This window comes from Theobroma cacao, chromosome 5 (genome assembly GCF_000208745.1).
Source record: "Theobroma cacao cultivar B97-61/B2 chromosome 5, Criollo_cocoa_genome_V2, whole genome shotgun sequence".
In the NCBI taxonomy this organism is placed as follows: domain Eukaryota; kingdom Viridiplantae; phylum Streptophyta; class Magnoliopsida; order Malvales; family Malvaceae; genus Theobroma; species Theobroma cacao.
Window position 1 is genome coordinate 13401623 of NC_030854.1, and position 72089 is coordinate 13473711.

The following is a 72089-nucleotide window of genomic DNA, read 5'->3' on the forward strand; positions in this document are numbered from 1 at the left end:
CCAAATTCTTACTATTGATTGCTTGTTCCCTTCTTACGTTCACTCACTGAGTTTTATACTCATGTTTTCAGATTTGCAGGCAGTTGGGACCTAGATTGAGTTGCACACATATGCTCATCTTCTTGGTAGGTACTATGACATCTCAGTAGCTATATCTTCACATAGAGTCACTCCACTGACGGTCTCGAGTCTATTACTTGTGAACATGTATATGTAATGTAAACTACTAAGAGTCATGTTATAAATAAAGTATGCATATGTTAGATTGATGATGACAGTACTTTGATATAATATAAAAATGAATATTCAGTTGTTATAAAATATTACTGGAACATTTACTTTTGAGAGTTACAGCACTTCATTTTAAAGATGATGGATGGGAATGATAATCTAAATTGCATAAGGAGGCTTGCTTAGGCTTAATGGGCTATGCCCATTGGGCCCATGCTCCGGTCATGGCTCGGGAATCTGGGCTATGACAAATGCAATTCCTCAGCCTAAACATTGGTGTAGGTACACGTGCAATGAAAATTTCCATGTCTTTAGTAGGCTTATCTAGCATAAGAAAAAACAGGCATAAATGCATGAGAAAGAAAGAGGGACTTAGATCACAGTTTGGGATTATACAATGACAATAATTCATAGCACCAATTATCAGAAGAACATCATTCATAACAAGCTATGGAGCTGTTCTTCAATTCCAAGATCCTCATTGACTGATCAATCAACTTTTCGTTTATCCTCATCAATAAATTAAAAATCATTTCATCTAGGATTGGAGGAGAGGTTGTCTCGGTCTAAACAATGGTAGGGTTTACATTTCCTAAAATGTCTTTGAGAGATTTGATGAATTTTTCTCATTCTAGTTTGTATCCCATCTTTGGTAGACGTCCCAAATAAATTACTTGGTCTTTGCTCTTGACTTTGTCCACTTTGTATCTTAAACTCCAGATTCCCTTTTTTCTTACCAGAAAGGTAATAATGTTTCCATAGGTTAAGTTAATTTTATCTCCATGATAGATTCCCTTCATCATCTCAATCATAAATCTTCCAAGATTGAGGTGAGCTGCCATAAAGGCAAATTCCATCAGCTACATATCTTGTATGTCACGACCTCAACCCAGGAGACATGACCAGTACACGAGCCTAGTAGGCAAGCCTACTAGACGCGAGCAAGTCTCAGAGTCTAAAATCATATAACATAAGTGTGAAATCCCACCTTGAGTAAGATGATAAGTTAGGAAATCCTTAGGTGAGTATACAGATTACATGTTTTGAACATCAAACTTAGATTGAACCTTCCAAAAGAATTATTGACACTTTTTGTTATCTGTCACTTTTGAAGTAAAAAATTTTTCTTAGTTTGGAATGGGTCAAAATATGTGATTTTTATAGAACAATCTTTTGGAAATAAAAAATGGCAATAATGATTCCTTTAGTTTTTAGATGATCAAAAATTATTTTTCCTTAATTTTTAGAGCACGTTTGCTAGGGTAAATAGGAACTGCAAATTTAATTTCAGTCAAACTTTTTCAATTTTGTTCTTGAAAGCAAAAATTTAGATTTTAATTCTTTTGGATTTTGATTTTTTTTATATTTTTATTGAATCCAAAAAGGGGGTTGTTTGCTTGTTTATAATAAATATCTTAAGTAAATGGAAAGTAAAAAGTAAAGATGACATTTACTTAAATGGTATTTAATGTAAATAAGCTGGGCAAGTTTTATAAGCAATCTGTCTCAGAAAACTGCATTCTGTCTCAAATGTATCAATACACGTTCCTGATGTATCGATACATTTAGCCCAGAAAGGCTTTCTGATGAACATGTATCATACATGTTCATAATGTATCGATATATTTTCCCCAGAACCAAATGTATCGATATATTTTGTCAATTTCAGAAAAATAAAAGGGGTAAAAATGTATTTTCACATCCTAGCTTATAAATATATCATATTTTTTTAGACTTGCCAACCCTTACCCTCATTTTCAAGGTAAAACACCTATTCTCAAACTCTTTCAACACATTTTTAATCCAAAATTCCTTTTTTATGGTTTTAAGGCTTAGATTTGGGTTTTTATGGAAAAAGATGACATTTTTAGCTTTAAATCTTTTGGCTTTGGATTTTCAAAACTTAAATAGTTGTGTTATTGCCCAAACTTTCTGTTGGTGAGTTAAGTTTAAAAGTTTTATGATTTTCTTAAGCATCTAAGCTCACTTAAGGTAAGGATGGAAGATTTATGGGTTTCTAAGCATGGGTTTTAGCTAGAAAATTAGCATAGCCAAAGTTGAGTACTTTCAAAAGTACATAGAATGATTATTACGAAATTCTTTGTAGTACCTCGTACTTTGAGGTGGTGGCTAATAATGCTTACTAGCTACTAATTGAGGTTGATTACCAAGTAAAAAGGGTAATTCATAAGTGAACTTGTGAAACCTCGACCTTTATAGACACGTAACTAGAAGTAGATGCGATAAAATGGAATAGGTGTAATTTCATCATTTTCTTTAGTGAGCCCCTAGAAGTATACTTTCAAACATTATTAAGGCTTAAGTAGGCCTAAGGCACAAATGAATGATGAAAATAAGGATAAAATGATGAAGGAAATAGAGAAAATGATGATTTCCAAGGTAGGGGCAAAATGGTCATTTTTCATTAGGGATGTCAATGGGTAAGGTACCCTATAATTTCGAAGTACCCGAACCCTAACCCTATAAAAAATTAACTACCCTAACCCTATTAACTACTCGAATAATTTTAAAATTACTATCGTAACTCTAACTCTATTACATTTTTACTACCTTATAATTACCCTAACCCGTTTAAAAACTCGATTAAATTAAAAAATTATTAAAATTTTTTTCCTGGGTAATCTAATAATTTTTTTATTTATATATATTAATGTCATCACATTAATAATTTAACTAAGTATATTTTTAATATTTTTGTCAACATTTAACAAAAGAAACTATTGGTCAAGATGGTATAGACTTTGGTTGTCTTCCTTCCTTACCTGGGTTCCAATCCAATCAACATCAATTTTATTCCATTATTTAAATAATAGAAAAATATATAAACAGGTAGTTATAAACGGGTTCGGGGTGGGTACCCGCCAAACCCGAATATAACATAATCGGGTTCGGGTAACGAGTACACTAAGAGTGATACCCAAACCCTACCCGAACCTGATTCAGGTAGTGAAATCACTACCCGAACCCTACCCGAATCCATTTATTGGGTACCCTAACCCGGTTTAACCAGGTTGGATACCCGTAGGTACCTTATAATAGGGTACCCGTTGACATCCCTATTTTTCATCTTGGGTCAAAATTTTTAAGTTTTTGTGAACCCGAGTATTTCTAGACTATTATGGACTTTATCTTAGTGTCAAAAAAGTAAAAAGATTGCATAAAGGATTGGAGGAAGACAAAGCCAACTTGTTAAGGGCATTTTCATAATTTAAGTGAAGTTTGGATAAGCTTAGGCTATAAATATCTCATTTCTCCAGCAGCTTCCTCATTTTTCCAGCAGCTTCTTGTTCTTCTTCCTCCCATCTCACGTTTCTTCATCTTCGATGGAAGCCTCCCTAAAGGTTCCATAACTTTCTCTCTCTAGCTTTAATTTTCATGCTTTTGAGCCCTTTTTTATAGAACCTTTGGTGCTCTTTCACTCTCCCACCTTAAACCCTTAAAAGTCTTTGTTCAACACTTTCTCTCACTAGTTGGAAGTTTTAGAGAGAGAAAGAGAGACTTGCCATAGTAGCTTGAAAACTCTTGAAAATGAGTTCAACTATAAGTCCACCAAGGTGAGAGATGAGTTAGGGTTGATTTTAGGTGGTTAGAGATGGCTAATAATTAGAATTGTGGGTTGTTATATTTTTATGGTTATATTGTGTGTGATAGGTTCCAACGAGGCCTCACATGTCCATTTGAAGCAATAATTGAAGTTAGAGTCAATTAAAGATTCAACAAATATCGGTGAGTGAACATGCATCAAAGTGTTTGTGGGAAATACATGTGTTGGGATGAAGCATTTAAATGATTTTACTTGGTTTTCATTAAATTATGCATGGGAACAAGCCCTTGATAAAATGTTTTGATGTTATGAAAATGTGAATGTGTAAAAAGACGAATCCATGTGCTCTTATATTATGTTGGTATGTATATATATATATGAATATGTGTTGTGCATTGATAAATAATGTCGTGTGATGATGATGACCCGACTATGTGCGAGTAGGGAGTGCGCATAAGCCGATGATGATGACCCGGCTATGACGATGAATGAAGTGGGGTAGTGTACGTGTTTATATATGTTATATATGTATATGTGATAGAAAGTTTATGATTTAATATGTGATTGAAATGAATAATGAGAAACTTGATTATTGTTAACGTGTTCACTTTGATGTGCAATATAGTAGGAATGGATTTTGTGGCATGTGAAAATCCCTAAATTGTCATTTGCCCTGAATCTCGCTACAGCGAGAAACTCTCGGGTGGTGGGGGCACAAACCAGCCCTATTTCTCACTGCAGCGAGAAATTCTCGGGTAGCTCCAAATTCCTGGTGCAGTGCTTCCACTTTGACAATGATTTTGACCACCTTCCAGTCAAAACTGGGCAAATTGGTAAACATCAAAGTTGTATCCTAGCCTCTTATCTGGAAGTTCTCGTAGGGCCCAGCTACCTTGTAATTATTTTATTAATAATCGAAAAGTTAATTACAAAGGGGAGGGGGACAGAAACCTTACCTCCAGAATTACATGAGCATATGCAGAATCGAAAAAACACTAAAAGTAGGGAAATCTAATTTACGTGCATAACTAGTGATGCTACAGTAAAATAGAGATCGCCCACTATTACAAAGAAATAAGGAATTAAAATAACAAGAAAAATGAATAAGGAGTACTACTCCTTTACAATTATCTAAATCGAACATAAGGTAAATTCAGTCTATCTAACTTAAGCATACCATGCAGTTCACCTTATACTTCAGTAATTACACAAAGATTCATAGACGTTGATTAGTTATTCAATATTTCAACAGACACATCTGTTGAAACAAATTAAACACAACCTTGCAGTGTCTATAAAGGAAACGTACTTTCAAACTAGACTTCATTCGTTCAAAGTATTCTGCAATAGGCTTGTTGTATTTTAGAGAGTCATTGTCCGCAAATCCTCATAATAAGCAACAACTCCTTAAAAAAAATGTGTTGCAGCAACCTTAAACGCTTCTCTTCTTTTCTTATTCTGTTTTTTAACAGTAGACACCAAGACTATCACTACGAAAATTCACATTTTAGCCCAAGGGCACATTCTCATAAAATGTTATTGATTCCAACCCACCCAATCATCACCCCCTGACCTCTATAAAAACTAATCAACACAAAGAATGGAAAAAGAAAAAGCCCTCAACTTCAGATTGGAAGCCAAATCATTTCACTAGTCTAAGGCAAAGGAGTACATAAAAAAAATGGAGAATCAGGTCCTCAACTCATAAATCAATATCCACAGTGAAGACTTATAAGAAATAGACTGACATAATAGAAAAAGGACAATGAAGCAACGTGCTTGCCTGCTGTACAGAATACTGATTACGCCTGCCAACAGCAGTGGTATGATGGAAACTGTTCCCTTATGCTCATTCACTTTCAATGATAAATATTGCCACGCAATAGTCATCTATACATGCCACAGAAAACATGAATTTGTTAAATCAAATTTCCGACAGTTAAAAAAAAAGAAAAACATTCCTATAAATGAACTGACCGGTAATCTATCCCACACAAGCCGAGCATCATTTGGCTCCAGATGATAGTAGGAGGAACCAACTCCGACTGCAGCCACACCAATGAAAAAACCAAGTCCAACCCCATAGTTCACCTTACAAACTTTGTTCCAAATGTGAAACTTAATTAGCAACTCGTGGAACACAGAACCTCTTCAGTTTCAAGACAGTTATAATTTGATATAGCTATAAGATATCAACTTACAATAGCAAAGCACAAGACCTATTCCAGCGATCACTAGGAAGGGAAAATTCGAAACCACATTTAACGTATTGAGTGTACCTGAAAAAGCAACAATAACAAGCACACATCAGGGTAGAAATTCTAACTAAGATGGTTCAAATTACGGCTTTTAACTAATTTATCAGAAAAGGAAAAAAGTTGTACTATCGTTTCTTTATTAAGTTTCTCATTAAAGTTTTACATTTTCCAAATAACCCAGTTATAAAACTTGATCATAATTCTTGAATCACCAGAATTTTAAAGAAAAGGTAAGCATCGGTAGATGATAATTAAAGTAAAGACGAATAAGGAGAGAAGTGGAATTAATCGAAGAATTCGCGTTGAGGGATGGTGGGAGTGACGAAAGAGAGAATCACAAACTAAAACGAACGGAGGGGGGATAGGAGATGAGGGATTTAGTTTGAACGTTGTACTATGGTGACAATTATATCCTTGGGAAAAATGAGAAAAACTTTGTCGAGTAATTCATATTCCATTTCGCATACAAGTAACGAATAATCACCATCTTTTCAGGTAATCTCCCCAAGTTTTCCCAACAAAATTCACTTCTTAAACTTCCTTAGGTTAGATGTCAGAAAATTTGTTCCAATTTTTATTAGGAATAAAAGATTTTGTGATGTTAAAAAAAGGGTCTTGATATATGAGGTGAGAGAAGAAATGCCAATTGAGAGAGAAATAAATTTAATTTTATCTTAATTTTTATATGATTAAATTTTTAAAAAAAATTATCAATTTTTATTTTTTAAATTTCTAAAAATTTTAAGTTTGTTTGTACCATCAGATAATCCGTACTTTATTATGGCCTAACAATGTATAAAACTCATATATTAATACCATTAATTCAATAAACTTGACATTTAATTCATTCATAGTGCACGTGCCATACGGATGCCATGTATGAAATATAATTTGCTAATCAGATAACACATGGAAACTCTATTAGACCATGTGAAAATTGTCCCACTTGAATTAAGAAATTTAAATATATAAGAAACACGATTTAGCTCCAACACATAGATAAAATTCGACTGTGCATTATGCTTCAGATGTAAAACATGGAGCCAATGATCTAAGACAGTGGTGCTTAGGCTTGAATGGCCCTACATGAACATGAATGAAATATTTAATACACTCACTAATTTAATTCCCATTTCCTAATAAAACTTGTAAAGCAGGTAGGAAGTGAATTGTCACAACCTAATTCTCGGGCCATGATCGGCGCATGGGCCCAATGGGTATAACCCATGAAGGCCAAGCAAGCTTGTTTATATGATCCTGTTCATCATTCTATCCATCACTTTAAATGTCATATTTCGTCATTCTCAAGTATGATTATTTCAACAATATAACATGACAGTCAACTACTTACATTTATATTATCCAAAATAATGTCATCCCTTGCCAACTCATAGTGGCAACGTTAATCAAAATAAACATATATTGTTTACGACATGTATCATAGTGATTTACATCACATGTACGTATACACAGGCAAAAAGACTCATTGACTTCTAGTTGAGTGACCCTAGGTGAAGGTACAGCTACTGAATGCCATGATACCTAGCAAAAAGTGAGTGTCAATGGACGCCTCAGTCTGTTGGTCCCGTTAATATGTGCTAGAGGGGGGGTGAATAGCACAATTTGACTCTTGACAAGATGTGGAACTAATTTCCAAAACTTAAGAAAGTAAAAACAGAGTATAAGGTGCATAACAATTTAGAGTGGTTCGATCCAAGACCTACATCCACTACCTTGATTATCCAACCAAAGATTTTCCCAACGATTCACTAAGAATCCGTTGCAATTCATAAACTTTTACCAAGCTTTTACAATGGCTTTTCGCAAGCTCAGCCAAAACCTTTACACTAGTTTTTCATGGGCTCAACTAAAACCCAAAGTGATTTTCCAAGGCTCAACCACAACCTATAACATTCAAGCTTTCCCAAGCTTGAACAACCCCTTAGAGTGACTCCCTCACTCTAAGTATACAAGAAGAGAAGTTAAAGAAAGTATCTATGATCACAAGTTGATCTGATTGGTACAAGATTGAGTGCTAAATACAATGACAAAGAGTAGGCGTTTAAGTGCAGACATGTGCAATGAAGCTTTTCTGGTTTTTCTTCTTTCTAAAGCTCAAATCTCATTCAAGGCTTCAAAAAAAGCTTATTTCTAACCATTTGAAGACCCTTTTATACTTGGAGAAACAACTCTGATGGCAGTTTGACAGTTTATGACCGTTGGAAATAGTTGAGGATGAGTTCTAGCCGTTAATCTATCTTGTAGTGTTCTGGTTCAAATTACAGACAGAGAGCTCTTAGTCAACTGGCTTGGTCGACTAAGTTGGTTCTGTTTCTGATAGCAGATTCTGGTAGAGAGCACTTAGTCGACTGTCTTGGTCAACTAAGTTGATTTTGTTTCTCAAACTCTTCAGCCCGCCATTTCTTCAATTTGAAATTTGATCAACCAACATTCTTCCTTATTTCACCAATAAGCTTCCTCCTTGTTATTCAGTTACATCTTTTTGATTTTATCCCTCTTTTTCTTTCAAAAATACTCTTTGAAGATTTAAGAAATTAAATCCATATATTAATTTCCTACACACTCAAATAAAGGAATTAGACACAAATAAATGAGAATGTTTTATTATCATCAAAAACTAATGGAGCCAACACAGTCTGGGTCCCAACTACCTCTGAATCTGAAAAACATGAAGTTGAAAAGAGTGACTATAACCCTAGTGAGTGAACATAAAAAGGGAACAAGCAAATGATACAGAAAGCTTTTCGAAAACATGATGCACTTGTTTAAAAACAATGCAATTTTTTATATTATGAACAAAACTCAATGCCGTGCTGTTTTTCAACTCATTTTAAAACATTTAGGAAGTTCAAGCAAGGAAAGCATAGCAGAGCAAATCTCATTGCAGCGGAAAGGCATTCTCACTACAGCTAATGAATTTTCGCTGCAGCGAACTTCAGGGCAAATTTTGAACCACTAACCCAAAAGTTTCTTGTTGCAGTGAGAATGCATTTTCGCTACAGTGAAATCTAGAGCAAGGGTTAAGGCCATCTACCCGAGAGTTTCTCGCTGCAACGAGAAGGCATTTTCGCTACAACGAAATTTCTGGGCAAATGAAATTAAGGGAATTTTCACTACTATAAAAATCCAATCCTATTGCAACGAAAATCAAATTAAACACATTTGACAATAATCAAGTTTCAACAGTCAATGCAATCACATATTAATTCCAAACCTATCCATATAGTATATATATATATATATACACGTATGCCACCACCGCCTCACCCAACTCATGTGCACTCCCACACCGCACATAGTCGGAGTCATCGTGTGCACCCCCACATCGCGCACAGCTAATACCATCGTGTGCACCCCCACATAATATAAGAGCACAAGGATTCATCATATTACACATTCACAACATACAACGTTTCATCAAGGGCTTGTTCCCATGTATATTTTGAGAAAAGTTCAGTAAAATATTTCAAGTGATTCAACCAAATACATATACATTTATCCAAAAACAATTTAATGCAAGTTCACTCACATGCCTTTGTTAATGCTTGTGGATCGACTCCAACTTCGACTAATGCTCCGTGTGGAGGTGTGGGGCCTCATTGGAACCTATCACACACAATAGCATCACACCAACTCAATTGACATGAATATTATTCCAAAAGTTATTTTCCTAAATCAAGTTTTGCTAGTTATTCCTAACTAGCTTCCAATTACCATTTGACTAGTCATTAGTTTACACTACTCTAGTCACACTAAGAATAAACAAACAACCCTCAACAATAAAACAACCGACAACTATAATTATTGGCCATCATCAACAACTTAAAATCAAACCTAACTCACTACTCACCTTGGTGGTTTTGTAGTTGAATTCCTTTCTAAGAGTTCGTCAAGCTATTATGAAAAGTCTCTCTTTCTCTCTCTAAAATGTCCAACTAGTGAAAGAAAGTATTGAGGAAAGATTTTTGAGGGTTCTTGAGGTGTAGAAGTGACAGAGCATGAAAAACCTTATGACAAGGTATATAAAAACATAAGATTTGGGGTTACCATGAGAAAATCATGGAGGTTTCAAGGGAGGCTTCCATGGAAGATGGAAAACGTGAAATGGATAAGAGAAATGGGAAGAAGAAGCTGCAGAAAGTGAGGAGAAAGTGCTGGAAAAATGAGATATTTATCCTATAGTCGACTAAGTTTCACTTATTTACAAAAATGCCATTGCATAGTTGACTTTACCTTCTTTCTTTCCTTTAGTTCAACTTTTTACTCTTTAAACACTGAGAAAAGGTCCATAATAGATTAGAGGTGCTCGAGTTCACGAAAACTTAAAAATTTAGACTCGAGGTCCAAAATGACCATTTTGCCCCTATTGTGGAAATCATCATTATTTCAATTTTCTTTGTTTATTTCATTATTATATACCTCATTCATTTATTCCTTAGGCCTACTTAGACCTTAATAATGTTAGAAAAACCCACTTCTAGGAGCTCACCAAGAAAATGACAAAACTACCCCTAAACCACGTCATCGTGTCTACCTCCGCTACAAGTTTTTGAAGGTCGAGGTTTCACATGAATGGCATGTTCTTTTGCCTTATGGTTATCAATAAGTTAATCATGCATACAAAATTTCCTGAAATTAACTCAACTGTTATTACGCAGATCCCTATCTTGGCAAGATTTGATCCTTAATTAGTTGCTCGAACTCAGCACAAAGCCAAGTGTCATGGTCTTCACGTGGATGTGAATCCCACATCGTCGAGATAATACTCCCAGCAAGTGAGCCACAAAATCCCTCATCGAAGAGAAACTCCCAACTGGGAGTAAGGGTGGATGTCATGGTCCTAGAGAGATGAGCCATGAATCCCACAGTGACTATGTACTAGAGTGATACTGGGAATATAAGAATTCACACCACCTTTAACCTATGAGGCGCCTTTTTTGAGACAAAAACGTGAGGCTAGTGGGCCAAAGCGAACTATACCTCACAGGGGTTGGTGTGGACCATCACAATTGGTATCAAAGCACAAGCGAGATGTGCTGATCTAAAGTGTAAAAATGGTGACCACGCAAAGTGCAGCAAAGGACCATCAAAGGATTGATGAGCTAAAGGCCACGGTGGCCGCAGCAAAAGCCCAAATGGTTTCGAGCAAACGAATAGATGAAATTGAGACAATCAAACGAGAACTTTTCGAGATGATTAACAACCTGAGTGATGAAACCAGGGATGCATTGAGCACTCTCCAAGGCGAGATTGGAGAATAGAAGGCTCAAGTAAATCTTTTGGTTATTGCTATAGGTAATGCTAGTGGGAGTCAAGGAGATCAAGGAAAAAGGGTTAAAATGCCGAAACCCAAGCGATACGAAGAGGCTAGAGATACTAAAGAGTTTGAGAACTTCCTTTTTGATATGGATCAATATTTTTGAGCTGTGCGCATGGAGTCAGAGGAGGACAAAGTGGCGATTGCTTTAATATATCTAGCTAGGGAAGGAAAGTTGTGGTGGCATTCCAAATTCATCGATGGTGAGTGCTATATCAACACTTGGGCAGACCTAAAGCAAGAATTGAAGAACCAATTATTTCTTAAGAATGTTGAGTATACGGCGCAATGGAAGTTGTGAAAGTTGTCGCAAATGGGATCAGTGCAGGAGTTCGTGAGGAACTTCACCACTTTAATGCTACATATCAAGGACAAGACTAAAAAAGATAAACCATTTTATTTCCTTTAAGGTCTAAAACCATGTGCGAGAATGGAGTTACAGCAACAGAGGGTAAAGATGTGGCTTCGACTATGGTGGCTGCTAAGTGCCTTACTGACTATAGTGAAAACTCCAACAAAAGAAAAGACCCTCCATCCAAGACCAGTAGCTCTAGCTCAAATAATGGGGTAAAATTTTTTAGAGTAAGTAGACCCTCAAGTAGGGGAGGTGATAGGAGACCACTTGCTAGAGATTCACCCCAACCGAGAACAAACAAGCCATGGAACTTTAAGCCATGGCCACCAATATCTTGTTTTCTATGCAAGGAACCTCATCAAGTAACTGACTATCCTCATCGAGGAACTCTTAGTACGATATGTACTACCAATGTTGGGACACCTCTACCCCACACCACAGTCGAAAAAGCCAAGAAAGAGCCAGCATGAATGGGTTCTATTCATTTACTTAGTGCCTTGCAAGCTTAACTAAAAAAGATGGAGAAAGAGCCCCAACTAGGTTTAATGTATGTTGAGGTGTTGCTGAATGAGAAAAGTACCAAAGCCATGCTCGACACAGGGGCCTCAAACACTTTCATCACCCCAGGAAAGGCAAAGATGTGTGGTCTTAAAGTTGAGAAGGATTTTGGACAGATGAAAGTAGTTAACTTGCTTACTTCAACTATAATGGGAAATGCTAAAGACGTAAAGATTAAGATTGGCTCTTTGGAAGGGAAGGTAAACTTGACTACAGCCACTATAGATGATTTTGATTTTGTCTTAGGTTTGGATTTTATGACGAAAGCTCAAGCCATCCCTTTCCCTGCTGCAAGTTGTTTAATGTTTTTGGAGAACGACCATGTGTGGTACTGGCTACAATCTTTCCTAAAAGCGAGAAAAAGATGATATCAGCTATACAGTTTAAGAAGGGGATTAAGAAAGGTGAGGCCTCTTACATAGCCATGCCCATCTACATAGATGAAGATAACAGAAACCCAATACCCGAAGAAGTGAAACTAGTTTTGGAAGAATTTCAAGATATGATGCCAGAACAACTACCAAGGGTCTTACCACCTCGACGAGTTGTTAATCACGAGATAGAATTACATCTAGGAGTCAAGCAGCTTGCAAAAGGGCCATGCAGGATGGCTCCCCTAGAGTTAGCAAAGTTAAGGAAACAATTAGACGAACTGATTCAAGCTAGATTCATCCGACCATCAAAAGCACCTTTTAGAGCCTCGATACTTTTCCAGAAGAAACAGGATGGGAGTTTACGATTATGTGTGGATTATCGGGCTTTGAATAAAGTCACAGTTAAGAATAAATATCCTATCCCTCTTATAATAGATCTCTTTGACCAGCTAAGTTGTGCAAAGTACTTCTCCAAACTAGATTTGAGATCGGGTTATCATCAAGTAAGAGTGGTCGAGGGAGATGAGCTAAAAACCACCTGCGTAACGTAGTATGGAGCATTTGAATTTCTCATTATGCCTTTTGGACTAACCAATGCTCTTATTACCTTTTGCACAATAATGAACTAGGTGTTTCATGATTATCTGGACAAGTTCGTGGTGATCTACTTAGATGATATTATGGTGTATAGCTCAACTTTAGAGGAGCATAAATGGCACTTGCAACAAGTCTTCCAAAGGCTACGCGATCACCAATTATATGTAAAAAGGGAGAAATATGCATTCGTACAAACCCGAATCTGATTTTTGGGCCACATAATTAAACAAGTGCACATCCGAATGGACATGTAGAAAGTAAAGGCTATCAAAGAATGGGCTACCCCTAAGAATACAACTAAGCTTCGTTCTTTCTTAAGGCTAGCCAATTATTATCGGAGATTTATGGAAAGGTATTCAAAAAGAACAACAGCACTGATAAAATTGCTGAAAAAGGGACAAAAGTGGAACTAGACGTCACAATGCCAAAAAGCCTTTGAAAATTTGAAGGACACGACGATGACTGATCTTGTGTTATCACTCCTTGATATTGGAAAGCCTTTCGAGGTATAGACGGATGCATCAGACTTTGCCCTTGGATGAGTGTTGTTACAAGAAGGACACCTGGTTGCATTCGAAAGTCAAAAGTTGAATGAAGTTGAAAAGAGATACATGGCGCAGGAGAAAGAACTACTTGTAGTGATTCATTGTTTACGAGCCTGGCGATACTACTTACTAGGATCATAATTCGTAGTTAAGATCGACAATATAGTCGTAACTCACTTCTTTTCAGAGCCAAAACTTACAGCTAAACAAGCAAGGTGGCAAGAGTTTCTAGCCTAGTTTGATTTCTCCTTTGAGCATAAGGTGGGAAAAACGAACCGTGTAGTAGATGCCTTCAGTAGAAAGGTCGAATTTGCAGCTCTAAGGGTGACCGTGCCAATGACAGCCAGTAGAATGACCACAAATATCCGTAACTTGATTAAGGATAATTTGTATCGAGACTGCCAAGCAATGGCCATTAGGAAGTTGGTGGATAGCGAAAAGTCGAAATACTTTTGGGCAGAAACTGGACTCCTACTAACGAAGGGACCCCGCATATTTCTTCCAAGAGTGGGAAACATAGGCAGAAATTAATGCAGGAATGCCACGACACTTCTTAGGCAAGACATCCAGATTGGCAACAAGTTGTTGCACTACTAAAACAAAGTTATTATTGGCCTCATATGCGACAAGATGTGATGGATTATATGAAGACATACCTTCATTTGCCAACAATACAAAGTAGATAGACAAAAACCAACGGGAATGCTCGAACCTCTACCCGTGCCAACCAAATCGTGGATCTTTAAACTTTATTGTAGGGCTTCCTAAAATGAGGGATTTGAAAGCTATCTTGGTAGTGGTGGATCAATTTTCCAAGTATGCAACATTCATTCCCGTACAAAAGTTTGGCTCTGCAGAAGAAACAGCTTGAAAGATTTTTTAACATGTGGTAAAATATTGGGGTGTTCCGAAGAGCATAATCAGCGATAGAGATCTAAGGTTTACCAGCTTTTTCTGAAATGAGCTATTCAAGCTATTGGGGTCAAAACTCAACATCTCTTCTAGTTATCACCCACAAATAGATGGTCAAATAAAATGCTTCAATGGATTATTGGAAGAATATTTGCAACATTTTGTACAAGCGAACCAGAAAAATTGGCTCAACCTACTCGATGTGGCTCAACTATGTTTCAACTCACAAAAGAGTTCAACCACCAATAAAACCCCTTTCGAGGTCGTCACTAGACAACATCCTAAACTTCCTTATACCTCAGTAGAATCGTATACCGAGAAGAGTCCACGAGCATTTAACTTTGCTAAGGAGTGGAGGCAAAATACTGAAATTGCTAGAGCTTATTTAGAGAAAGCCTCCAATCGGATGAAAAAGTAGGCAAATAGAGGTCGAAGAGAGAAACACTTTAAGGTAGGAGACCTAGTGCTGGTGAAGTTGGCACCCAAACAACTTTGATTCCTAAAGAAGAGAGATCGAATACTAGTATAGAAGTATGAAAGTCCTGTACCGGTGGTAGCCAAGGTGGGGATGACTTCCTACAAGATTTATCCACCCAAGTGGATGAAGGTACACACCATGTTTCACATCAACAATCTAAAGTCGTTCCATGCAAATCTAGCATATGCAAGTAGGAGTCGAGCCACAAGAGCTGCCAACATTACCAAGCCACCATCATGGCATTGAGTGGAGGAGATTTTGGCAAGGAGGACAACGACAATCAATTGAAGATCGACATAAGAGTACTTGGTGCAATGGAAAGGTTTGGGGTCAGATGAGATCACCTGGGAAAAGGAAGTCGACCTCCACGCCTTCAAGTAAAAGATTGAAGAGTTTCAAGCCAACCAGTCAATGAAGACGTTGACATGTAAGGGAAATGTCCCTCTTTCAAACAATGTAATGGCTTGTGGTAACACCTCCAAAAATACTTGTTAATTCTTTAGGGAGAAAGACCCTTTAGGAAAAAAATGTCCTTATTTCAAGCATTATAATGGCTACTGGTAGATTTCTTGTAAAATCTAGTAAACTCTTTATAGAGGTGAGCAGTCGATGGATTGTTGGGTTGCCTCACTGGTAAAGGTATGTTTGTAGCGATTCATCTAGGGCTGCCCCTATGGCCCGACAATGGCGTGTCTTAGTCCCTTTGTAATTAATTTCATATTAATAAAATATTTTTCCTTTTTTTGACTAAATGGTTGCATATATGGCATTCAATATGCCTTTTGATTTTGATGAGGGTTCTCTTAGTCTGATTTCTTGTTTTTATTAATGTTGGATCAGACATAACCGAGTATTGACTGACTTGCATGGAAGCGTCCACTCAACTGTCGCATGGACTATCGTGTACTTAGGCGAAAGAGCATAGTTCGTGATAGTTGGTAAGCGGACTCTGAGTACTAGCAATGTGCCACTAAGGACAATGGACCCTTGTTGAAGTGGGGAAGGATGTCACTATCCTCGCGTGATGTGAATCCCACATTATCGAGGTAATGCTCCCAACGAGTAAGCCACAAAGTCTCACATCGAAGAGCAACTCTTAACGAGGAGTAAGGGTGGATGTCATGGTCCTAGAGAGGGAAGCCATGAATCCCACATTGGCTATGTACTAGAGTGATACTGGGAATATAAGGGTTCACACCACCTTTAACCTGTAAGGTATCTTTTATGGGATAAAATCGTGAAGCCAGTGGGCCAAAGTGGATAATACCTCACAGGGGTTGGTGTGGATCGTGACACCAGGCGTTGCATGTAGAATTGTAGGAGCAAATAAAATCAAGTAAACAATGGTGGAGTATATGTATCCCATCCCATTTCAAGGAAAATTTCACTAGCAAAAGTAGTTTCAGCACTCAAATTCAAACTACCCCACTCTCTGATGAAATGAACTTAGGTTTCCTCTTAACCCACTTGCTTCAATCATTGGATGATGGAAATGATCACAATTACACAGCACAAGTCCACAATCGTTTCTCAACATCGTGCAGCTTCTGCTTCAATGACATGCAAGATCTTTCAAACACAATTTCCCCACTTCTCAACAACCTCATAGTTGATGATTTGTAGACATGAGCATCAATTACCCGGTAACCTGCAAGCCTTACATCCCCACCCTTTGCCTTGCTCTTTCCTATAAACTCAAAGATAAACAACACCTCAGCCTCCCAGCTATTTGAGTTTCAAAACTGCCAAGGGCCTTGTCCACTATCATATTGCCAATGTGTTGAGCTTTATGAAGTTGTAAAGGAACTAAGAGAAGAAAGCGGACAGAAATTTGAATAAAAGAACAAAGAATGAAAAGCTTTTCTAGAAATATGATTTTCCCTCTCACCAATTCAAATTACATTTCAGTTTTTATACAAGATTTTGAAAAACTAAAACAATCGAGCTTAGATCTAGCTTCGGGATGAGAATACAAAAACATAGGATCTAAAACAAATAGCACAGATACCAAGCATAGGTTCTTGTGCACTTACAATGGTAACAATAACAGAAAATTAAAGTAACTATTAAGCTGGAAGAGAAACTAAAATCAAAATGATACTTGGACAAAGAGTTTTGAACACTAAAAGTAAAACAACATAGTTGTATGTCGTGTAACACGAAACAAGTAATTAGACTTATTCCAACGACTCTTTATCATGCATTTAAGACTATCCGTACTGGCAGTGATGAAATGACACTATTTTGCCTCAACACACTTTCTTCCATAACAGCTTTTATCTAGATTTTAATCACTTTTCAAACACATAGACATCGAAAAGGTGATCTACAACAAGATACATCTCAATCTGTAAGCAATACAAAAAAAAAAATAGGTTCAACAAAGTTCTCATTCTAGTGCTTATACAATACAATGACATCAATTGTTTGTACACCCAAAAAAAACTAAAATAAAATTTTTCTCATGCTTTTCCACAAGGTAAAACTAGTAAGAGAATAAAGATCAAGATGGAGATTGTATGATATGGGAGGTTAGCACCTTTATGTCGGCTTGAGTGGCTGCCATACTAATAGAACTAGGTGGACTTTCAACATTGAATCCAATGCATGCACCACATGCCAGCTAGGTCCACATCAAATTGAGAGATACGCCCCACCCCAACATGGACTATATTCACGAAAACCTGGATGTGAAATTGGAGAAATGTTTCAATAACAATGCACAACAACATGAGAGAACAAATAGGATTAGTTTCAATGGGCAATACCAATGAACAGCATCACTTCTTTTTTTATTTTCCTTTTCATTTTCAAAACCAAAAAAATTTTACAACATAGTGAGGCCAAAAGCCAATGCTTCAATAATTCTGCATATACGACTTCTTGTAAAAATTGCTTATCAAAAAGGACTACCTGTACCATTTGTGTAGGATACCCAACAAATATCAACAACCAAGGCCTCAGGGTTAAAACCCCAAAAACAAGGCCAAAATTACATTTAGATAACATATTTGACTTTCACACATACTTAGGGACTATTTAAAGTTTTCAACATATCTGTTGACAACCTGGACAGTGCCCTGTACATCTGTTTTTACAATTATTAGTATTTCAACCTTTTGAGGCACCTCTTCTGATTACTCCAAAGCTTCAGCTCTTCCATTGCTAATCTTCAATAGTCTGTCTTTCTCAAATTTCTTTTTCCTAGCTACACTAAGCATTCTAGCTCGCTCCTTAGATTGCACAACAACAATATCATCACCAGCCATTGGAAGCCCTTTCAAACCCTCAATCTCAACTAGCGTTACAGGTGTTGCCCGCTGTATCATTTTCCCCACCATATCTCTGATAGCTCTTATTCTACCCCACTTTAAGCCCACAACCACATGTTTCCCACATACCAAAGTCCCTGCTTTTATTATTGCAGTGGCTAATCAACCCCGCCCTTTGTCAAGTCTGGCCTCCACAACATAAGCTTGAGCAAGTTAATCGAGGCGTGCTTTAAGATTCATCATCTCATCCTGCAATAGCAAAGCCTCCTCTAAGTTATCCAATCCAGTTTTCTTTATTACTGAAACTTCAACCACCTGAACATCTCCACCTATCTCCTCCATCAGCAAACCCTTTGAAGCAAGCTATACTTTTACTTTCTTGGGTAGTTGGTTTATCACATTTATTAACTACAACCACAATTGGTACATTAGCTACCTTTGCATGGGCCATGGCTTCAAGAGTCTGGGGTATCACTCTAGCATTAGCAACTACAACTAACACAACTATACCTGTGATTGCTGCACCTCTTGCTGGCATTGCACTAAATGCAGCATGACCAAGGGTGTCAAGGAATGTAATTGATTGCCCTGATGGCATGCAAACAACAAAATCAACAAGATGTTGAGTTATGCCACTAGCTTCTTTGGCTGCCACTGATGTTTGATGTAGAGCATCTAAAAGAGAAGTTTTACCATGGTTGACGTGGCCCATGACTGTCACAATAGGTGGTCGTGAGAGAATTCTTGCACCTTCATTGGCATGTATCCTCTTGACACTAGCTCCAACTTCCTGCAAAATCACAAAGAAGTCTTTAAGATGTCCCAAAGCAGCCTTTAACATGACATATTAGGATGAGCCCAAGTCAAAAGGTAAGGATTAGAAAGAGACAGAGAGAGACTCAATAACTAAAAGCAAATACGACCACAACGTTAGATCATATGTCATTCAACAAACATCACTAATTAGTATTAGCTTTGATATCGGTGAGAGATTACTAAATGTGCTTGAATATCTTTTTCTAACAAACTGATATATTACTTATTGTGCTTATCATGCTTTGCAAATTATGCTTATTGTATGTCTATCTTCCTCTTTGATATAACAAAATAGGGAAGAGATATTGAGAAAATTTGAATTTTCAACAAGGAATATTTGATCTTTAAAGTTTTGAACCTTGCAACTATTTAGGGGGAGTACTTTACAAGCAAATTTTGCTCAAGGTTTTTGACATACAAAAAAGAGAGATTATTAGTTTAAATAGCTTGAAAATGATCAAAATTTCTTATCTAAGTGATTTTTGAATAACTTGAGTGATCCTCGAATGCTTTTGATATGTTTTTATGTTTCCTTACTTGATGAACATTTGAAGTTCTTTTGTGAAAGGAAACATCAATTCTTGCAAAATGGAATACTTAACAAGTTTCGAGGAGCCCAAGAATTGATTCCAATAGTTGAGAAGTTGATTCTTGCAAGTCTGGGTGCATAAGGAACCAATATCTGGAAAGGAAAAAATTGATTCTCAATCAATAAGAACTTATATCTAAAGAGATAAGAATTAATTCTCAAACAAAAAAAAATTGGCTTCTCAGACAAAAAGAGCTGACTTCGTAATAATGAAAAATCAATTCTTTGAAAGCATAAAGCTCTAGACCAAAGAAGAATTGATATCTGAGCAGTGAAGAATCAATTCTCAAACTCCAAATCATCCCCAACGACTATAAACTTTTTCAAATATAAAAGGGACTTCTCCAACACATTTTGGGAGAGAGAATAGTAGAGAAAAAGATCATTAGATCAAGAATCAAATGAGATAAAGAATAAGAGGAAAAAGAGAAAAAAATCAAGTTAGAACCAACCATTCGTATTCTTCAAAAGAGCTGGAGAGCTGCCTTGGAGCTTCAAATTCCTTATGCTTTCGCTCATATAATTTACAATCATATTTAGCTCTTTCAAACTCTTCCTCCATTGTACTTACTAAGAAAAACCCACCTTCTATAGGTATCATTGCTTTGATTTTTACAGCGAGAAAGGTTATGCCTAAGCTTTCAAAAGGCAATGTTATAAAAAGGTTACACTTGATCCTTGAAAAGACAAGAGGTAATGCCTGATCCTTACAAAGGCAAGGGGTTATGCTTGCTCATGTGAAAAGGCATTGTGTGGATTATGCTTGCTCCAACATGAAAAGGCATTGCGAGGGTTGTACTTCAGCCCGTGGAAAGGCACTGTTGTAAAGGTTATACTTGAGCCTTAAAAAGTATTTTTCATAATAGATTAAAAATTCCTTTGTGAGCCAAGGAAGAGGATGCAGGGGCCAGTGTTGAACCTCTGTAAATGATTTGTGTCCTTACTCTAAAACTTCTACATTTTCTCTTTACTCTTAACTACTTCTTACTTGTCCATTTTACCTGACTGTGAAAAGATTTGAACATTTATTTTGGAACTTGCTTTTTCTTCAACTCAATCTTCAAATCACTTTTGACTCACTTTGAGATACTTATGCTTTTTACTTTGGTTTGAAGAGTTCTAAAAATCTGCACTTACCATTGTTTTATTCTTTGATTTACTCCTTAGATTACTTTACACTTTTGACTTAGATTACTTTACATTTTTTACTTATGCATTTCACTTTGAAGAGTTTTGAGAATCTGTTTTCAACTTACTTGCTCATTTGGTTTCCAAATTTTTTGACATGTTTTAAAATTAGAGCAAAATTTGGGAATTCTCCTTCTTCTTAAGCTTGTGCTTTTATCATGAAAATGTTTTAGAAATTTGATTACAGCCCACTTACTCTTCAACTTTATACTTGAGCATTCTTACTTCCCCTTAAAGACTATTGAAAATTTGGTTTTAGCTTGTTTGTTCATTTTTTTTTTCTTGGTTTGTAAGAGAAAACAAATTTAAAAAACTTGTCATCAAGCTTCAAAGTTCGATTTGTTAGAAAGAAATTTTGGAAATCCAATTCACCCCCTCCCTCTTGGATATTGTCCTTATTATTATTAAACTAACACATTCGTAACATTTTCAAAACTTATGATTTGGTTTAATATAGTTGAGTCTTTTTATTTATTTATTTATTTAGTAAAAATCAAACAGTTTTTTACTTCCTATAACACTTATGCATTAAGTTTTTCAAATTCTATTTTATTTTCTTTACAATACTTTTAGAATAACTCCTATTCGAATTGCACTTCTTACCAAAACTCTAATCATTGGTACTATTATCATTTTGTTTTAAGCACTTACTCTAGGAAAAAATTTAGAAAAAATTTTTTAAATCAAGGTTCATATGATCTTTTTTAAAAATGATTATATGAAAAATAATTTTAAAAATTAAAACCAATAAACTGATAGAATTCAATGAAAAGATCAGTAATATATAAAAAGGTTAATTAAAAATATTATCTATATAAAAAAATTGATAATTACTTATTGAAAAGTGGAAACTTTGTCCTAATTTTTAATAAAAATATCTATTTAAATAAAGTACCAAAATTTATTTAAATTTTTTCAAAACTTGTACACTTGATTTAACAAAAAATTTTAATTTGAATGTAATCATTTTTAAAGGAAAACCTCACTAAACTTTATGTGAGGAACTTTACCTACTTCTTGCCTCTTACTTTGGTCCTATGATGTAAACCCTCTTTACACATATATGTTACCTCATATATTCTTTAAAGGCTTTGTATTGCATATTATGTATATTTGCGATTGGAAATTTTTACTAATTACGCCCTTATATTTATAATTTGTACGGTATATATTTTGAATTTGCTATAGACTTTTTTAAAAAAGACAAAGGTAAGCTTTTATTATTAACAAAAAGTAATAAGCTGGAAGAAAACTTATTTGCTTATTAAAAACATAAAAAGAAAAAGAAAGAAACCCCATAGCATTTAATGACAACTAGATTTGAGGATGTCCAGCTCTCTTGCACTGGAGCATTTCATCTCTATGCACCCTATCGGTTGGAGGAGTTTGACTTCCGCTACGACACGTCTCCTCCCACGTTCCAATTCCTTATTCTACTCTTCAAACTATCCATGTGCAATGGCCATGACATTGCATTATTCTCAAGTTGTCTGTCCAAGACATTGCATTTTCCGAGTCACTCTTGATCCACAAATTAAACAATTGACACTTCAAAAGCTTACAAAACTAATAAAGGCTTCTCCGATAATTAAAATTAAAGTCGTCAATACCAATCGACTTTGAGAACATCACCTTAATCAAACCTTTACCATCACGCAAATTTCCTCCACCCGAGCTTCCAGAGGCTGCGCTGTCAACATTAAACTTGAGCAATCCCATTGGTGGACCTGCCGATATTAATTCTAGTCTTGCCTTCTTACGTACCTGAAGGAATCTGGACGCTCGTCATGCTTTGAATTATATCTCCAGTCGAATCGGGGCCATTTTGCTTTCATCCAAAATGCAATTCTCAATTTAATAAGATCATATAATTTATGCATATCCCAATCAACGTAATTAAAATTAATTTATATCCCTTGAAATTTTCAAATTTGTTTTTAATATTCTTATATAAAAAATTAAAAATGCTAACGTTAAATCAAAAATATATTTTTCTGACTTTTAATGTAAATGTACGAGAATAAGAATAAAATACATAAAATTGATATTAGTATTCTTAAAATATTGTATAACAGTTATAGTAACAAGTCATATTAGATAAATTACGAATATTACAAATGTTGACGTAAATGTATAATAATAAAGATAAAAATACTTATAGTGGAGATTAACTTTTTTAAAATCTTGAGTAAATTTATATGAACAAAAGTAAAAACTCATATCACACACACTGAAACAATCAATATTTAACCTTTTAAATAAACGTAACTAAAATTAATTTCTATTCTCTCCAATTCACTTCAAATGTTCTCACAAAAAATTTGAAAGTGTTAATTTTAAGATGAGATTTTTTTTATTTTAACGTAAATATATGAAAATATAAAAAGATATAATATTGAAATAAACATCATTAAAATATAAATGAGAATGTATATGAATAAAAGTAAAACATTAAAATTCTAAAAAAATGATGTTTAGTTTTTAATATTTTAAAATAATATTTAATTTAAATAAGTTTGCTTAAAATCTTGACGTTCATTTATAATAATAATAATAATAACTATTCTTTTACTTGTGGAAATATAACATTTACGAATGAATTAACATTTTCAATTAAAATTCTGAATTATAACATCTAACGTCATGTCATATAATATTAAAGTTAATGTAATGAATTTAACTTAAGATTTTAATATCATATAATATTATATTTAAATGCTAATGTTAATGTTAATGTAAAAAATTATTTTTATATTTTAACATCAAAAGAATGAAATTAAAGATAAAAATTACTTAACATTTAGCATAAAACAAATAAAATTATACATTACACACATAGGTAATGTTTGCCTGTTTAACAAGGTTTTTATTTTTTTTTTTATTCTATTATTTGACCTCACAGGTAATGTTTAACAAGTATTTATTATTATTAGTCCATCATTTGACCTTACAGTAAGATCAGCCTTACTGTAGCCATTGCCTATCATGCACCAATGATGATCAAGCTCTATAAAATACAGACACAACATCAGACAGGGTCTATATAGCCAACAACTTGAGCACTGTTTTGTTATTTTGAGTTTAGTCTTCTTTGCCACTTTTCTTCTCACCACCTTTCAAGAAGCGTGAGAACCAATAGGCAGAAGATTTCGGATGTCGAGTGAGACCATTCTTATAATCCACATAAACCAAACCAAAGCGCTTGGTGTAGCCTTGAGCCCACTCAAAGTTGTCCAATAGTGACCATGCAAAGTATCCCCTCACATCAGCTCCATCCCTGTACATGCAAATATAATGAACTTAATTGTGTTTTCTTCCATTCAGCATAACCCACCCACAAGTAATATATATTCAACACTGAATGCACTTCACTGGGGTAAGCAGCACTGGACTTTGAAAAAATTGTTAAATTTATATGCTATGATGAATATATTATGTTTATTTACATCGACCCCATTAAAATAGAATAAAATTCTAAAAGAAGATGGTCCATTAGAAAATTCCATCTATCTTTACCTACAACAATCATCCAAACATGAGAACTCAATCCCAGCACTTGTATAGAAATCTTGAACACTAGGAATTTGTAATGTTGGTGGCTTTCCATTAGTTTCTGCATTACCCTTTTATTTAATCTTTCAAAAAGATTTGGGGTTGAAAAAGCATTTCTTTCTAGGGTGGTATGTATTCTGTTTTGGTACATAAGTAGACCCATTAGCTCTTGAGGTACATAATGGGAAGCACTGAGGTAGCCCTATCCTGCCCCATATAAATCCCAATCCACCCATCTCTATATTTGAATTAAACACGTTCAAGATGAAATCTATAAATTCCAATCCCCTTGCGGACTTCTAGGGTATTAGTTTATGCAACTTTAAAATGTTTACACATTTGCATATGATATAAGAATTAAAAGTGGACTAACTCACTTGATTGCCTGAGCAACCGCTGCAAGGTATCCCTTAAAATAACGAACTCTTAATTTGTCATCAAGAATCTCATGGAGAGGCAAACTCCTGTTCTCTTCATCATCCATCCCTGTCAAATTTGAGACAGCAAAAGATTCAGGTTAAATGAAGTAACCCAATATTGTTTAATCACAAGGATAGCCCAAGATTGTAATTTTATACGCTGAAGAACTGGCTACAGAAGGTTCTCCACTGGCCTGTCAACTGACTGAACTAGAAATATACCCTAATCTATGAGGTAGCCAGAACATCTCATAAGGAATCTCCCTTGTTAAAATTAGAATGGCTTCCAGCAGTATAAAAGTGATTTTAATATGGGGTGTCACCAAATAAAATATCATGGCAAGTACACCTGCATGTGTGAAAACGAGACGCAAAAACAAAATAGAAACAATATATTGATTATCAACTCAATTCTTAAAGTCTTGCTTGCATACCATTCTCTGTGACATATATTGGGAGATTACTATACGTTTGTGCTATGTAATTGAGAACCTTCCGGATGCCCCAAGGGACAACGTAAAGCCATTCTGATGCTGCCTGCCATGCTTAAAAACTTTTAGCATATAAAAAATGAGCCTAAAGAGAGAAAAGTTTGAGTTTTTTCATAAAATATACATGCACAACAAAGAGACAGAAAAGTTCGCACCTTTTCACCAATCTTCTCGCCCCCTTCCCATTCAACTAACAATTAGTAAGAACATTAGTATACAAGCACACGCAGATACACACAAACACGCACACACAGAGAGATTATTACCAGTTCTCTCCATCTCTTGTGCTCGATAGAAAAAACTTTCTTCAGAACCATTGTTTACATGAGCAATAAACCTTGATGTATAATGATTAAGGCCAATAAAGTCCAATGAGTTTCCAAGCAATTCTTTTTCTTCCTGAGAGAACTTGGGAAGTCGATCTCCTATTCTTTCACGCATAACTGCAGGATAGTCACCATAATATAACGGGCACATGTACCTGTAGCAGAATTAGTAATGTAAATTAGGTCAAAAGATTCTCTAGAAGGAAAGAGAGAGAGAGAGAGTATATTGTAGTTAGGATGTATTTAGATCAATGGGTTAGCTTGGACTTAATGTACATAGAATGTTTAAAATATTTGAGTTGTAAAAGACAAACAAATCTTTTCTGAACACTGCCTGCATTTATAATTGCTCAGTGACCTTCTTACCATTAACAACATCTATCTAAGTATCCTCAACTACCCCACACACAAGAGATTCATTTCTCAAAACATTATATATTTTACATAAAAATTTCTCCCATACAAGAACAAAAAAAGGAGGGAAGATTTTCCATTTACATTAGTGAGTAACAGTTGCATCAGTCATGAAATGATTTTTCTAGAGCTAATAACTTAGAAAGTAGATGAGAGCTTCACAAAATGATCATGTAGCACCCTATCTTTTTATGGGTTGAACACTTACACTTGAGGGGCACATGAGAAAGTTCACTGAAGAAAAGTTAAAGGCAATTGACTTACACAAGAGGACATCCTGTGCTGGTCAGATAGTGGTTTTAATAATAGTATAGATGATGGAAATAATTAAAAAGATTAATTACATATTTCGTACTTGAACTATAGCAAAATTGTCGATTTGATATCTTAAGAAAAATATTTGCAATTAAATACTCACACTATGCTTCCGTTCATCAATTTGCACCTTTGACTAACTCTGTTAGTTAAATATGTGACTTGTCCAAATAGAAGGGACAATAATGTGCCACATCATTTTCTTTTTTTAAAAAATTTTTCTAAATTTTTTTAATATTTGGATTTAAATAATAAAAATTCAAAAAAATAAGAAAAATAAAAAATCTAGAAAAAAATAAAAAAACAAAAAAAATCTGGCAGAGAGAAAAAATGGGGGAGAGAAAGGAAAGAGATGCAAAGTGGGGAAAGGAAGAGGCAAAGAGAGAAGGTAGAGGGGAAGGCCGGGCTGGGGTGATCTGGCTATTTCGGGCCAGCCCAACCAGCCCCCCTTGCCCTCCCCTGTCTCCTACCTTCTCTCTATCTCTTCCCTCTCTTTCCCTCTCCCCAATTTACCTCTCATCTCTTTTTTATGAAATTTTTAGTATTTTTTTAGGTTTTTATGGAATTTACCTTTTCTAAAACTTTTTGTTATGTTGGATTTTTTAATTCAAAAGTAAAGAAAATTTAGAAAACAATAAAAAAATGAAAAGAAAAAAAATGACATGACATTTTTCAGACACATGGCACACTCTGTTTAGGTTTTTTGGACATGTCATCCATTTGACTTATCGGAATGAAAGTTGGGGATTTTAATTGTGAATTTTTTTTTTCTTCAAGTGCGAAATTGACAATTGCCAATTTCACTATAGTTTGGGTGCCAAATATGTAAATAACCCTAAATAAAAAATAAAGTTACTAGTTTAACAGGTTAAGTTATTATCTTAAGATTTCATGCGTATCTATGTCTGAGCAAGATAGAGAGAATATATAGTCAAAAAGCGAAATACACAACTTTCATAGATCAAATTTGAGATTTCATCAAGTGAATTTAAGCAAAACCAAAAAATTCCAATGAAAGAGATTTCATTTCACCAACTATAAGCTCTCCCCCTTATATATATGGTTGCGTGCATTAAATATGATCAACTTGTCATCTGAAGAGAAAAAACATTAAACATAAGAAGTAATACCATCCAAACTGAAAATCAAGGCGCCTTGCTGCAGCAGATTTATCTTCAATTTTATCTGAATTAGCCTCTGCCCATTCACAATCTAGCACCAACCCAATTTGTCCCCCTTGCTTATCCTGATAGCACAGCAGTAGCAAAAAGAATGTTATTCTTGTCGTTATACAGATAAGAGTTTTATTTCACAGAAAAATACAAATGACAATCTTACTGATGATCAAAACAAGAAAATAAAAATATAAGGCTCGAAAAATAATTTTTAATATGCCCCGATTATAAATATTTCCCTTCATTTGGAGACCCTTAGAGAAAGGACAAGATGACCAAATGAGATGGCTGTAATTACGAAGATAGTTTCGGCAAGCCTTACACCACACTTAGAATTTAAATACATAACTTTGGTTGAGCTCAGTAAAAAAATTAAAATTGAGAGTTTGAAGCTATTGTATTTACAAATTACAACAGGTTGTATTTCATGTGGAATAGTAATCAGTATGAAAATTATGTTTAACTGCTTAGCTGATGTCACCACTATCAAGATGTATATGCCTTTCGAACCTATATAAGTAGGAATAAGGATAAATCCATAACTTACTGTTGGCACTCAAACATCTAATACCTTTGGAAATTAAAAAGAAAAAACAATGGTCAACAACACTAACTCAAAAGTTTGCTACATTAGATACCAAGCTAACCTATTCTCTTTCAATGGCAAAAGGTTGGTTTTTCCAGCAAAAGAGAATGAAGAAAGGAAATCAAGAAGAACAAAGATTTGTCCAATGAATTCCTTTGTAGGTCAAGCAACTCTTCTGTTTTAGTAGTTTGTTTGAAGATAGAAGAGTTCAAGATGAACTGCAACACATGACCAATTATGTCTATTCAGGATGATGGATGTTTATGGGCTCCCTAGATCTTTTCTAGATCTGTTCACTATACAGTACCTTGTACTTGCTTCTGTATATTGAAACAGCCGTTGCATGGGCCAAGATCTGATGGTGTGCAGCCAAGTATGGTTCTGCTGATGAACCTTCACATCTTCCAGGAGCAAATATCCCAGTATCATACCCATTCACTGCAGTTTGGAGAGGTTCATTTATAGTGATCCAATTCTTTACTCTATCACCAAAGTGTGCAAAGCAAGTATCTGCATAGATGGCGAAGTATTTTCTGGACAAAGGCCAAGCAGAAGCCATATCAAAGTTAGTAATACAACATGTTATTAGCTTCATAAGTCTTATAGGGTGACACTTAAATGGATTTAGCAACAGATTTTTACCGATGTAAAGAGAGAAATTAGAAGCATATGATACAAATGATTTATAATTACTATGTTCTAACCCTGGAAGGCCTAAGCAACATCTGTGATTTTTATGCACCTTTCTCTATGTTATGCTACAATAAAGTAAAAGAAAAAAAGATCTATAAATTAAAAAAAAAATAAGAATAAGAAGAATACGCCCTCAATGGCCCCCATGCCCCCCAATCCCCCCTGCAAATAAAAAAGGATGGGGGTGGGATAACAGCATAATATGAATATGGACCTGATCTCCAACCTGAGAAGAATATTTCCAGTGATATCACTGGGACTTTGTGTTAGGATTACCCATGAAGCTTTATTAGTATCTTCTACATTTGACATGGACAATACAGGAAAGTTGTTCCTAAGCACGCTATAAATTACAGCTCCAAAGGCAGGAGCTAAACTGGGAGATCTATAATTGAATAACAGAGTTAATAGTAAAACCTGCACTAGACTGGCAAAGAAGGATAAAAGCAAAAAATTAGGGTATCATTTATTTTAAGAATTTTACTAGATTATTACAAGAAACTTTAACAGGATTATCTTATCACTTGCAGTAAGCTAGAAGCTTTTTTATGGTTCCAAAGATGGATTAACGTAAAGAACAACTTAAGACAGAGAAATTAATCCAACTGTCTTCAACTTGAGACAGGTGGATTGGAATGTTTACTACAGAAAATCTTTACATCAGAACTCCATTTGGATTTCATTTTTTTTTTTTTTGAACAATAAAGGAGAAAGGTTGATGCTGCAGACTGGAAAACGTGAAATATGGCAAAAAGCAATTTTTGCAAGGATTATTAAGGGGACAAATAAAGTAGTATAACAGTATTAAAAGGTATTGTTGGTTTAGTCTTGCTAGAAACATAGTGGCATCTCAATGGAAGAGCAGGGTAGGCTTAAATTTTTCAACATCAATAGAATTATTTCTACAACAAATCTTGCTAGAAACATAGTGGCATCTAAATTGAAGAGCAGAGTAGGCTTAAATTTTTCAACATCAATAGAATTATTTCTACAACAAATCTTCCCTGAAAATCAAATGAAACAGTTCCTATTTTTTTCAATGTCTCATAGAATTGTGTTGTATTGGTGTTAGTGACCAAAAGGTTGCTTATAGAATGTAAGTATCTTCTTGAATTCCATTCTTACTATTTTCTTGGTACATCAGCTTTTACTGGTATCACCATTTAGCTGCAAACAAACAAACATGCATTGATATGTATTAAAGGATATTCATGCATTTGGAACAATTTACAGCTTCATACCACTTTATTGTAGGAAGCAATATATCCTAGGTTCAGTATGTTTCCCATGATCATTAGATGCCAAACCACAAAATTCTGCAGCTTCTATGGGCTGAGAATGCTCAAAGGAAGATAGAAGTGGGTCAAATGCAAGAAACATTAGGCAATCAAAGAATTGTATCATGATGAAAGCTTGTATGTACTACTGACTAGACAAATATACAGCTTAGTACGCTGGTGTTGTCAACAAACTATAAGTAGGCAAGATACATATAATTTGGCACTCAACTTCCCACAAACAATCAAATAATTCACTAAAGACATAATACTTACACAATTTGCTTATTTAACCACCCTCCAATTGATTCATGAAGATGCAGAGGGAGATCCCAATGGTACAAAGTTACATAAGGCTGAATACCTGCACCAATGAAGTTCTTTAATATATGTTATGATCAAATATAGAAGGGATCAAGTAGAAATAGTTCCATACCTTTTTCAAGAAGAGCATCAATGAGATTGTTATAGAAGGTAATTCCTTCATCATTGACTCTGGTTCCCAAACCATCTACAAAAACAACGTAAACCAGAATAATGATTTCATTTGTCACCCAAATCAAGCTAGGCAGCTCTATAAATTAAAAGCAAAAAAAGGGCATTGACAACTTTTCTACTGCTCTTCAATGCAAATGAAGTGGCCCAGGGGACATGATTTGGTCTTACATGCACATGGCAGGTGAAAATAAGAAGCTACATCCTAGATCATCTAAAATTATATTATTAAAAGAAGTAATATTGACGATGTTACACTCGCTTATTCATAAAGGAACAGAAATTAGGGGACAAAGGGAGTTGGAGAAACGTTAAATAAGGAAAACAGCCAAGCAACAAACAAAGAAAGAATCAAAAAGGATAAAGCTACATAATAAGTCAGTGAACCTAAGTATTTTTAGGAAAAGGATAAATCATCTGGCCATTTAATTTCTTCACTTTGAAGGAATGGAAAACATCATTACTACAGTGCATTCATTGTGCACTCTTTCATCGTCATAATTGAGAACATAGTCTCGCTAATTAAAGGGCATAAAGAATATAACAAGTTTCCTTTCTAGACAAATTACTGGTTCCTCTTGATTCTCATATATGCTTACATGACTGCTGAAGACATGAACAATTAGCACACAAACTAAGGAACATACACGTCGTCTGATAAGAAAGTAGATGAAACAAAAAAGAAAACGAGTGAGACAGAGACAGAATAATTCCTCGGCATATCCTTCAATTACTCATTTCTTAGTTGCACGACAACACTAGTTTTATCATCTAGTCACCAAGAAACTAATGATTACTTGGAATGTGCCAACGCTGCCTGTATCATATAAATATTTAAATATTTAGGCAATCCTTTTCCATTGAATCTATATTATACACACACCTAATGCTGAGCCCAAAAATAGCTGACTTCTTTTAGGTGGCATTTTGATATTGGTGGTTGAGCCACATTACCAGGATTTTAATAAATGGGAATGGCATTCCCGTGTTTGGTAAGGAACATCACTCGGAATATTACCTTACTATAAGAATGTCCTCCCCAGGATCAATGGGAATGTGATTCCCATTGAAAATGGATGGAATGTAACTTTCCCATTGCTTGGTAAAGTTACAATTTTTTGGGTCCTTGCTGCAGCTTGTTGCTGCCTTTTTTTCTCAATCATATCTCACTGGGTTCTCGCCTGTTCTTCTACTTAAGTATTACATAGTTCTCGTACTAATTTTTATTCAATAAATCTTTATTTCTTGTTTTTGAATTTAAATCAAATTCTAATTAGATTGGAATTGGGTTTAGGGTTTTAAATCAATTTATAATCTTGATTTTACATACAAATCAATTACTAATTAAATTGGAATTGGTTTAGGGTTTCAAGTCAGTTCTTGTACACTTTTTTTCTTTTTTTTCTTTCTTCTTTTCTGTTGATATTTAAATTTGAGAGGTCGAGAATGATGAAAATTCATTGATGTCAGGGTTTTCTATAAATTGATTGATTAATTAATTATATCTTTTCTATGGGTTTTCTTTGAATTGGTGTCTGGTGTATCTGCTTTTAATTTGGCAATGCAACGTTTCTCTTAGGATGAATCCTTCATTAGCTGTTGGCATTGCATAGCACTCTTATCAAATTCTTGTAAAGTTCAGGGTCTTGCCCCGAGACTTCTAGTACCTCAAATGTTGTGACTGAAACAAAGTTAGATAATTATGATTGAAAACCTATTAGCTACATGTATTTAAACAAATTCATCAATTAATTTGAATAAAAGATTATCCAGGTTTAAGTAAAAGGTTTAGCACCTACAACATTGACAGATGACTGTTAGTTCAGAGATAGTTATGCTACTTGGATTAACATATTCTGTTTTTGTCATCCAGTAGTTCCATCTACTGTTTTCATTTCATAATTTATATTCATATGGCTTCTTTTTGTTATATTAAAACTTTTATGAAAATTGGGCAAGAACGTTTGTTAAAATGTATATTATGGTTTTTGCAATTAAGTTATATATTGGATAAGTGTTAGGCTAAGAGGAAATATCTAGATTTTTTGGCAGATTATGAATAAGGATAAGTCAGCTATAGTTCCATTTCCATAGTCAAACTTTTTTACTACTTGGTTTTATTTTATATGATCTCATAAAATCCCTTAAGAAATGAAGTACTATACTACACTCATATCCCCTTTTGATGTTTCTTAATATAATAAAGTGAATTCAGAAAAATTATACTTCAAAAGTTAAACTATTGTAATAAAAACTTCAAATACTGCTAAAGGTCACTTGAGTATCTAGAGTGATAAATTACAAGGTTTGAGGTCTTAGATATATGCACTTGCCACTCCATAAGATCTGGTGCTACTGACATGGATGGGGTAGTGCTGAATTCAAGTCTGAAAGTAATTCCTTCCTACAGTGGACCTGCTAGATGAAGATTGTTAATTTTGACTCAAATCAAAATTTTGATTCCTTTATGCAGGTTGGCATACGTAATTTTGGATAGCACTCATTCCCTTCATTGTAAGTGATCCAAATAAACACCATATTTATAGTGTCTTATACATTTTTAAGTAATTTTGTTCTCCCTTCTTTTCCCTCTTTGCATATATGTTTAAGCAATTAAACTACCTACATGCTCAAATCAGGTAGGTGGCCTACAGAAAACCTTGTAGGTTAGAGAAGATATTTAGCATTTGACAATTGTTTTCCTTTGGGCAACTTTTACTTGCTATTGGCACCAAGTTGGAGCATATATTCACACAATTAATTGGCCCAAGAGGTAGCTGAGAGACATATAGTGGTCAAAGTGGAATTGATAGTTAGTCCCAGTGACACGTCGAAGATTAATTTCTTCTGCATAATGTCAGATGAATTCAATAAACTTTATCTGAAGGTTGTGCTTAGTGGCTAAGAATAAAGCAATTACAATGGACAAGTGGTTATTAGTTATTAGCACCATTGTGACTATTTTGGATCAGTATTATCTACAACCTTTATACTTAATGTTGGTGTTTGAAGATTATTTGGTGTTGGAAGTAAGTTTGGTGTTATTTTAATTTTAACTTTAGAGCAATTACAATGGCCATTTTTCTTTGTAATGTTCATGCATACGAAGCAGCAAACAATTCATGTTCTTGTTCATTTTTGAAAGCTCTTTCAAGTGCAATATTTCTTTCCTAGTAAACTCCTGTCTTAGGTTCTGAACGAGTAACAAGCTAAGTCTTTAGCTGGCTTAGGTCTCAATTGCTGGTTGCATGTTAATGTGACAAGATATAGCTGGTTGCATGTCAGTATCAAAGACTCAATGTAAATGTTGTATCATTTTCATATGTTGTGTACATTGAAATATTCACATTGTTATTATAACCATTTTATAGTTGGAAGGTATCCTTAAATATTAAGTCAAGTTATGGTTAGATGTCAACTTTAAAGAATTATTTGATTCTTTGGGTTTCTCAATTGCAGTTTCAATAGTTTCCTCTAGTCATTACAAGAAAAACAATAGTAATTAGTATTCACATATTTAATTATACGCAAGTAATTATTACAAAATAATTAGTTTTAATAGTTCTAGGCATTATTACAAAAACAAAGTTTTAATAGTTCTAAGCATTATTACACAAAAAGAAAAATTTATAATAGTTCTAGGCGTTCTTACAAAAAAAATACAAATTTTTAGTAACTTCACATATTTCAAAATTTAAATCATTATTATTCAAAAATTATTATATTCTTGTCATGAATTTATTACTTTAAGGGATAAACTTTGAAAACATAAAAACTTTCGTTAAAAAGCATGCAAGTGTATTACACTTTATATTTTCATACACAAAGTAATTTTGTAAATTAACACCACATTCCCTGTAAAGTGCTTCTAAACAAAATGCTGCAAATCTTTCCTATATATTAATAAGCTCTTTTCCATATATTACCAACATTGTTTGTTTTCTTCCCAACAATCACTTTCCCGACAATTACATTCTATTGGAATGTTGCAATGGTAAAGCACCAATGCAACCTTAGTTAGAAACCTAACTTGGTATTTCCTCTTTGTAACAATGCAGACATCACATCGTTTGCCATGGAAACCCTGATTTTTCCATGTGCCATAATATTATGAAGTATGCATCATGATAACAAAGATCAAATGTGAATTCCAATCAAAGAATAATTCATTATAATGAAGGCTTCAAAACCTAACTGAAATAAACCCTCTCCTAAATTGCCTGTTGTAAATTCTGCCAATCATACTTCCAAGTTCCTACAGATTCTTCCCATCAAAATGCCTACCAAAACGTTTCTACTGTGTTTCTTGAGGCTAGATTAAATAAAATGAAAATTTTAATATTTAAGAAGGATTTTAGAACCTAGCAATACTTCTTCAATTTAGTTCAGCAAAGTGACAGGGTTATCTATCATGATGTCTAGAGGAATCAATACTGAAATTGTGTCCAGACATGAGTAAGGAATTACTAATTCTTACATACCCAGGAATTTAGGTAAAAAAGGAAAGAAAAAGAAAACACCCAGGGATTTAGGTGAAAAAAAAAAAACTTACATACGACAGCAACATATATAAACCTACCCATCAGGTCTTTCTTGTATCCCAGATCCAAAGTAAGGTATTTGCATAAAAATAAACTATGTCAATCCTTCTAATTCAACTACAATTCATATCTAGAGAAGACTTAATGAAATAGGGGAAAGGAATTAACACAAAAGTGCTTTATTCTACTATAGGTATAATTTAATATTATAATAAAACAGAATCAGTCATTAAACATGTACAAGAATAAATAAATTAAAAAAAATTGAAAAAGTAAAATTAAGGCATTCACTTGAAGGCATACCTGGGAAGATACGAGACCATGATATGGAGAACCTATAAGCATCAAATCCAAACTTGGATATAAGGTCAACATCTTCCTGTATAGAATGAACAAAATCTGAAAACTGAAATCTAAAAGATCAAAGTGAACAAACGTCTATTATATTATAATATAGAAAAATCTGATAATTGTTCTAATGAAAACAGTTCAAACAAACTTTTGAACCCAAAGCCTCCATTACTCTCATGTGCATAAACAATTGTCCAGATGATTATAATTTCAAACTAAGTTATAATTTCAACAAAAATGAGCTTGGTTCAAAAGACCATTCCTGATTTTTTTTTTTTATCAAAGAACCCGTCCCAAGTACAATAAGGGCATAGAATCTCATGAATTCACTTAATAATCAAATCAAATTTAAAATTACAAAATTTTAACATCTTATAGTGAATAAGTAAAAAATACAGCATAGACATGGCTAATCATAGTATTACCCACCTTGTATCGATGATAATGATCAACTGCCACATCTCCTGTGCTTCCATCAACAATTTTTCCTAGAAAGACAAACAGAGTTTCCCAACAAAGGTCAAAACAAAATTCACCATATCAAGCCAAATAGTGAAGCAAGATTTTGTCAATTTCTTCTTTCCTTTATTATATGTAGTAGTTGTTTTATAAGAGAAAGACGCATACCTTCAGTGCGTGAAAAAGAATCCCATATGCTAGCACCCCTGCTGCCCTCGTTGCAGGCTCCTTCAATCTGAAAACATGCAACAAGAAGCCAAAATCAAAATTGTCAAAGTGTTGCAGTATTTATAACGTGCCCAGCTAATGATAACGCTAACAGTCCTGTAAGATGTTGCTAAAATGAAAATACTATTTTTGTACCATTTCACTGAACTACATTTTAAGTACTTTTGTTTTGAAAAAGAACAAAAACAAAAAATTGATTCCTCCTTGCATCTCTACTTCATATAATGTCCTTAGAAGCACAAATCCTTTTTAACCTCTATTAACATACAACAAAATTTCACCTCCCCCAAAGACAATATAATAGTAATGATAGTAATGAAAGCGTAAAACTCTACAAGTCTTATAACTGCATTTCTCTGACTCTTTATTTCATAAATTTGCCAAAGGGACTAGTCAATATAAATGGACATGCTTATTTCTTTCAGAACCCTCACATTAACTGTGGAGGCAGATTTGATTAATGTCAAGGATCACAGCAGGGTTATGATCTTCTAGCTAATTCTTCAGAAGTTTCGATTTCCTTTTCTCTTCCATTAACGAGAACTAATTTTAAATCAATAATAGTTCACCAACCCAGATATGTGGATTTAACAGATAAATACATACATTTAAAAGAAACAAAAGCTGGAAGCTTAGAAAGTACATTTTAACATACAGGTGTAAGAACTTACCGGAAAAATTGAAAAGCCTAGAGCTTAATTCTCGAATAATAAAAGACAAGAGAATCCAAAAAAGCACATAAAAGGATGCCAAAACAAAAGGAAAAAAATGCTGTTTGGGAAACAATTGTAAGCATTGCTTAATAACAAGTCAAAATGGAAGCAAAACGCAGTAAAGGATGTGAATTTGTTACTGACACACTAAGGGAAAAAGTGGGTCATCGCATGAAACCCCAAAGACAGGGATGAAATCAACAAAGGAATAATGGTAGAAAACTACAAAATGATCATCTCAGAGGTAGCCCCATATATTCAAGGTTATTAATTAATAGTTTTAAGCATTAAATTTCATGTAAAACATTATTTTAGAAAAGGAAAATGGAGGAAAAACAAACCAGTCCGAAAAGAGGAGAAGTGATTAAGGAAGCTATTGAAATTCTCAAACAGATAAAACCCAAAGTTGGGAAGCAGCCATATTGCCCAGATCTTATTTGAAGAGATTGCACTGAAACTGAATGCACGCATGCAACAACCATTTTTGTTTTTTATACATAAAATAAATAAAGTCAAATACCGATCAAATAAATAAATAACTAAGCAAATCGAAAGAACGGGGAACACAATAATATATATATATATATACCTGATATGCAGAAGTGGCAACCCCAAACACGAAGCTGGGAGAGAAGTCAGCTCTGCAGACTTCTTCCCCATTTTCCACTAACAGTTCCTTCTTCGCCATTTTCGGTGTTATTTTACCCTCTCAACGGATTTGCTTATTCTATACTAGACATTGGAGGACCTGAGGCTGAGGTGTGGTTATACTGACCTCATAAAGTGGATCGCCCACACTGTGCCTGCTCCATCTCACATCAACTTATTTACTGACTTGTTTTCGACATTTTACATTTAACTTTTTATATTTATTTCTATACACGCATGCTGATTCTTTCCTCTCGCATCCTTCTGTTCAACTTTTCCTTGGCTTTTTCTTTTGAAGTGTTCCAAAATTATTCTTTTTTACGTTTAATACCTTTTTTTCTCTGTCTTACAAAAATAATTCTTTTACTTTTCGGCCCTAAAAACCATAAAATTACTAATTTAATTTAATCAAATATAATTTTAGTTAAAAAGACACCAAAGTTAAAATTTTTTTAAAAAAATTTCGTGAAAGTTAAATAAAAATAACAGAAGATAAAACAAAGGGAGTAACATAATAATGATATAGTAATAATTCTTTTTTCTTATTTTCTTAAGAAATTTATAAAATAATTAAAATTATTTAGTTGTTATCGCACTATATCAAGGGAATAACTCACTTTGGCATCACAGATGGAGTTGGTAATTGGGTGGATCGGATCGGACTTTGATTTGGGTCAAGTCATTACAAATCCAAATAAATTCATGCCAATTTTGAGTTTGATCATTTTTAATTCAAGTCATTTTATGCTCACATCATTTCAAGTCATTTCGAATTTAAATTATTAATTTTTAAAATCAAAATAAATTAAATTTAAACGTATTATTTATATTCAAATTATTTTAAATTCAAGTCGTTTTAAGTTAAGATTCAAATTATTTTAATTTGACCCATTTTATGTTAAATCATTTTTGTATTCAATATGTTTCAAATTTGAATAGTTTTTTAATTCAAGTCTTTTGAATTAGAAATTATAATTTATGGTCTCACCAAGATCTAAATTTTTTGTTTATCAAATTCGTTACTTTGTTTTTCTCTCTATTAGTATGATATCTTTTTGTTGTTTTAAGCTTCATTGCAGTTGCAGAATGAACCCATGTTCAAGACATCCTCCTCAAGCCCAAGTCCTTTAATCCAATGTACCTAACTTGACCAATTTTGTTTTCCTTCTATATTTAATAAGTAAAAAATTTCTGTTTTGAATGCCTAAAATTGATCCATATATATTCATCTTATAAAAATATGCCTAAAATTAAGACATGTATTCATCTTGTTGAAAGGTTATCAGTACAATATAAGTTGGAAAATTGACTTGCTTCCATTGCAAGCTAACTCAAGATATTATGGGGGATTTTTTTTTAACCATTAAAAATAACATGTTTTTGTAAATATTTCTCAGGATAATTTTAATTGTTTTTAGCCACCAAAATAGATTTTGGGACAAAAATACCTTTAATGAGTCATCTTCGTTAGCGTGCACTCTCAAACATGCGAAAAATGGGAGAAAAAAATAAATATGCAAAGATTGGTTGTGCAAAATACCTTTTTTTTTTTTACGAAGGTTGTGCAAAATAAAATAATATTGCATGAGATGTGTTTTCAAAGATTTGGGACACGACATTTAGATAATAGGAGAAGAGAGATATTAAATCGAAGGAGGAATCGGTCGTCATGAATGGAAAGCTTGACTAATGATGTGAAACTAGAAATCCTTGATACAGTGGTGAATTGAAATGAGAAAGATGTGAATCCAAAGCAGAAAATGGTCCTGCTATAGCAAACCATATGTGAGACGACTGTCGCAAGGTAGGGTTTAGAGTTTGTGAAACGTCATGTTGGGAATGTGTGACATGGCTATGACACGGCACAGCTCAAAGTTGGTGAGACGCCATGGAGGGAATCTGTGAGACGCTAGAGTTAAGAGTTGGTGACACGCCATGGAGGGAATCTGTGACACGCCAGCGTTCAAAGTTGGTGAGACACCATGGAGGGAATCTGTGACACGCTAGAGTTAAGAGTTGGTGACACGACATGGAGAGAATTTGTGACACACTAGCGTTCAGAGTTGGTGAGACGCCATGGAGGGAAATTATGACACGCCAGAGTTCAGAGTTGGTGACACGCCATGATCATGGTTTAGAGTGTGTGACACGGCATTGCTTGAAAAACTAACGCCATGATCATGGTTTAGAGTGTGTGACACGATATTGCTTGAAAAACTAACACGCCATGGTCATGGTTTAGAATGTGTGACATGCCAATGCTTGAGCAACTGACACGTCATGGTTTGAAATAGAGAGGAAAAAAAAAAGCGGGCAATTAACGTTGTAATCGTTTAGACTTCTACTGAATTAATTCTCCTTATTCAGAATAAATAAGAATATTATAAGGCCATTTTTTATTTTAAACAGTTATTATTCAGAATTCGTAACGTCTGTGTGATTCATTTGTCATTCCCGCCGATACTGGAGTGTTCAAGAAGGCTCTTTACAAACGTAACGACACCAGAGCAGCAGCAATAATGTCGACCATGAATGAAGAGGTCAGTGAGTCTCAAATTAAAACATTCTTGTGTTCGTTTATTTGTTTGGTTTTTTCCTAGGTTTGTTTGATATATTTGGGTTTTTTGTTTTTTTTTTTGCAAATGTTTAGACTGTGTTTTCTTGCTGGTTTGATGGTTGTTGGGGTTAAGTCGTAGTGGTTTTAGGGGTTTTTGGTGTTTACCGTGTGACGCCATTGTTATTCTTGTTATTATAGTTAGTTATTGGCGTGTCAGCTTTATATGATTTGATTTGATATGCATGACGTGTGAGAACATTTTACTTGATATGCATGGCGTGTAACAACATTTTACTTGATATGCATGGCGTGTCACAACATTTTACTTGTTATGCATGGCGTGTCACAATATTTTACTTGTTATGCATGCCATGTCACAACATTTTGCTTGCTATGCATAGCGTGTCACAACATTTATTCCTTATTTATGTCTTCAGTATACCTTGTTGCAGATGATGGCTTAACTTACTGGTGCATGTGTGCCATGTTTTGCAGATCCAGTGCAGACAGTATAAGGATCTTGACAGTTTGCTGATCGTGCCGAGAGAGAAGTGGGCATTCAACGTCGTAATTAACACCCATTATAAGTGGTCGCAACTGCATTACATCACAAAGACTCTCCAACAGAAGGGGGAGTACGATGCAATTAAGCGTACCTGCTTCGGAATGCTCATAGAGGTCTATCCACAAAGGTACTTTTGCGCTAGTCTCTTGCACAGCATCATGATTTGTTGGATCAGTGAGAGCCAGTCAATGGACCACGAGCTATGGTTTGCCATTGGCAAGAGCAAGGTGCAGCTATCAAAGTAAGAGTTCTGCCTCATCACCGTGCTGAAGTTTGGTCTAATGCCCGATGTGTTCAGACGACCGTACGAGGTTGCTGAGGAGGGAATTCATGACAGATACAAGATGGAGCTCATCTTGATCATGAATAACATTTTATTTGGTCAAGACTACCATAGACGGGTGACGCCTTGGTTGCTGTCATTGGTGGAGGACATCAACGCTTGGAATGTCTTCCCATGGGGGCACTATATTTGGAAGCTGACCTTAGACTACCTTTTGAAGGGGTTCGAAGTGCCTGACTCAAGCGTGACAAAGGAAACTTGGTTACGCTACAACATTTACGGATTCGCATGGGTGATACAGGTACTATCACGTAACATTTTTCAGTTTTCTTTTGAAAAAAAAAAATTATGGGTGCCCTCATTTATGATTTACGGTCTGATAATGGTTACATTTGACATGTAGTTCTAGGCAATGGAGGTAATTCCGGCCCTCCAAAACATAGTTGCCCCATCTGGTCCGAAGGATAACGTCTACCCACGAATGTGCAAATGGGATTATAATCAGAAGCCAAAAGACTTCTACAAGGCAATTCAGAAGTTTGACTCATCTGACGATGTGAGTGAACAACTGCTAATTTTTGCATTATATTTGTATAATAATTTTCCCTATTCGATAATGACAACATTTTATTTATTTATTTGCAGTTGTGGGCACTGGAGACGTTGGAACCCATCGCGAATGAGGCCTTCCGGGAGTATTTTGTGGACCTTGATGTCCCGTTATCGGAAGGCCACGAGTACATGCCAATAGGGCACATGGAGGATCGGTCAGATTGGGGCTTAGGTGCGAGGCAAAAAAGGAGAAGCTTGAAGGAGAAAAGAGCCTTTGGTGGCACGAAGTGGATGCGCACCATCGCTGCTTTAGTTAATGAGTTGTCGAGCCCTGAGTTGATGGATAAAGGGGACGACCATGGTTAAGGCAGTGAATAGCCGGTAAGGACAACTGTAACAGTTTTGTGTTCTCCAATTCCATATGTGATTATTGAATAACATTTATGTGTTTGCAGTTAGACCATGAGCCGACAGCTCAATAAGCACCCACCGGTCCTCCTTAGACGCACAGTGAAAACAACTTGTCGGTAAGATCGGTTCTAACAGTTTGTGTTCTACATTCCCACATATGTTTATCAAGTAACACAGTAATTTTTGTAATTACAGTTTACGGAAGCGATGACAGGTCCTCAAGCACTAATCGGTCCAGCTCAACCGCAAACAGCTAACAAGCCGGTGGTAAGGATATTAAAGTTGTAACGGTTAATGTTCAACAATTCCATACATGATTATTGAATAACACAATTATATATGTAATTGCAGTTTGCGGAAGCGACGACTGGTCTTCAAGCACCGAGCGATTCGACTCCACCACAGACTGCTAATGAGCCGTCGGTTAAGATATTAAAGTTGTAACGGTTAATGTTCAACAATTCCATATATGATTATTGAATAACATAGTTATATATGTTATTGCAGTTGACCCAGTCGAGAATAGTCAATGACGGAGCAGTACTACCTGCCAACTCCGACGGATCATGCGCAAGCATGAAAAAGAGATGTCGGAGCTGAAGGTGTCAATTCAGTCATTGAGTCTAGCAATGCAGACGCTCAAGGACCGTATCGTTGCTCGAATTCTTGACGACCTTAAATCACAAGTACGTTATTCTATTTTCGCTTGTATTTTGATGATTTACATTTAACAACTGTTTAGACTATGTTTTAGGGCTGGTTTGATGGTTTTTAGGGTTAAGTGATAGTGGTTTAACTAGTTTTGGTCATTAGAGGGTCAGGACATTTGTATTAAAGTTAGTTATTGCTGTGTCAGCCTTAGTGTGGGACAACATTTGACTTGATATGCATGGCGTGTCAGAACATTTAACTTGTTATTCATGGCGTGTCAGGACGTTTGATTTGATATGCATGGCGTGTCAAAACATTTTGGTTGTTATCCTTGGCATGTCACAACAATTTGCTTGTTATGGATGGCATGTCACAACGTTTAACTTGTTATGTATGGCATGTCACAACAATTTGGTTGTTATGGATGACGTGTCACATCATTTTGCTTGTTATGCATGGCGTGTCACAGCATTTTACTTGATATGCATAGCGTGTCACAACATTTTACTTGATATGCATGGCGTGTCACAATATTTTACTTAATATGCGCGGCGTGTCACAACATTTTACTGTTTATGGTTTGTGGTATTTTATGAGCTAACTAACGGTTTTTCCCATTTTGTAGGGCAGTCCATCTGACGGTGCTGGTTTAGAGCACGATGATGCTAATGATGGACAGCATCATGAACCTGGTGTTGACATTGACGATGACGTTCTTGGTGCTGACGGAAAGCACGTAACTCATGCCGATGACATCGTCGAATTGAAGCTGTGGTAGTGGATGTCACCCTTCAATCAGATGATGCTGAAGGAGAGCATGTTCCTGTGCTCGAGTCCATTATCAATGCATCTGCTGTAGGGGACAGGGAGCTTGACTCAATCGTGGTTGAAAGAGAGCATCTTCCTTCGGTCGATGCATTCGTCAACGCATCAGCAGGAGCTATCGTTCTTTATCGTGGGAGCACTTCTGATGCAATTGAGATACGGTCGTCGTCACTAGAGTCATCTGCTGTCCATCATGGTGCAGCAGAAATTTCAGACCCAACTGAGCGGGCATGGCTGAAAATGGCGAGCAAATACATGACAAGCCCGTTCGTCGATCCCTTAGTGACCCGTCGAGATGTGAGGGATAAAATCGTAGAAGACTACGAAGCTTTCAAGAAAGACGAGTCCGTGAGGTAAGCTCATAAATAACATTGCAAATATTTTTTTTAATGAAACAATAATCCACCAAGACTTATGAAATTCATTATGTTACATATGCAGGCGTAACGTCGGCATTTTAGGGGATCAAGGGGCTGACTTTTTCATAACCTTAGAGGATCCCAATGAGGAAATGACAAGTGAACATATCGACGCATGCCTCAGCCTACTCTGTAAGCGAATGACAGGGCCGAAGTTGAAGCTGTACACTACCCGTGCATGTGTGGTTGACACGATATTCTTCGTAAGTTTATTTGAAAATTGTTCAATTCTATAAATACTAAGTTTTTGATTGCATGAAGTGTAAGCTAATGTTTACATGTTTCACATGACACCATCCGTATGCTACACATGGAATTTCCAACAGAAGATGCTCAGGCCACAATGCAAATTCCATATGAGTTGCGGGGGTATGTGGAGGGTGAAAGGTCGACATATGCCAAAAAATGGGAAGATGTGGATTTCATCGTCGCGCCTTGCAATGTTGGTGGGCATTGGGTGGTTGCGAAGATTGACTTGGTGAGGTGGACGATCAAGGTGGTGGACTCTGCAAGAACTTCGGATGCTAAGGATAACGAAGTTCGTGTGGGTCAGATGACACCCTTGACGACAATGATGTCCTTCATCTGCCACCAAGCCGGTTATTTCAACAACATACGTCGGAAGAGACAGCATTTAACGCCGATGCCATTGGATATTCATTTTCCAAAAGCTAAAATGCATCGGCAGAATGATAGTGTCAACTGCAGTATGTTCATGATAGGGTACATGGACCGTATTTTGCAATCAGAAAAGATTAAAGTTAAGCAAAATATGATTGCAAAAATGCATCGGCAATACGCTCTAGAAATTTTCCAACAGTTGTGAGAGCGAACCCTGAACATGTCGGCCCTTGTGTGCACAATTTTTTTTATACAATTAATTTTATACACATTTTTTGTATACACAATTTATTTTATAGAATTCATTGTAAACAGAATTAATTTTTTTTGTATACATAATATACTTTATACAATTATTTTATACACAATTAAATTTTTTGACTATACACAATTAATTTGATACTATCGAATTTTTTTCCTTTTCTATACACAATATATTTAATTTGATACACAATCACAAAAAGTCAGCGTGTGACGCCATAAATATGCTACCACTCAGCGTGTCCCCACATACATCTGCTTAAACTCAGTGTGTCACCCCATAAATCTGTAAGAAGTCAGCGTGTGACACCGTAAATCCACTAACACTTAGCGTGTTAGCGCATAAATCTGCTTCCACTCAACGTGTTAGAACAATTGGGCCGTGCCATGTCACACCATTAATCTCCAAATGCTCAGCTTGTGACGCTGTAAATCCACTAACACTCAACGTGTTAGCCGATAAATCTGCCTCCACTTAGTGTGTCATGCCATAAATCTCCATATACTCAGCATGTGCGCCATTAATCTGCTTCCACTCGGTGTGTCATAAGAATTGGGCCGTCGCGTGTGACCCACGATACTGCACCAAGTCTGCCGTGTCACGCCATAAATCTGTTTGCACTCAGCGGGTCACGACTGTGAAACAGTAGGGTTAAGAATTTATGACACGCCATGGTTACAATATGTGACAAGACTGTGACACCCCATTGCTTGAACAGTTGACACGCCATGGTAACCGTTGCGTGTCACAACGTTTAACTTCTTATGCATGGCGGGTCAGAACAATTTTAATTGTTATGCATGGCGTGTTAAAAAAATTTTAATTGTTATGCATGGCATGTCAGAACAATGTGCTTGTTATGGAAGGTGTGTCACAACGTTTAACTTCTTATGCATGGCGTGTCATAACATTTTGCTTGTTATGCATGGCGTGTCACAATATTTTACTTGATATGCACGGTGTGTGACAACATTTAACTTGTTTTGCATGGCGTGTCTCACATTTATCCTTATTTATTTCGTTTGTATACCTTGTGCACATATATGGCTATTGATTTTGCAAAAACAACAGCACCAGCTGAGATGGCTCGATCCTTGAAACCAAGGGAGTTTCCAAACTTCATGCAGAAGGTTGACAAACCCATGTATGCTTCCCTTGGGGTACTAGGAAAATTGTACCGCTCTACAATCAACTCAACCGTGCAAGCAAGGTCAAAGTTTGATAGAAAAAGCTTGTGGATAGACATCCATGAGCATCTCGAAGCACGTAGGCTTCATTGCATTGTAGTTCCTTATCTCTTCAAGAGTCTTTGTGATGTAATGCAGCTGCCACCACTTACAGTGGGTTTTAATATTGAGTATGGATAAGCATATGAGAGCTGAAAACTCCCAAATTAAAATATCAGGTTAGTCTGCACGAGATGCCAAGTCTGCATGCACTCAGCGTGTCACCACAAGACTTGCAGTAAGAACATAAACAGTTAAATCAAATGAAATAGAAGGGAATTAAATCAAATCATTAATTATTTGATACAAGTGGTAATAAAATGTGACAAATGGGGTAACAATATAGGGACTTAATCTCTTAATATTGGTAGCCATTCCATGCTTGTTGTTCCTTCATAAGATTTGTGTAGCCATTTGTACTATGTCTGAAAATTGTAGTTGATTGCGTTTTGCTTTACGGATTTGTCTGCTCGGTCATTCTATGAGCCACTTTTAGTTACAGACTTTGTTGCCAAACATTTTATGCATATAAGCCTATCAAGGCCCCTGTCTGATGGAGATTGTAATTGAAAGCATTCTTACAAACAATGTAAGAATGTACTTTAACACGATCTTGATCAGACAGAGGCCTTGACATGCTTATCTGCTTAAAATGTTTGGCAACAAAGTCCATAACTAAAAGTGGCTCATAGAATGACCAAGCAGACAAATCCGTAAAGCAAAACGAAATCAACTACAATTTTCAGACACATTTAGTTAAGCAGACAAGTTGTCTTCATCCACAACACACCCTACATTTTCAGACATTGTCCTTCGTATTGGACAATTGTTGAGTGTGTGACCGGTTTGTCTGCAACTTGAACATGCTTTGGATCGACGCAGTTGTGGAGGTGCCGATTGACTTGGAGATGGTGTTGGATTTGTGGATGGAACTGCAAATGGGGATGGGCAGTTCTGTCTGTTATGTCCGTACCTCTTGCATTACGAACATCTTCGTGCTCGACTGCCTTCACCAGCTGATGGAATCCTTCTCTTCCTAGGTCTTCCTGCTTTGCCTCGCTAAGGTGGGAGCAAGACGACAATTTGTTTCACATGAGGGGGGATGTCCTACTCACTAGGATGCCCTACCGGCCTAATGGATCCTGAATAACCCTCCATCAAAACGATTATCTTGTAGTAGTCAGCGTCGAATTCAATGGCTTCACGATTGCATTTACTAAAAAACACAATAAACTCAATCTTTAAGCACAATGTAAATGTTATGTCAATTACGGTTCAAATAAGAAATAAAGATATTCTAAACTTATTGCTGCAATGGCATGGCTTCATGGCAGTAAATCTGTTTGGAACTCACAACATGAACACGTCTTCCTAGACAAGTTTACAAGTCCATCCATCTTTTTGTCTTTAACTTCAAACTCTGCTCGATTGATAGGCTTAACTAGAAAGCGATGTGCATCATTGAACTTTTTTCTCAACTGCTTGGCAACCCAAGGGTTGAGGGGCGTGGTCACCTTGACGGCCTCCTAGTACCGGTCATGGAACCAACGTTGGAACATGTCTCTGATGAACTCGATCAAAACAATGATCAACATTTGTCTTGCATGCTTCAAGCATGAGTTAACACATTCCGCGATGTTGGATGTCATCATTTGGTATCTCTTTGCCTGTAAACATGCATGTGCCCATTTCTCAGGCCCTATTCTCATAAAGTCCTCGTGGGATCCCGGGTGAATCTGCTGTATCTGATTCATATGTCTGTTGAAATCGGCCACCTTATAGCAATCTTGAGCAAGGGTGAAAAGCATACAAACATCATCGCGCTTGAACTTGTTTTTAAAGTTTTTTTTCAAGTGGTAACTACATAAACCATGGTGCTCTTCTGGGTATGCATTTTGGATTGCTTTCCTAATGCCGAGATGTTGATAAAAAATGAACGTAGTCTTTTCAGGACAACCAACCGCATCACGTAGCTTGCTAAGAAACCACGTCCACGAGTCTTTGTCCTCAACATGGCCGATCCTAAACACAACTAGATATACGCACTTGTTCTCATCTTTGCATACAGCAACAAACAGAACACCCTTGAACTTGCCTTTGAGATGTGTTGCATCAATTGTAACCGTATGACGCATTACATCCCTAAACCCCCGAATACAAGCCCCGTATGACCAGAAACAATATTTGAATCTCTCTTCCTCATCAGTAGCCACTGCAGTCACTGTGCCAGGAATTTCTTGTTCCAACATATAAAAATAAGATGGTAGTAGTTGAAATGACTCCTCCGGTGATCCGAAAACAAGCCTCTCTGCATACTCCTTCGCTTGCCAAGCCTTACCATACAAGCGTTCCAATCCCCACTGAACCCTCATCTCACAAATTATGTCCTTAGGTCTCAATGCTACTCCATTAGCCTGAAGCTTGTGTGACATAAGTTCACCAATCATCTTCGAACTCGTAGTTGCAAACCGTCCTTGCAAACCATCAATGATACAAGTGTGTACTTTGTGGAATGTCTGAACTTGCCAATATTCTCCTCTATCAGGTAACTTCATTGCACGAACACTGAACTTGCTTGCCTTGTCCTTGCAAGCTGTGAGACCTTGACCTTTATAGACTTGTAAAGGGAAGTATACGAGATATCCCTAATTAAGGGTAATTTCGTCATTTCTTTAGTAAGCCCATAAAAGTAAGTTTTAAACAATATTGTGGCCTAAGTAGGCCTCAGGCATAAATGGATGGTGAAATTAGGGGTAAAATGGAAAGAAAACCAAAATTTTGATAATTTTTACGGTAGAGGCAAAATGGTCATTTTTCACCTCAAGTTAAAATTTTATGTTTTCATGAACCCGAGTATGTTTAGACCATTATGGACCTTGTCCTAGTGTCAAAAGAACAAAAAGATTGCATAAAAGATTGGAAGAGAGTAAGTTAATTAGTGGAGGGGTAATTTGGTAATTTTAAGTGGAATGGATAAGATTGGCCTATTAATACTTTCTTCCAGCAGCTTCTTCTCCCATTTTCCAGCAGCTTGTCTTCTTCTTCTTCTTCTCTCTCACGTTTCTTCAAAACCTCCATGGAATCTTGATATGTAGCTTGCAAAATTTTCTCTCTCTAGCTCTAGTTTTCATAATTTTGAGCCCTTTTGACTAGAACCCTAGTATTCTTTCACTCTCTCACTTCAAAACCCTTGGTAAAGTTTATTTCCATACTTTCTCTCACTAATTGGGCATTCTAGAGAGAGAAAGAGAGAATTATCCCATTGATTTAGAAGCAATTGGAAGAGAATTTGACTACAAAGGAGCCCTAGGGTAAGTGATGAATTAAGCTTGGTTTTTATCTGTGAATAATGGCTAGTAATTAGGAGTATGAGCTGTTTTATTGTTGAGTATGTTCATTACTTTTTAGTGATTAAGATAGTGAACATAGATAGCCATTTAATATGACAATTGAAAGGTAGCTAAGAGATAGCTTTTAGGGTTCACAGTGTGTGAATTGACCTATTGCTTATGCTAATGTGATCTTAGGTTGTAATGAAGTCCCATCCTTCCAATTGGATCATTAAGGGAATTAGAGTAATCTAAAGGCTCTATAATCAATCGGTGAGTGGACTACCTATCAAAATTGTTTTGGGAATATGATTGTTTTGTACAAAGTGTTTGAATTATTTTATACAACTTTTCTCAAAAAAATGAATGCCTTGGGAACAAGCTCTTGAGGATTGGTTTATGTTATGACATGTGGTTATTATGGATTTTTATGTGGCTGCATTATGTTGATATACATATATGTTTGAATATAGTGTTGTGTAATTATATTGACTAGGCTTATGTGCGAGTAGGGAGTGCGCATAAGCCAAGGATGACCCGGTTATGTGGGAGTAGGGAGTGTGCATAACCCGATGATGACCCGGCCATGTGCGAGTAGGGAGTGCGCGTGAGCTGGTGATGATGACGATGTGATGGTGTGTATGATGATGATGGGATGATGTGCATGATAATGATGGGTATACGTATACATATATACATCTGTAAATATGTGTGTTATAGGAAATTTATGAGTAATGGTATATGGTTGTAATGCATGTGAAACTTGACATGTTAAACTTTGGAAAATTGTCATGTGTTTCATGTTGGTTTGGACATTTCAGCAGAGTGGTTTTTTTTTTTAGAAAAGGGAAATTTTTCATTGGAGCCCTGTATTTCGCTACAGCGAGAATGGTTCTGGCTGCAGCGAGAAACTCTCGGGTTTGAGAACCTTCACCAAAACTGGTTCTCGCTGCAGCGAGATAGCAACTGTAGCTTCACGTTGTAGCGAAAAAAAATCTCGCTGCATCGAGAAACTCTCTATTTCATCAGCTGAATTTCGCTGCAGCGAAATTTAATCTCGCTGTAGTGAAAAACTTTCTGTTTTGGTCTCCTATCTTGTCCAATTACTGCCCTATCTTTCACTTCTTTGCTACCATATTGGAGCATGGTCTTCCAACATTAAGGACTAAATGAGTTAAGTTTAAAATGAGGAGGTTTAGTGAGAAACCCTCGGCCAGTTGAGAAACCCTTATTCGGTTAATAACTAAATCCCAACGTCGCTGCAATGAAAATTCATTCTCGCTACAACATAGCTGCAGCGAGAATGCCTTTCCGCTGTAGCGAAGAATCGTCGTCGTATTTGACTTACTTGAGTATTATTAAAGCTTTCATTCTTCAAATGGTTCGTTATGTATGGGTTCATAATTTTCAAATGATTAATCATTTAAGGGCTTGATGAGGGGTTTTTAATAAGAACAAAAACAAATTGCATTGTTTTGAAAAAGAATGCATCATGATTTCGTTAAAAATTCCTTATGGTATGCTTGTTCCCTTCCTTGTTCACTCACTGGGTTTATACTCACCATTTTCAACTTCATGTTTTTAGATCACGAGGCAGTCGGTAACTAGGACGAGGTGTCCTTGTAGACTTATATCCATCTTTTGGTAGGTGTCTCGGCATTCAGTAGTTATACATTCGTTCGAGTTCCTCCGCTGGAAGTTGAGTATTATTTTGTTGTGTATAGACGAACCTAATGTAAATTGTTAAGATACATGTTGTAGACAAATGTACATACACTTGTTTAGTATGCCAGTATGAGATGGCAATGTGTAGTATTATTTTGATTCTAAGTTATGAAATGTGACTTAGCAGTTTATGATGGAATGATGAACACGTCAGATTAATAGGCTTGCTTGGGCTTAGTGGACTACGTCTATTGGGCCCATACGTCAGTCATGGCCCGAAATTTGGGTCGTTACACAACCAACCTCATAACGAGCTTTACATGACCTTTTTACTCTTATCATAAACTTCTCTTTTATAACAAACATATTCAAAGCTCGTTTCAACTCGGCTTTCGACGAAAACATTCTTCCTTTGTATAAGCGATCTTTGACACATGTCGACTCCTCAATGGTAATTGTTTGGAAGGAGAACCTTTCTGCACTTGCAATTACCTACGTACGAGATATCCTTGCATTTCCCCTTTCCTAATCATTGTCATCGAGCAATGTATTAAAGGAACGAATCTCGTTCTCACCAACGATGGGGTTATTATATATGGGGTCATCACACTGAACATATCCTACATCAACACCTCCAACAGGTTTCGTTTCGCCTTTAACATTATTGCCAATTGGAATGTCACTGTCATAAAGGCAGTCATCGTTTGAACTGTCATCTTGTCATTATTCAAGCCCATCATCTGAAGTGTCATCAAATCTATCTTCTTCGGCAGCAAACAAATCCTCATTTCCCTCATCAAATGCAATATTATCCTCTAGCGTCGCAGTGTCACCCTCCAACCTCACTTGTTATCCTCAACTGTCGTATTCTCATTTGACAATGGCATTACACACTCTACAATTTCACCCGATCGTTGCATTTGTTCAACAAAAGTAAGAAATTGGTTTGATGCACATCTTGATCGAAATTGTGCAGCCAACTGTTCTGTGAATGTCGTTTGTCTATCAGGCTACACAAACTCTTATGCATACCTCAATTGCCATTGTTGTGGGTTACGGATCGAATGCTGTGCTGTATGTGAAGCATTGTAAATCTCATTTTGATTGAGTCGATTACCATGTTGTCCAACTTCTTCATGTGACATAACATTTGTTTGGCGTCCCTTAATGCTGACATACACAACCGGAACATTCCTCTGTTCTAGCAAAATTAATGCAACATCCTCATCGTCCTTGATAATTGGCCGTGATAGCTCTCCGGGTGTACTGATCAGTGCATGTAACTCAATCTCGTCAATTTCTGAGTTTACCCCAACAACATCTTCAACCAGCTTCATCAAGCCCACAAACGACAAATCACTCCTAACCCCCCGCATTCGTGACTCACCACCCTTGTAAATGCCGTCCACCCACTAACCACCGTGTCTTATCACAAGTGGCACAATTGGAACCCCACTGAAATTTTGGAAAAAAAATTAGTGTCAATCATTTTACACAATACATATCATGATCAAAAATTTGTCAGTCGTGTTGTTATACGCCATGCATATAACGTAAAATGTTGTAACACGCCATGCATATCAAGTCAAATGTCGTGACACGCCATGCATCAGTGTCGTGACACACCATGCATCAGTATCGTGACACGCCAATCACTGTAATTACTGACTCGTTACACCAACAGCCGTGACACGCTAAAAACTCAAAAAATCAGTTAACCCACGACACGCCAAAAATCCATAAATTCAGTTAACCCACGACACGTCAGGAACAGCCGTGACACACTAACAATCCAAAAGACTAGTTAACCCACAACACGTCAAGAACAGCTGTGACACGCTAAAATAACTCTAACACATGTTAAAGATGCATGGCGTGTAACAACTCTGGGCAATGTTTCCAATCCATCTTCTGATTTACACCAAATGTTTCAGAAATTTAAGTCTATTGCAGAAATAAACCCAATAACAGGTACCTTGATGTTATCTCTGCTATAGGGTTTGTTAATCTACGACAATGTGGCCAGATGCTGAGAGATAGACCACAGCCCGATGACGATGGAGCTCAACAGAGACTTGCCAAAGTTGAGACAATTTAGAGAGTTGAGAGAGAAAGATGACCGAGCCCAAACAGCTGCGCGCATTTATTTATTTTTTTCTATTTTCTCTCTAGTGGGAGGCAGATAGCTCAAACAGCTGAGCATTTATTTGAAACGATGTTTTTAAGGGCATTTTGGTCTACTCATGCTTATTTTTGGCTAGAAATTATTTCTGAAATCACCTTATCACGAGGTCCTTTTCTCACAATATTCTCTTATTAATTTTCTCCATTGTACATGTTACTTGAATTAATACAAGGAGATCCCACTTTTCTCAATATTTAATCTTTCAAGCACTGATCTAAAATTAAAATTCTAATTGTTTAAATAATAAGAGATTGTGGACGAAAAAAAATAGTTGAAGGATTAATTTGTTCAATAAGAATAACCAATTGAAACAAAGTTTTGATTGGAGGAAGTTGATAAGAAGTTTTTAATTAATATTCCAAATATTGTCAATAAATTATAATATGTTATGAATATATATGTAAATGTCTATTATGTTATGATCTAAGAAGTTTAGACCAAGTCAAACAATGCAACAAGCTAGACACAAAAAGTATAATATGATTTAAACTTTTATATTTGATTGCTTATATTTAGATTTGATATAGATTAAATTGGATTAAGATTAAGATTTAAAGAGTTATTAGCCTATAAATAGGTCTCTCACTTTATTTTAACTCAATTTTTTGTATCATTTAGTTTTCATCATCATCTTAAAGTTGAAGTTCAATTTTCTTCAGAAGTTCAATTTTCTTCAATTTTCAACATCATTTCAAAATTGAAGTTCTAGTTCTTTTTGGCTTCAAAAAGGATTTCTATGGTTGGTACTTGGTTTTTTATTTTAGCAAATTAGGTAAGTAACTTAATATCTCTTTAGTGTTTTTATTCCCTAAAAATCAACCTCAATGCAAATTTGCTATCATATAATATATATTATATTTTATCCCTTGATTGGAAAGTAAATTTGCTATTATATAATATGTGAATTTCTTAAAAAAAATTTTGAAATGAAATACCTTAGAAAAACAATTTTATTTGGGTCTTCAAATTAAATACTTGACAAAGAAAATTTTTTGTCCATCAATCAAATTATATAGCAAAAGTTTTAAAATAATTCTATATAGAGAAAGCACATCCATTGAGTTTATCAATAGTTGTAAGGTCACTAGATGTGAAAAAAGATCATTTTTGATCTTGTGAGGATAATAAAGAACTTATTGATCCTAAAGTACCATATCTTAGCGCAATCGGAGTATTAATGTATCTCGCTAGCAATACACAACTTGATATATCATTTGATGTAAATTTATTAATAAGATATAGTTCGTTAGCTCAAAGACATTGAAATGGAATTAAACATATAATTTACTATTTTTAGGGAATAATGGACATGTGTTGATATTACTTAAATGTATCATAATCAAATTTAATTAGTTATACAGATACAGAATATTTATTTGATCCACACAAGACTCGATCTTAGACAGATTACTTATTCATATGTGGAGGTACAACTATATCATAATATTTTGTAAAATAAACTATATTTGCTATTTCTTTTAACCTTGTAAAAATTTTGACAATTCATAAGACAAGTCATAAATATGTCTAGTTAATATTTATAACTCAATATATTTAAGAAACATGTGATTTGTTAATCAAGAAAGAAATTCCAATATTATATGAAGATAATACCACTTGCATAACCTTGTTAAAAGAATGATACGTTAAAGGATAAAACAAAACATATTTTATCAAAGTTCTTCACTCATGATCTTCAAAGAAAAAGGTGATATTAATGTTCAAGAAATTTATTCAAGCAACAATTTAGCAGATTTGTTCACCAAAGTCCTTTCTACTGCAACGTTTGACAAGTTGATATAAAAGATTGAAATGCATCGTTTTATGCACTGTACTATTTTTCATTGTTAAAGTTTTTCCCACTGGGTTTTTTTCAATAAAATTTTTAATGAGACAATATTCCAAAAACGTATTTTTAAAAAGAATTATGTAAACTTTTCCTTTATTCGGATTTTTTCCAAGAGATTTTTTCTTAGTAAAGTTTTAATGAGACATATTCTTAGTACAATCGACATTCAAGGGGAGTGTTATAAATATATGTATGAATGTCCATTATATTATGATCTAAGAAATTTAGACTAAGTTAAACAGCGCAACAAGCTAAAAAAAAATGTTATATGATTTGAACTCTTATATTTGATTACGTATATCTAGATTTGATACAGATTGAATTGGATTAAAATTTATTAACTTATAAATAGACTCCTCACTTTATTTATGAATGGTCAAAAGACCTATCAATCCTTATACTCTTAATTTTGTCCAATTTAATCCTTATACTCAAAACCGAAGCAATTTAGTTTTCTTAATTTTAAGAATTGCTTCAATTTAATCCCTTCTTTTAATGGTGTCCAAATTTACCATTAAAGGGGATGACGTCAGCACTGAATTCAGCGTTGACGTGACACATTTTTGATGATGTGATGTTGAGAAGATAACATGAAATGCCACATAGCACTGATATGATGACGTGACAAATGCCATGTGGCACTAATATGATGACATGGCAATGCTGATGTGGTACTAACATGCTGACATGTCAATGTCATGTGGTAAATCAAGAAAATTTTAAAAAAATTTTTTTTTGTCATGTTATAGGACTAAATTGAACAAAATTGAGATGTTGAGGGACTAAATTGAAAAAAATATTTAAAAAATACAAATTTTTAAGTAGATTATTAATATACTTATTAATAAACTAAATATTTAAGTGTAAAAGATTTATGGTGTTAAAATATATATATATAAATATTTTTTTGATTATTTGATTCTAGAATTGTAAAACCCGACCCTATAAATACATGTCATGACATACATGCATTGAGTAGCATGTTATTACGTTAGAAAAGTACCTAAGAATAGACGAAACCTGATATTGTACCTAACGGTACACTTAAATTGATTTAACCTCGAACTAGTTCAAATAGGAATTGTAGGATGAAATTTAATATTTTATAGTCCAGGAATGACTAAAATGATTGTTCAGGAGTTCGAGGGTTCATTTGGGGTAAAATTAGAAATTTTGATATTCAAGGGCAAAATCGTCATTTTGCCACCTAAGATAATAATTTGATCATGGAGTGAAATTTTTGACCAAGATTAACTATTTGGAGTATAATTTAATGATAGGAAGTGAAAAAGTTTAATTCTGGTGATTTTTGGAGTGTAGGGGCAAAATCGTAATTTTGCCACCCACGGACAAAATTTGAGATTTTGAGAGAATTTAGATCAAATTTGACAAATTGGAGAATGGTATGAGTATAAGGGATGAAAAATATGTCTATGGGCAATTTTTCAATTTTTGGGGCAAAAATGTAATTTTTGACTTTTACGGGGGCAAAAGTGTAAATTTCAAAAATTACTCCACCGAGACTTTGGATGAGTCTGAGAATTTTATCTAAGCTATGAATATATGAGACAAGTGTATGGTGAAAATTTGGAAACAAATGGATGAAATTTTAAAAATGGGCCAATGGGAAAGTGACACGTGGCATTTTTTTAATGAAATAATATTATTTTAATGAAAAGTCAGCCATTTAAACCCAAATTTTGAGTGCTGGCCGGCCATAAGGAAGAACAAGAGAGGAAATAGAGAGGAAAGGAAGAAAAAAAGAAAAACCAAAGAGAAACAAGAAAATTCAAAGGGAAATTCGCGGTTTTCGACCGTTTACGCGTCTAACGGTAAGATTTTTCGATTTTAGCTTGATTTCTACCTTTCCTATGCCTTTATTTCCATTTAGCATGCTTGAGGAGAGAGATCAAAAAGTGATATCAAGGGCTGGACGAAATTCTAGGGGAGAGAAATTGAAATTTTTAGGTTTTGATTTTTAGTTAAATTGATAGTTTTAGTTAGTTAAATGTGTTTAGAAATTAAATTGGGCAAGAAATCATTAAATTTTCACAATACCCACTCTTGGCTGGATGCTCAATGCTGTACAATGATGATGAATTGATTTTATTCTAAGGAAAATGAAGAGAAAATGATGAAAAACGATTAAACGTGATAGAAAAACAAAGTAGAAAATTAACCGAGTTAATGTCCCATTTTTGGCCGAATTTTCCAAGGAAGGGAGTGAGCTGATTTTGTTGTTTTTAGAAGGTTATTGGCTGATATTTAATGGTTAGAAATGTTGGAGAGAGAATGGGATGATTTAGAGCTAAAATGGAGCGCGTTAGCAATTTATCGGGCAAAGTGCCAAAAATAGGTTAATACCGCGTTTAAGCCGTTTTAGGCTATTGCATTTCATACCATGCATTAGTATAGGATTTAAGTTAATTATATAGTGATTTAGCATCAATGTGATGAATTGTGTAAATTTTTGTAATGTGTCTAGGAGGAGAGCCTTCCGGAAAAGGCAAAGAAGTCGTACCCGACGAGTAGTGATCGGGGCGCTTAGAAAGCTTTTAGTTTGTACAAACGGTGAGTAAACTTATTATTATTGTAAATTATCTAGAGTTTATTTTTAAATGCCCTTTATGTATTTTATGAAATGAAAACGAGATTAAAACGGGATTTTTGATGTTTTAGGAATAAATGTGACAAATAAAAATATATTGTATTGATTATGAAATTGAGTAATTGGAGGCTGCAAATTGACTTGAAAAATATATATTTTCCTAGGAATGGCTTATGAGAAATGAGTATATGTGGCTATATTTTGTGAGTGCATTGGGAAATTTATGTAAGTTGTTTTTACTATGCAGGCTGGATAAATAAATAAAAGCCACGTTATACTGTCGAAATTTTATTAAAATTGGTGGGTTAGTCACTGCAGTGACGGGTTTCCGTGGACTGCCTATTAGAGGGGCACGGTAAACCCAGTTATATAGTTACTCCGGTTGTAGAGGCGAGGAGGGTAACTCCTGGGGTAGTATTAGAGCTCACTTCACGTCGAACCCCCACGTGAATGTGTAACTCGGCCAACGCCAAGGAACGGCTGGTTTTAAAAATAAAAATGTGTTTCACGTGTGAATATTTTAACACCCTTGGCGGACTCGGTTAGATGCCTCGGCCAAGGTATCCCCGAGGATTAGTTTTGGCTTGAGCCTTGTTTTAATAAAAGACATAAGCCTTAACAACTGTTTTGGTAAATTACAAATATTTTATGGTTTAAGAAATAAATTGAAAACATTATGAAATGGGTTGAAATTTGTTGTTTAAACTTGCCTCCATTTTACTCGCCTTTAGATATTTATGATAATGTCTGTTTACTCATTGGGATTGCAAAATCTCACCCAACTCCTTTCCACCCATTTCAGGTTCAGTATAGACTGTAGATAGCTGATCTCATCGAGGACTACCATTGGATCTGCATTTTCCAAACCGTAGGTTCACAGTCCTCTTTACTTTTGTTTATTCGGGGGCCCTCTTGTTATTGTAAATTAAATTAAATATTTTGGCTTACTGTATTTCAGTATGTATAAATTTATTTAGCTTTTACGCTATAAAAATTATTCACGTATAACTCTATAAATATTGTTTTATAAGAAAATAGAATATTTTCCTTAATATTTCTTTTATTTTCTTATTATATTCAAATAACCGTAATTTCGTTTTAAATGAAGATTTTAGACTTTTAAACTCATTTTGAATATGAATTATGTGTTTTGTACTTGTATATTACGTTTTAGCCAGTTTCGAAATTTTTGAGAAAAAAATGACCAAAATACCCCTGTGTGGCGAAAATTTTATTTTGATTGTTTTTGATCTAAAATAGTATATATTCTCTAAAAACTCGATATTTAACAATGATTGCTCACAGGAAAGGAAAGAAACTGATATGTAAGCCTTGCGGGGTTCCGGTTGGCATTCCGGATAATGAGTGTCAATTGGGACGTCGCGGAGATTGTCATGGGCTTGAGGCAGGTTCCGGGTTGTGACAAGAATGTATACATTAATTTATCTGTTTTACAAAAATTAAGTTTGAATTCTCATTCTATAAAAAATTTTCGAAAAAATTTCATACCTAAAGTCAAATTTAGTTGAATAATTAGCATTAGATTAAAATAAAATAATATAAAAAGATTAAATGAATTCTATTTTCTTCTATTTATAATAATATAAAAAATTGAAATTAATTTAACTTAGTTTAGAGTTTTGTTTTTTCTTTTAAAAAAAATGAAGAATAGAGATGTAGAGTTAGCGATGATTTTAAAAATAATTTTTTGTTCTGATTTAATTTGAACATGATAAACCTCTTATTACAATCATAGAATCTAAGCTCAATTCTAAATTTTTTTATTTATTTCTTATGTTTTTATTTTGTTTTATTTTTCAAGTTATATATTTTAAGTTGAAATTTTTTAGATTAAAGACTGCATTTATGGTTAATAAACTTAAACATAACTGTAAATATTTGTACCATTTTATTTTATTAATAAATTTTTTGGAGATCCAAATTAATAATTTAAATTTAAATTTAGCAGAATTTAATTATGGGATTTGAATTTAAATAAAATCGTTTTATAAGAAACTTTGAGTACATTTAAATAAAAGATAAATTAGGTAAAAATTGAATAATTTCAAAAGAATGAGTATTTGCATATTGTGAAAGTTGTAACTAAATCAACTTATTTTGCAAATTTGAATTCAGCTTTAGTTAAAAACTAATTTAAATAAATTTTAAAATTTTATACTATTATAAATAGAAGAAAAAATAATTTATTTATTTCTTTTATATTATTTTATTTTAATGTGATGCAAGTTATTCATTTAAATTTGACTTTAGGTATGAAATTTTTTGAATTTTTTTTATACAATGAGAATTCAACTTAATTTTTATAAAAAAGATAAATTAATGTACATATTCCAAAATCAAATAATCAAGAAAATATTTATATATATTTTTTAACACCATAAATCTTTTTTATTAATAAGTATATCAATAATCTACTTAAAGATTTATATTTTTTAAATATTTGTTTTAATTTAATCTCTCAACGTATCAATTTTGTTTAATTTAATCTTTATACTTTATATTTTTTTTCAATTTAGTTCTTATGACGTGATACAAATTTTTTTTTTTTGAAAATTTTTTTATCCACCACATGTCAACGTCATTGCCAGGTCATCATGTCGGTGTCACGTGACATGTCACTTCATCGTCTCAATGCCACGTCATGAAAAAATATCACATCAATGTTGACGTCATCTCTTTTAACGACAAAATTAAATGTTATTAAAGAAAAAAAATTAAATTACTTCGATTTTGAATATAAAAATTAAATTAGATAATTAAAAAGTAAAAAAATTAAATAAATTTTTTGATTATTTGTAAATATATACTCAAATATTTAATATTATTTTTAATAATTATTCTTTCCAGTTATATTTCATAATATAATAACTTCATCGAGAAAGGCAAGAGTAAGAGTCCAAAAAGACGTATTGTTAACCAAAGTGGGAGCAGAAGTTGGAGTACGAGCTCATAAAATAAGATACAATTGTTGGGTTGATTTGCCACCCAGAAGCTGAAGACTGCTATTAATTTAAGTTATTGAATAAATTACCTTGATCAGTAGAAAACTTATTAGAAAAGTTTAACAATCGTGCTGGATTTCATTAGAATATCTGATGTTTGGGCTGTTATTGAAAACATCTTATATGCCTGTTCTTAGCACTTCCTAAAAAACATAACATCATCTAATTGATACTCCAAATATTTCAACATCTCTTTTTCAGAGCTTTTTCTTTTTTTGGCATGCTCAAGTGCTCACAAAACAAGACTTGCAAATTTCTTAAGCATCTAGCATATCTCACAAAACAAAACTTGCTCCTTGTATGGCAGTCCCTAATACAAGCTCAACGCACATAAAAAGGGAAATCCTTGCCCGCAATTAATCAGCTCAACCAAAAATGTGAGTAAGAATAACTTTATTTAACAGGGTAAATGAATCTCAAGGAATAGCAGTCAAAAACAAATAAATTAGCATCTTCAATTGCAAATTGAGATATTTTACAGATATATACACAATTATTATCCACCTTAAGTCATCGCTACAATCAACATCATGACATGTGCCATCCCACCCCACTGTTAATCTACCAATTACATGAGCTAAACAAGAACTAATTTTTTTTAAAACTCAAAAAGAAAAAAAAAAGGCCATTTTTAAACAAAATAATTACCGATGTGGGCTAAGCATCAGAACTAGAGCTACAAGGAACTTTTCACTGTATCTGCTTTTCCTATGCAAGGGATCAGAAATCAGATTTCATGAGCTTCGCTCGAGGCTTTATACAGATGTTGTCAAAGGGTTTCACCTGTTCTACGTGGATGTAATCTCTCGTCTTAAGAACCTGCATGTTGGTGACAATTACACCAACAAACAAAGAGGACAACTTTACATTTTTTCCCCACCAGAGCAATAAAAACAACTAGGACAGCATCAAAGATTAAATGACCAGATGAGGAAATTTTTTTACTTCACCCCCCAAAAAATATAATAACCACAATTTCAATCAATCTGAAGTAAACAAACTTAACCTAACAATGGATAGTAAGATAAGATTATCAGTCTAAAGAAAGAAAATCTTTCATTTGCATGCAAATATTAAAACAAAATCCGTATTGGAGCACAACTTCTACTTGCAATTACTTTTAAGGTTCAATTATTCATCTTTTTATCCTTAATATTATGCATCCCGTTTCACAATGATGTCAAAATATCTTTCAGTTGTATTTGTTAAAAAATAGGTCTACACAAGTGGCATTTGTATTTGTATGAGAACATTTGTGTGTATTAGTTCTTGTGCACAAGTTCTGTACTCCAATGAAATGATTTTCTTTTCAAGCCAATGTACTTCTCATTTTTTTAAAAACAAGTAATGATTTGTCATCTAGGAGAAGAGAGATAAAATGAAGCTTCGGACATAAATTTACATGCAAGGTTTCATATGCTATAGTATTTTTATAATGGAACATGAAAAAAGGTTACAAACTTTGAGACAAGTTTTAGTAGACGTACCAGTGTTTCAAAAAACATCCTTGATGCTTCTTTACGTGTTTTACGATCCAATAGACTGTCCATAGAAAGTACCTTACGACCATGTATAGCTTCATCCTCAAATAAGTTCTGGAGATACTTGGCAACAGCCCTAAAAGAAAAAAGAGTATGAGCAAACATCAAGATGTGAGCTAGCCTTATAAAGGTACAAGAAAATATTATGGCAAGTAGCACTAAAATTAATGTTAAAATTAGAGGGAAAAAGTAAACAACATCTCTTACAGACCTGGTACGAGAAGACCATCCACTATTTTCAAGAAGACGACTTTCATCACCACATGGCATGCCATCATCATCATCCTCAACTAGCTCATCATCATCTACGTTCAGGAATTCTGATGGAAAGAAAAAGAAAATAAATATTTACTAACCAATGGCACAGTCAAGATTGGAGGGAGGTAAGGCACGTACAACAGAAATTCGAAAAACAGATTTTTATATAACATTAACAAATTTTTTTTTTTGGAAGGGGGTGAGGGGTGTGTTGTGATGGAAACATTTTGGGAGGTTTTGGCTCCCTGTGGTCCTAACTACAAACCACCTTACCTAAAACTTTCACAACTAAAACGAAAAATCCACATCTTAAGTATAATTTATTCAGTCAAAAACTCTAAACTCATTTATAGCAAGAGAATGAAAAAATATAATTTCAAGAATTACCCATAAGAACTAAAAGGTAAAAGCAAGACAGAAGGCACTAAGACTAAACCTGTATCATTTGCAATTGCGACATGCTCAAATTCCTGCACCGAAACAGGGGTAAATTGTCATTCAGGGGATTCTTAATGCCTTAAATAAGATAATAAAGGCTACCGCCAAAACAATTTTCATAGCAACAAACAAACTAATCTAAAAAGAGCACATGGACCAAACATGAACATCAAGTTGAGGAATGGAATAGTTATCAGAACTTAAAATGTCTAACATGCTCTATTGAATATAACAAAGTTAAATATTCAACACCAATCAATATATAATTTAGAAAATAATTTTTTTTAGGTATGGAAATATTTTCGATGAATCACTCTGGAAATAATCAGAAAACCCAATATTGATGAATATATATGCACTATCTTAATTACTGTTCACTTTCTGCTAGGACATTAGAGCATTAATTGAATCCATACAAGGATATAAATTGCCAACAGTTACGAAAAAGTTGAAGCACTTAAATATTCTTAAATTAATGCAAAGGTGTTACATGCGTTACATAACAACTTACAGCTTGATTATCCACAAGAGAGGTCATTTCTGCATTGACTGCATTAACTTCCTGAAAGTTTGGAGTTTCTCCATCATTTAATGAAGCATTTTTTAGAACCACATCAACTTTTTCTGAATATATAGAATCCATTTTACGTTCTTCACTACCCTTACAGATTGGGTCCTTGTCATCATGATCCAAGAGTGCATCCTCAACACGAGCCTCATCCACTACACCAACCTTGCCATATCCAATTTCATCTGCATTTTGAGCACCATTCAGACCCTCAACAGTTTGCACAGTTGCAAGAGAATTCATTCCGTTTTCAATAGGTGCAAAGCCGTCTGCCTGAATGTCTATACTGACTTCAACTGATGTACCGGCTTTACTTTCTTCTAACGAAAACTCATTAGTTGCTTTTGATTCTGTTTCAGATGGAACAGCACTTTCAACAACATTTTCCAAAACTTCAGTAGGATTAGTTCCTTTGTCATTTCTCATATCCAATTCAGCATCCTCCCCAGGCTGAGTACTCATTTTTTGATCAGGTGGAAGGCATGATGCATCATTTAACATGGAACCATCTACAGTGTGGCTTATCTTCCCAGCTGTCATGTTACTAGTATCTTCAGTAGCCAGATTAGTAGGGGATGATACCTCAAACTCGTTCAGAGTTGCATTAGCAACTTCAACATTCCCTCTGCCGATTTCCATTTCCACAACCCCATCTAAAGGTTCATGTCGCAAAACTTGAGGCACATCATCAACAGCATTTTTATCCTGCTGAGCATTCAAATCGTTGTACTCAGCCTGCTGAGTATCAGTCTGCATAGAAGTGCCAGCACATTGTGCTTGCTCATCATTTCCACAAATCACAGGCACAGAGCTTCCTTCAATTCCACCTCCATCAACATTAGGTCTTACAGAAAACTCAGGATCCTTTGCTACTTCAGATGATGCATGGACTTCATTACCTTCAGAAATCCTGATTCCCCTCAGATCATATGCTTCACTGTGCAAACATGACAAGTCACTCGCCAAACCTGAAAGGTACAGCAAGAGTTAACAACTTATAAAGTCATAAACGATGTGTTAGAAAGTCCTCCATTAGCAGAGGCAGAATTATTTCAAGCAACAATAAAATCAAGACAAATATGCAAAATCATTAGAATAGATCACTGACAAAATCTTGTAGTCAATACAATTTTAAATTTTGGGTATGCATTTACATGAATGACATCCATACCGAAAAACTAAACTCCCCATTAAATAGATACTTGTGATGTCCACAGAAATGAAGTAATAGCAAAAAAAAACACATGCAGAAGTAGGGTCATCTTGTTCTCCATAGGGGTCTGGAGATGCCCTATATTAAACAAACATCTAGACGATGCTATAACTTTGTTCACTATCCACTTGAGTTGTCCACACCATATGAAAAGAGGTCAAGCTTATAAAAGCAAATCAAATTTAAGCAAGGCCTTCAAGAGTTATACATCTACAGTTGCATAATCTCACTCTTTCCCAACTCAGTACCTTACAAAACCCAAACCATAACATTGAATTTTCAGGCCATCATAATTAACTAAAAGTTGAAATCCTTCATTTCAACACTTTGACCTCACCAGTAAATATAGGTTCAGTGAAGATTTCATCTTCCAAGAATTGTCTCTGAATCAACGAAATTTCAGGCCGAGTGCAAGGTGCTTTCTTGCGTATACGACGTATGTCTTCAGTATTAACCAACTGCAGGCGTATTGTACTTGAAAGAAAAGGAAAGGCAAATTAATTAGTAATTAACTACTAGGGCAAATTAAACAGAACTAAACTTTTAAAGACAAAATTTAAAATACATAATCCAAAAAAAAAAAGGAACAGAAAAAAATTTTCCAAGATTCAATGAATCTGAATAAATACCATTTAATAATTCATAATGTGCCAAGATGACTAGAGAGAACACGAAATGATCATATCTTAAGCCACTTATTGCAGTTTTAACCACTTATGCCATACTACAGATACACAAATCAGCAGGTAATCAAGAGTTTCCATTGGCATAAGGTGCCTCTTGTAAAACATGTTGACAGCAGATAAATTACTAAAAGTGCTTCAGAGAAGGATGGCACTTCAATGCAAGTGGCAGAAGGAAAAGGTTCCAAAAGAAAACATGAAAAGCACAAAAATTTCATAAGTGCATGAATTACTTAGACACAAATTTTAATTTATAAATCAAAGACTCATTAGGAGCTAAAATAAAACAAAAACATGTTATATTGACTGTGAAAGAAGAAAAACAGTGAAAGTTTTCAAATTCGAATACATCTTGGTAAGAGAAGGCTTAAACCTGAATTATCTCACTTTACACGAAAAAGCCTCTATCCAAAGCAGCCCTTTATTTTCGATTTGTACCCAAACAAGCCCTTAACCCTAACAGAAAATTAACAGCCATCAAACCACATGACAACTAATGTGATCGCATGGCAGCTGATGTGATCGCGTGGCAGCTAACATGGCAAATCACATAATCACATAAGCTGCCTCATGGTCATGTCATATGCCTCATGACATATGACAGAAAATGTCAACTCGCATTGGGTCTAACAGCTGTTAAATTTTCATTAGGGCTAAGGGGTTGTGTGGGTACAAATCAAAGGATATGGGCTTCATTGGTTACAATAAAATAATAGGCCTTTTGGGATAAAGTGCGATAGTTCAATGGCTTTTCAGTATTTAAGCCAAAAAAAGAACAATCATTAGAATATCAACTACTTAGATAGAGAGAGGAGTAATGTACAATTAAAACATATTAAAAACATACTCGCCATGTAAGACCATAGTATCATCCATAAGCACTTTTCTCTTGGAGGCACTGGGTCTTGGTGCAGATCGTGCACGTTTCATGGATGCTATTTCAGGAGGAGGAGTGGGTTTCATTTTGAAAACTGAAGATCTTCTTCCAACTGAAGCAATGACAAATTAAATTCAATCATAAAAATATTCTTATGAACACCAGCCTTACGATGCAATCCTAAAAAATTTATAGAAGGCAGAAAATAAGTTTTAGGATTAAACTACACCGTTACCTAAAATTGAAGACAACAAGTCATCATCATCAGGAACTGATTCTGCAGTTCTCCTGGATCGAGGCCTCCCGAATGATTCAACTGAGTTTAAACTCTCTACAGTTAATGTACTTTCTGTTATACTTCGCTTTTTTCCTGAAATGAGTTTCATTCCAGCACCAGTTTCATCATCCCCTGCAAAGACCTCTTTGTCTGGGGTAGACTCACCCAGCAAATCACTAGGTTTATCAATATGTCCTTCTAGTGCAGAGAGTAACATTTCAGGTGCAGGCAAGTCAGACATAGCACAATTGTTTAAATTTTCCAGCTGATCATCACATAAAGCAGGTTCTGACATCTGAGTTTGGCAGGCTTCACCTGCAAAGATGGTAGTACGTATGAAACAATCTAACATGAAGTTGTCATATATATAATATTAAAAAGATCACGATTTATGTATGACTACATGAATAAGACTTGTAAAACAAACCTTCCACCTCAATGGAAGCTCCAAAAGCACGAACTTCTTCCTCCCTTCTGGACAAATCCACTGAGTTTTGATCTACAGCAGCCAAATTATCACTTCCAAGAACTTGAACAGATGAGACCTCTTCATGAATAACAGGTTTTTTCATATTTTCAGAATCATTTGGTTCCTGACAAGCTTGAGCTTCACCATCAATAACTGTTGGTCTACTGGGTGATTCCAACGGACAGGAAGGATTTGAAGTTTTGGCAGGTGAGAATGACTCGTCCAAATTATCAGTGGTTTCCACATCATTGCGGAATTCAGATTTATGTGATGCTTGATCATTCTCCATATAGGCATCTGAGGTGGGCACACAGGTGCTACTTGAACATGTTCTTCGAGCAGGGTCCTCCAAATCAAAGGTGACGTTGGAGCAGCTAGGAGATTCTGCACATTCCCCGTCAGCTCTATCCATTGAGTGCATAGCACCATTATGCATATCTTCGACCCTATCCAAACCATCAGGTCCTCCTCTAGTCCCATCAGCAGATTTGTACTCCACAGACACAACATCATGGACAGAATTTCCTTGTGGTTTACTTTGTTCTTTCTCCAGGTCACGTATATGGCTGCCATTCTCAGGAGGCACAATAACTATAGCATCATGATTTTTATCATTTTGTAAAGAAAGATCCACTACATTGTTATGCCCATGGAGATGATTTGCTTTACCAGAAGACACATTTTCTACACATTCAAAATTGGCTAATTCTGTAAGATTATGATGTTCTGGTTCCACATGGTCATCACCAGCCAATGACTCATGAACAACAGACAAGTTAGGCACTTCCACTACTCCAGGAGTAGCTGAATCCTGATCGTACTCGACAAATTCAGAATTTGCAGCTAGACCTTCAACCTAACGGCAAGCAAAACCATATTTATCATGGCAAGTCAGATAATAAAATGGCTAGAACATGAATTGTTTCTACAAGATAGACAGAAATCAAATTAAAAGGAAAAGAGAATTGTTTGAATAAAAAAGAAACCTGATCCCCACTGCAATCCATTGGCATAACCTCTGAATTACTTGGGTCTTGTTTTTGTTGTTCATCTGACCCTTGTAGGTCAGCCCTGAAATGACAGAAACAAGGGAGACAGAAAATTCAGAATTATCTAAATGGTTGCATATATCAAACAGTAAAATCAATGGTGGTTTGGTGATTGGCAGTATTTTGCAATCTATTCATTAGGGGAGTCAAGTAAGCACACCATCTAAAATGAATACAAGAGAAATAAAAGTAAAAGTGTCCATGAGAATTTAATATACGACATGATCATAGAAAGATTTGGGTATAAAGAGGAATATGTATGAAGCTTACACTGAAACTCCACCATGTCCTGATGCTGCAACCCTATCTAGGAATAGCTCCTGTTCAAGATTAATCCAAGACCAAAGAAGTTTCAGTAGATGATTAGCATAAGATGAAAAGAGCACTTCAGCCAATTCGCAATGAAGATAAGTGTAATATCATGACCCCGAAGATTCAACTTTGAAGGGCCAGAATGAAACTATCCATGCAGGGATTCAAAGGTTTTGCTAACCAGAGGATGCATGGAAGCATATTTTTCAACTTCAAAAACCAAATTACCAAACCACCTATGAAATAGTTCAGTAAATACACCCACTTTATGCTCATCATTAAAAATGCTACAAGCAGTAGTGCTTAGGATAAGGACATATATTTCTGCTATGTTCTGATGATATTATCACATCCTACTTTCCCAAACACAGTTACTTTACACAAAATAAGTTGTTAGCATAGACCATTCTTTCATCCAATTATAAGACCATCAAAGTCTCCCTTCTAAAAAGCATAAGTAAATTAGCTAGCCCATTTCCCCAAAACTCTAAAAGTCATGAAAAACCAAACCCATAATGAAAGTCTGGTAGCTAACACTATGCAAGTTTATAATAATCCATTCATTCCAATAGAGATTGCAACAAGACTAGATCTACAAAGAACAAAAAGAGTTCTAAAAGAAACACATTGGACATGATTTTCAAGCGAGACAAATAAAGACCCAACAACTCCTCTTCCTTCTGTTTGGCTATGGAAAGAAGAGGAGGGAGGACCCAAGATGTTAAACACACATAATTTACATTGTAGATGCAATAAGGCACAATTGTTTTTCAAACCATCAGACACATAAATGGAAAAATGAGTCTCAACTAAAGAAATAGTAGCATAGATGACAATATTAAGTCTTTTTCTATATTTCCTGAGGATAGAGTGTTGTTGGATACACTTCTTTCTGTTCTCTTTCGTTTTAACCCCACTTGTAGAGTTTAAAAATTCCACTGGCAGTGTATAAAGTAATAATCCTTAATTTTAAAGAAGACTATTTGGTAATTTCCAGCTTCTCTGTAAATTGCAGATTCTAGGTCTGAGGGTCTAATTTTAGGATCGTGTTATCTTATTAGGTTTTCCTATAGTATAGGGGTTATTCTATATCAATTTTTAATACGTTCCTATCTTGTATCTCATGTTCTTCAAAGAATAGAATTCATTCAACCCCATAAATACAAAATAACTTCTTCTATTTAATGAAGGGAAGTTTATGACAATTTCAATGAATATTATGCCTCTGTTTGGTATTGTATAAAGCAACCAAGACCCTAGCTGTAGGAAATATAGCGGTAAAGCCTAGATCTTCATCTTCTAATTCCTTAATCATCAACCAAACCCTAACCATTCCACATCAAATTTCAACCCTAACCCTAAGCTACCATTCACTGGTATCATTCACAGACATAAACAAACACCAAACTCAGTCTGGTATTTTTTTTTTTTTTGCAGACATCAAACTTAAATCCTTCCATTCTAGATCAACCATCAAAACTAGTTATATTTTCTCATACGTGTAAGCCCTAAAATCACATATTTTGCTTGCTCTATAACATCCTTTCTTAATTTACCAGATCCTACATTAGTCAGCCTCTCACTGATTCAAGACTATTAATCACCAAATGTCAGGGAAGCAAGAATGACAGATTACCTCATCAAGCAGACCAATCTGAGAAGTGTCACCATCACCAAACCGCTCTGAAAGTATTTAAAATGCAGAATTTAGATTCAATAGTAGTTTGCCAACCAAATATAGATAAACCTAGCATCATCACACTCAAAACCATGTACTAACCATCCAATCCAAATTGTGATGTGGAGTAAACCACGCCATCCATGGTATCCTGAAGCGTAATCTGCTCTCTTGAACTAACATGATGATCAACATAGTTACTGCCAATAAAGCTACATGTTAATAAACATATAGTACTTCCATAGTTACACTATAAAAAGATAGGATGTATATCTCAAACTACAAAGCAACACATACATCAAGAAAGGTAAATATAAAAAGTGAATATCAGGAACTAACCCCTGAAAAATCTCATTATCAGGCAGCTCAAAGTCATCAAGATCAAAAGTCTCTGGCAAAGTGATGGAATGATAGGGTGCAGTAGATTCTTCTGGTGGTAAATCTACTGCAGTGGAGCGAAAAGCCTGCTTTATCTTGAGCAAGGCTTCACTGCAATCATCAAAAAGGTAATTCACCTTTCTAGAATATATCCTCACCACACCAAGAAGAAGATGACTGGACAACCGTAGTGCAATTGGTACTTCAGGAAACAGAATAGAGTCTGCTCGAAGCCATATAAACAAAAATTAAAATTATAGAAAAAAACAGAAATGCAAAAAGTTAGAGAAGCCAAGGCAACTTATCCTTAGTAACAAGGTTGCCCATGAATAGGAAACAAACTTGATATTGGAACTTGGAACTATAACAACCTTATCATCATCATTGTATAGCTTTATCTAATTCTATTAGCGTAGAGATTCACAGCAAGCAACAAGACCAACAAAAAGGGCTGAGCAAACTCAAAGGAAAATTCCTCCACTAATAACCAAGTAAAACCACATATTTTGAGAATATGCTACAGACACCATGGATATTTGCCATATTCCAGAGAGCAATTACTTCTACATGACCATAAAATTCCAACGCAATCAATAGAATTGCCGGCAAAGACCTCCAAATATGCCAAAACGGATCAACGGGAGGAACAACCATACAAGGACTTGAAGAAGATTAGCTCATGCATCACTAGGATGAATAGGAAGATGATATGAGAATTTAAAAATTACCTCATAACAAATATTAAATGGAAGGTAGGAATGAAATTTTCTGTTTCAAGAACAAGTAGGCAACAGAGACACACATCAGGAGCAAACTATACCAATATGTACACTGCCTCATAAATTTCTGAAGAATACAAGCTTTACCAAACTAATAGATTTAATAGTTTGATGATCACACCATCAAGCAGGCCGACTTTCTTTCAAGCTAATTAAGTATCTATGATATCCATATCCGAAATACCACTTTTACTAATATAGGTTAAATGGTTGAAAATGTTTTGATTTCATTTAGGTATCAGAAATACTCAATAAACTTGAAACTATGTATACATGATCAACAATAATTCCAATGTTTGGTTTAATGAATACAAAATTGTTAATCATGGAAAAGTGAAGAGCCTAAAAATTGGACAAATAAATAAGGCTTTACTAGTTACTTTTTGCTACTTACTTCCTCATTTTAAAAAGTTGTTGAAATGCAAAAACAAATGGTCATACGCCAATTCATAATTGATTAAAAAGAAACAAATGGCTAAAATGCAACACCAATACTAAAATAAAGATTATTATCTTACATAAAGTAAAATAATACATTTTTCTCCAAAAATATTGTAGTATTAACTTCAATAATTCGAAAATATTATATATTTTTGCATCCAAACCTATGTTTTTTTCTTTTTGCTTTCTGCAACACAAAAAGATAACACAAGCAACAACCAAACAACACCCAAATAAATAATCATACTGCATAAAAAGCAGGAAGAAAGGGAAGGGGTATATCCAAACAATCTAGACTAACCTAACCTTAAGAAGACTTAGATATTGCCCCATTAAGT

The 72089-nt window shown here is 34.9% G+C and overlaps 3 protein-coding genes and 1 pseudogene across 4 annotated transcripts in view; all 4 read right to left on the reverse strand.

Moving 5' to 3' along the window:
* Window positions 16627-22795, reverse strand: LOC18598498 (annotated as a pseudogene).
* LOC18598500 (beta-glucosidase 42) lies at window positions 23928-38031 on the reverse strand. Of its 2 annotated transcripts, none has more exons than XM_018121873.1 (13): window positions 37701-38031; window positions 36339-36405; window positions 36141-36199; window positions 35664-35739; window positions 30761-30835; window positions 30601-30688; window positions 28662-28887; window positions 27724-27839; window positions 25805-26019; window positions 25694-25716; window positions 25482-25584; window positions 25006-25114; window positions 23928-24353 (listed from the first exon to the last, which is right to left on the reverse strand). In XM_018121873.1, exons 1-13 carry the CDS (start codon window positions 37797-37799, stop codon window positions 24158-24160), a joined length of 1452 nt encoding a protein of 483 aa, XP_017977362.1. In that variant the 5' UTR covers window positions 37800-38031; the 3' UTR covers window positions 23928-24157. The 2 variants fall into 2 exon arrangements, with proteins under 2 accessions (XP_017977362.1, XP_017977361.1); XM_018121872.1 differs by having other exon boundaries at window positions 25694-25728; window positions 37701-38030.
* Window positions 47239-48686, reverse strand: LOC108661941. The gene is made up of 2 exons (XM_018120937.1): window positions 47799-48686; window positions 47239-47370 (listed from the first exon to the last, which is right to left on the reverse strand). The coding sequence occupies exons 1-2, from the start codon at window positions 48684-48686 to the stop codon at window positions 47239-47241; spliced, it is 1020 nt and encodes a 339-aa protein (XP_017976426.1).
* Window positions 61169-72089, reverse strand: part of LOC18598501 (sister chromatid cohesion 1 protein 4) — an 11800-nt gene continuing 879 nt past the window's right edge. Inside the window, exons 2-15 of the mRNA XM_018121688.1 lie at window positions 70493-70754; window positions 70256-70353; window positions 70112-70158; window positions 68434-68483; window positions 68101-68185; window positions 67073-67970; window positions 66604-66960; window positions 66339-66480; window positions 65146-65282; window positions 63539-64563; window positions 63026-63059; window positions 62543-62651; window positions 62278-62407; window positions 61169-61609 (exon numbers count right to left, since the gene is read on the reverse strand). Of these exons, the coding sequence (XP_017977177.1) occupies window positions 61511-61609; window positions 62278-62407; window positions 62543-62651; window positions 63026-63059; window positions 63539-64563; window positions 65146-65282; window positions 66339-66480; window positions 66604-66960; window positions 67073-67970; window positions 68101-68185; window positions 68434-68483; window positions 70112-70158; window positions 70256-70353; window positions 70493-70754 (3473 nt within the window). The 3' untranslated portion in view covers window positions 61169-61510. The remainder of the gene's footprint in view (window positions 61610-62277; window positions 62408-62542; window positions 62652-63025; window positions 63060-63538; window positions 64564-65145; window positions 65283-66338; window positions 66481-66603; window positions 66961-67072; window positions 67971-68100; window positions 68186-68433; window positions 68484-70111; window positions 70159-70255; window positions 70354-70492; window positions 70755-72089) is intronic.

Excerpts from the sequence above, each read along its gene's own strand:
- LOC18598500 (XM_018121872.1), bottom strand. The coding sequence starts at position 37,799 with ATGGCGAAGAAGGAACTGTTAGTGGAAAATGGGGAAGAAGTCTGCAGA. Across the intron at positions 30,836-35,663 it reads ATGGTCTCGTATCTTCCCAG|ATGGTTTGGGAACCAGAGTC; the intron begins GTATGCCTTCAA and ends TTGTTTTTGTAG. Across the intron at positions 25,115-25,481 it reads AATATATGTCACAGAGAATG|GGATGGATGATGAAGAGAAC; the intron begins GTATGCAAGCAA and ends CAAATTTGACAG.
- LOC108661941 (XM_018120937.1), bottom strand. The coding sequence starts at position 48,686 with ATGAAGTTACCTGATAGAGGAGAATATTGGCAAGTTCAGACATTCCAC. Across the intron at positions 47,371-47,798 it reads GGGCACATGCATGTTTACAG|ATTGAGTTTATTGTGTTTTT; the intron begins GCAAAGAGATAC and ends TTGTGCTTAAAG.